This window comes from Haliotis cracherodii, unplaced genomic scaffold, assembly GCF_022045235.1.
Source record: "Haliotis cracherodii isolate W230 unplaced genomic scaffold, xgHalCrac1.p SCAF_13, whole genome shotgun sequence".
Lineage (NCBI taxonomy): Eukaryota > Metazoa > Mollusca > Gastropoda > Lepetellida > Haliotidae > Haliotis > Haliotis cracherodii.
The window spans coordinates 29,289,195-29,361,283 of NW_027266268.1; the positions used below are offsets into that span (position 1 = coordinate 29,289,195).

The window sequence follows — 72,089 nt, forward strand, 5'->3', positions numbered from 1 at the left end:
ATGCGTCATCTGTGATATTTCATTCCTCTGTGTATATGGAGTCACAGTGACACTAGCATACCCTGATTCATCTGTGATAAATTTTCGTGGCAATCCACTGTGATGTAGTTCATTGTGTCGTGTGATGTGCAACAACGCCCTATGGTTTTAACTTTAAACCCGCCTTTGCCAGTCCCAAGCCCGGATGTGAAAGGGTGAGGGTTGGACAAAAAATCCTAAGTCTTGTTCATTGGTTGGTTGGTTTGATGTTTAACGCCGCACTCAGCAATATTCCAGCTATATGACGGCGGTCTGTAAATAATCAACCAAGTCAGCCTGACCACCAGAACCCGTTAGTCGCCTATTACAACCAGCATAGTCGCCTTTAGAGGCGACTAACGGGATCGGGTGGTCAGGCTCGCTGACTTTGTTGATGCATGTCATCATATCCCAATTGCGAGGAACGATGCTCATGATATCAATCACTGGATTGTCTGGTCCAGACTCGATTATTAACAGACTGCCGTCATATAGCTGTACTATTGCTGAGTGCGGCGTTAAACAACAATCCAACCAACCTTCCGTGTATCCACAGATGAACAGGGGATCGAGTTCATTGAAATGAGACACTCCGAAGTCACTAAAAATCACGGGGGCGGGGGGGGGCAAAGACTCAAATGGGCCCAGCAAACGCATTTATGCAACATCGGACTAATTCTGTCCTGTAGTAGGCTGTACTTCATTAAACAAATACATGTCTCTCCTTAATCCCAATAATGGTGCTTTGTACCAGGCAACCAAGAAACGAGTCTACGTTGACGACACCGAGTGCTACACCGCGAGGCCAGTTGGTGTAAATGTCATTGGCAAAGTGATGAAAGAAATTTCTACCAACGCTGGTCTCAAAGTGTACACAAACCTTTGTCTTCGGAAAACTGCCGTCACTTTGCTGTCAAACGCAGGTATTGAAAATCGCGCGATTTGCAAAATTACCGGCCACAAAACCGCTAAATTGTTGAAGTCGCATTCCATGGACTCGAGCTCGGCTCAGAAACGACATTATTCGAACATTCTTCAGGGACAGCAGGAGCTCGCTAACAAACGAACCTGTCCAAGATAGAAATATCCTGCCACTGTCCACTGCTCCCGTGAATAACTTCCAGGTTAATTCTTCGGCTAACTCCCATGGTCTCTTTCACATATATGCAATCCCACTGTAACAGTAAACAACTTTTTCTATCCCAGCTAAGCTGCATGTCTAAAATCTCGCACATGTTTGACGTCTCTTGTCACCATCCCATGCAGTTTCAAGCGGATTGACACAATTTTGGATAGGGGTCAAACAGTGTGTATGTCTATTCCAATTTTGTTTATTTGTATCTTACAGATACGCATAACTACAAATTACAAGTGAGATGAGGAACTGTGATAAAGAATTGAATTTGTGATGTTTCCTGTTGTTTGTGTATTTTTTTAGAAATGGTCTTGAACATGTGACCACCCCCTTTCGCAAAATGAACCCTCATTATTGGAGTACCTCGAAACCAGTGATCGGTTTCGCGGCACCCCATGTCATGCATCTTGTCGAAGGAAAGCACGAAGAGACGTATTGCTGACGACAGTTGTCTTGCGTCATGCGCTCAAAAATTAGTTCCTCCTAAATATCGATTTTAATTAACGTTCATGTCACAATGTCGATTAATATTTCCTTTAGTAAGATTTGCGTTATGTTATGCTGAATGGATGTACGTACGTTTTTCATTTGGATGCCTAACAACGTCGTTTATTTGAAATTTTCGGACATCCATTCAGCATAACATCACGCAATCTTACAAAACGACATATTTATCCCCTGATTAAAGATCTTGATTATCGATCATATCGTCTTGATTTTGCGCCGCCATTTTGTTTGCAACAAATGCAAGTGATAAGAGAGGTGGAATATGATTGCTCCATGGGAGGGACATAACTCGTAAAGCCACTGGTGGTGCTACGATCGAGCCTGGACATTCCTGCCTAGTTCGGCAAGGGTGGAAACTGGACATTTACTGGTAGAAGTCAGCAACCCATACTTGCCGTAACAGGCGACTATGCTCGTCGTTAAAGGCGAGTAACCGGATCGGGTGGTCAGGCTCGCTGACTTAGTTTATACATGTAATCGATCCCAATTGCTTAGATCGATGCTCATGATGTCAATCACTGGATTGTCTGGTCCAGACTGGATTATTTACAGACCGCCGTCATATAGCTGGAATATTGCTGAGTGCGGCGTAAAACAACAAACAAACAAAACAGGGTTGCTGACTTCCGGTCCCCCTCATTTCAACGTTAAGTGAGTGAGTGAGTTAAACTTTACAGTCACATCGGCAATATTTCAGACATATAGTGACTATCAAGGGTTACACATAATAAATATATTTAGACTATAAAAACCTGGCATTTCAACGTTAAGGATAATCAAGATACAAGAATGCAATGAACAACAAAGAAACTAAATGAAGAATACTTGTCAAAAATGTAATTTGACTGTGATATTATGGAAACAACAGCATTGTTGAATTTATCGCATTAAACAACAATGTGAATTATTGGTATCACCAGTCGCGTGTATATATTTTTGGTGTGATTGAACATTACGCATCTTGTGTGTGCATTGTAGTTGGTATTATCTGCCATTTTTACTAAATTTATGAAATTTTCTCGTACGTGCTTGTTGTTGATTCTGGTGTAATTCGTTCACAATGGAGGATGTAATTCAGATCTGCCGTTCGATGATTCCAAACCATGAGTATGTTGTATGTGTCTTCACAGCAGGACGTAATAGAAATACGATATTTCACCTTTGGTTGGTTGTTTTGTTGTTTAACGCCGCACTCAGCAATATTCCAGCTATATGACGGCGGTCTGTAAATAATACAGTCTGGACCAGACAATCCAGTGATTAATATCATGAGCATCGATCCACGCAATTGGGATCAATGACATGCATCACATACGTCAGCGAGCCTGACCACCCGATCCCGTTAGTCGCCTTTTACGACAAGCATAGTCACCTTTTACGTCAAGCATGGGTTGCTGAAGACCAATTCTACCCGGAATCTTTAAATGGAGGATGTAATTCAGATCTGCCGTTCGATGATTCCATACCGTGATTATGTTGTATGTGTTTACACACCAGGACGTAAAAGAAATATAAATACGATATTTTACCTTTGGTGTATGACGGATATATTGTCGTATTCACATACATTCTCACATAATTATATTTGTGATATGAAAATCTCTTGTGTAACTGTACATGGCGTTTTTGTCCTATTTACGAGCCATTTTAGTCCATTTTATTTTAGTCGTGTAGGTAAATGATGTCGTACTCAAAAATATTTCAGGCAGTGTGCAATATTCGGTATATTTCAGTGTGGCAAGCAATTGAGTTGAGATGAAGCTGACTTGTGGTTGAGAGTATGACGACAATTCTGACACGAATTATCCAGACCATACAGTGTTAGTACTGTACCTATTCAGTATTTCAATCGGTGAGGTGAAATGGGGTTTAACGTCGCGTCCAAGATTATTGCACCTATATAGCGACGTGCATGTACAATGTACGTGTGTGTGTTTGTGTGGCTGCTTGTACTAGCCCGGACTGATGCCGATTTATAGTGCTAGCCCACTGAGATACCATGCCGCAGTTTAACCTGAATTGGGATCGATGACATACATCAACCAAGGCAGCGAGCCTGACCAACCGATACTCTTAGTCGCCTCTTACGGCAAGCATGAGTTGCTGAAGACCCATTCTATCCCGGATCTTCAGGGGATATCTACAAAATGGGAACCGTGAAAATCCGGGACAGAACAGGTCTTCAGCAACCCATGCTTGTCGTAAGAGGCGACTAACGGGATCGGGTGGTCAGCAGGCTCGTTGACATGGTTGATGCATATCATCGGTCCCAATTGCGTGGATCGATGCACATGATGTCAATCACTGGGTTTTCTGGTCAAGACGCGATTATTTACAGACCGCCATCATATAGCTGGATTATTGTTGAGTGCGCCGTTAAACAACAAATCATTCAAAATGGAGATAATGTAGTACCTCCATCATGACATTTCTCACAGGTCACAATGATGACGTTGATGTGAAAAGGATATATGATATGGTGCAAATGATGCCGATGCGACGTTAAATTTTAACTCCCTCAGTCACTGATGTAAAAATTATGCCGACATTTTTAGTCGAAAAGCATATCAACATTTGCTCATTGCAATGATATCCAACTGAACTGGTGATTTGAAATGAAAGTAAATTATTTGGACATACAAATCTCAAGTGAGGACAATACCAAATGCAATCCTGCAAACATTTTCAAATTTTCTAGTTAGACAATGCAAAGGAACTTTAAATTTTAAATATAAGACGTAAACGCCAAAGAAGGCTGGATTCCGATCGGGCAAATAGAGGTCTACTTATCCATCCGTCGCTATATGGCTGAAAATAATGCCGATGCGACGTTAAATTTTAGCTCACTCACTTAATACTTATCGATCAATAAAAAATGGCTGCCGATCACTCACCATTCGATGTCGGAACGCTTACCGATTTTTTTGACGACGACGATGATCCAAGAGCTTATTACCCCTGACTAGTTTGGTGATCAAATGACAACGGATGAGATTTGGTTTTGGTTTTTTGTTTAACGCCGCACTCGGCAATATTCCAGCTATATGACGGCGGTCTGTAAATAATCGAGCCTGGACCAGACAATCCAGTGATTAATATCATAAGCATCGATCCATGCACCTTGGATCGATGACATGCATCAACCAAGTCAACGAGCCTGATCACCCGATTCCGTTAGTCGCCTTTTATGGCAAGCATGGGTTGCTGAAGACCTATTCTACCCTGGAATTTTCACGGGTAATTATTTACAAACCGCCGTCATATAGCTGGAATATTGCTGAGTGCGGCGTTAAACACCAAACAAACTGCATAAAAAAGTATGTTTGTTACCTAACACCGTACATTAAACTTCCTGCCATGCGACGGCCTGTATGTAAACAAACCAGACAATGAAGCAAAGTTTTCACTAGGTTAACAAAGCCTTCTGCGGAATCTTACAAATTTTAAAGTAATTATTTAATAATGATCTGGATTAGCTTAAGGTCCCAACAACCTAAATGCTGTCTTTAAGGGGCGACTTATTGCTCGGATGGTCGGTGACTTGGTTTGACATACAAGTCTGACGTACATATTCTATATAAAGACAAACACAAGACCGACAGTGCCGCTCCATATTGGTTGTCGAATGTGCAGAAGCGGCCGTAAAATCTTTCAACATCATGGAAGACTGGTGTCGAATCACCGTCAGTCTGTCTTCGTATTAATTGCGCTGTTGCATTTGTACATTCATGTGAATATCTTGTTTGTTTATCACCGCACTCAGCAATTTTCCAGCGGTATGACTGCGGTTTGTAACCTATCCAGTAAATTAACTGACGTGTGTTGGTTAACGCCGCACTCAGCAATATTCGAGCTATATATATATGACGTCGGTCTGTAAATAGTCTGGACCAGACGATCCAGTGATTGACATCATCATCAACCCACGCAATTGTGATCGATGATATGCATCAACCAAGTCAGCCAGCCTGACCACCCGATCCCGTTAGTCGCCTCTTGCGACTAGACGACGGCGTCGGCGGCGTCGGCGGTCTATAAATAACTGAATTTGGACCAGACAAACCACGTGATTTACAAAAATATATTCTCAGCTATATATGACGGCTGTCTGTTAATAATTGAATGTGGAACAGACAGTCCACGTGATTGACAACATTGGAACTGAGACCCGTGAGTATCAGGGTAGAGAATAGGTCTTCAGAAAGTGAGTTTAAATTTAACGTCGCATCGACATTATTTCAGCCATATAGCCATTATTCAGCAACCCATGCTTGCCGTAAAAGGCGACTATGGCGGGATAGGGTGGCCAGGCTCGCTGACTTGGATGCTGTATGACATCGTAAACCCATGAGACCGCCTCCGTGGTCTAGTGGTAAAGCGCCGGCCCAGAGAGCGGAAGGTCCGGGGTTTGATCCCCGACCGCGTCATACCAAAAGACGTTTAAAGATGGTACTTGTTGTTACCCTGTCTGGCGCTCGGCATTAAGGGGCTAAAACAAGGACTGGTCGGCTCGGAGTCAGTATACTGTGTCTGAGTGGGGTATTCATGTTAAACTGCGGCATGGTATCTCAGTGAACTAGCACTATAAATCGGCATCAGTCCGGACTAGTACAAGCAGCTACACACACACATAAACACAAGTGCATTAATCTTGGACACGACGTTAAACCCAATTTCACCTCACCGTAAACCTATGAATGGATCGATGCTAATGATGTAAATCACTCTCCCTGACTGATTATTATTGTTAACCGCCGTCGGACAAAAACCATTATGAGTGAATGAATGAGTGAGTGAGTATAGTTTTACGCCGCTTTTAGCAATATTCCAGCAATATCACGGTAGGGGACACCAGAAATGGGCTTCACACATTGTACCCATGTCGGGAATCGAACCCGGGTCTTCGGCGTGACGAGCGAACGCTGTAACCACTAGGCTACCCAAAATGCTGGGAAAAAATAATTATGTTTCAGACTGTTAAAGAGAAAAGAAATTATCCGCCACCAAAGTAATATTGTAGCAAGGTGTGTTTCTGTAAAAAATATACAGGCTGTTAGTTGTAAGTAAAAAAAACCCCGATATATTTGCAGATGTAAGAAAAAAAAATAATGTTTTTTTGCAGATGTAACTGAAAAAAGAATGGTTTCCATCAGAGACCATATACCGATATGGTTTGTTTCCAAACAAAATCCTTGAGGCTGACTTCCCCTCTTGAACTCAAATGCCCACCTCTTTACTGTGGATCGATGCTCATGATGTCAATCACTGGCTTGTCTCGTCCAGCCTTAATTATTTACAGACCGCCGTCATATTGCTGAAATGTTGCTGAGTGCGGCAAAAAACAAACAAACAAACAACGAACAAACAAAACTGTGACAGAGGCTTGTCGTCAGAGGCGACTAACGGGATCGGGTGGTCAGGCAGGCTCGTTGACTTGGTTGATGCATGTCATCGTTTCTCAATTGCGTGTATCGTCTGGTCCAGACTCGATTATTTACAGACTGCCGTCATACAGCTGGAATACTGCTGAGTACGGCGTTAAACCACAACAAACAAATCTGTGGCAGTGGAGGTAGGATAAAACCATTACGCTTACAGATGTAAGATGTCCGCGCGGCGATGGTTGTTGGAGTTTGCGCTTTCAGTTCGAGATACTCAATGACATTATCATCAACAGGAGAGTACCCGTGGTCATTAGGATGTATTTTTCGTATTGGGAAATAATGCCAATCCCCAAAAGATCACATCTTTTACTCATATCGATACCTCTGTCGTTTAAAAACTTATAATCGTGGGATCGAATCCCGGTTCGGCACGGGTGGCCCAGTCGTCTAAGGCGCCACGATTCGGTGTGCAGAGTTGCGTCCCTTGGGCACGCCAGAAACCTATGATTGTGGGTTCGAATCCCGGTGCGCCCCGTTTATGTTTCTAGGTTTGTCAGCACAATCGTGGGTTTCACCGAAGTGGTACGTCAGACACCTGCCTCATTTCGGGCTTTCCTCCCACATTAAGCTGACACGCCGTGATATAACTGGAATACTGTTAAAACGGGGTTAAACCCAACTCACTCACTCACTTAATCATGTGTGAGAGAAACCTGTGATCGTTTCGACCTGATAAGTTCCTAGGTTTGCCCAACACCCATGTACCATGGCTTCACCTGCATTACTTCGGGTTTTCTTCCCACATAAAGCTAACATCCCGTGAAGATTCCGGGGTAGAATAGATCTTCGGCAGCCCATGCTTGCCGTAAAAGGTGACTATGCTTGTCGTAAAAGGCGACTAACGGGATCGGGTGGTCAGGCTCGCTGACTTGGTTGATACATGTCATCGATCCCAATTGCGTGGATCGATGCTCATGATATCAATCACTGGAGTGTCTGGTCCAGACTCGATTATTTACAGACCGCCGTCATATAGCTGGAATATTGCTGAGTGCGGCGTCAAACAACAAACCAAACAACCAACATAAAGCTAACACGCCGTGATATAACTGGCTAGTTCCTAGGTTTGCCCAACACCCGTGTACCATGGCTTCACCTGCATTACTTCGGGTTTTCTTCCCACATAAAGCTAACATCCCGTGAAGATTCCGGGGTAGAATAGATCTTCAGCAGCCCATGCTTGCCGTAAAAGGTGACTATGCTTGTCGTAAAAGGCGACTAACGGGATCGGGTGGTCAGGCTCGCTGACTTGGTTGATACATGTCATCGATCCCAATTGCGTGGATCGATGCTCATGATATCAATCACTGGAGTGTCTGGTCCAGACTCGATTATTTACAGACCGCCGTCATATAGCTGGAATATTGCTAAGTGCGGCGTCAAACAACAAACCAACCAACCAACATAAAGCTAACACGCCGTGATATAACTGGAATACCGTTTAAGGCGGCGTTAAAGCCAAGACACTCACTCGTTACACGTAACAGTAGCATGGTGTACTTGATTCCACGAAAGGAAAGATCGTGCACTTTCCTCGATCTTCGATCTAGTGGTGTACAAGACAATTAATACTCCAGACTTGATCATTTCCTGACCGTCGTCTTCAGTGTTAAAACAATTAAGGACCTGTTTAATATTATGTTTTTTTAAAAGAAATCGAACTTCTTCATAAATTTTGATGTGTTAAATGTATTATTTTACATATTGGTATTGCTTATTTATAACTGAGATTGTTGGTGGCTGTACCCTCGAGGGGGGCTAAAGTAGTGTAAAATTATCATCCCCCTAAGAGGGTATGTAAGTCCCACATCATTCAAAGTATTGTTATGCATGCCAGAATTTTAAAACGTAGGATTTTTGTCATTTTATTATAAGGCTTAACTGGTATGCTATCGCCAGTGACTGAAGGGTTGATATAAATCCTGCTGGGGTCCATGCAGGAAGTAAAGGTACTGTAAGTCCCCATGGTCCCTGGTGTGGTGATCTCCCTTTAGTTACTGACGATCTCTAGCCCATTTTTATATTGTGTTGTTCCTTAATACTTAATGCTTTTAAATGTTCCGCAACTAGTTCTCTGCAACTAGTTCAGCAACCCATACTTGCCGTCAAAGGCGACTATGCTTGTCGTAAAAGGCAACTAACGGGATCGGGTGGTCAGGCTTGCTGACTTGGTTGATACATGTCATTGATCCCAATTGCGTGGATCGATGCTCATGATATCAATCACTGGATTGTCTGGTCCAGACTCGATTATTTTACAGACCGCCGTCATATAGCTGGAATATTGCTGAGTGCGGCGTTAAACAACAAACAAACAAACACTGGTGTTAGCGGACACTCCGTTTTACAATACCTTAAAGAAACCTGTCTATTCTAAATTGTGAATATGAGTATTTATACCCTGCATATATTGTAATTGATATATTTGTCCGATAATGTATCGGTTAGTGGTCGTGCTATTACATTATTTTAATGGAAACATATTATAAAATACGTTTACTTTCAACCAAAGCACTTAATTATACAATATTACAAATGTATATGTATGTTTAGTATACCTCAAAATTACGAGGGGGCACGGGTGGCCAAGTCGTCTAAGGCGCCGCGATTCGCTGTGCAGAGTTGCGTCCCTTTGGCACGCCAGAAACCTATGATTGTGGGTTCGAATCCTGTTTCGCCCCCATTATGTTTCTAGGTTTGTCAGCACCATACCCGTGCTCGTGGGTTTCACCGAAGTGGTAAACGTCTAAAACCTGCATCACTTCGGGCTTTCCTCCCACATTAAGCTGACACGCCGCGATATGACTGGAATACTGTTAAAAGCGGCGTTAAACCGAACTCACTCACTCAAAATTACGAATTATTTCGCTGTGAACGGTATATCGATCGGATTAACAGGATTAACAGGATTCGCTTTTCATGTAGCTCTTTCTCTACAAAAGTGACAGGAATGTGTTTTGCTTCTGTTGCTTTGGAAACCTAATGTAACAATATATTTCATTTATTGTTCAACGCTGCACTCGGTAATATTCCAGCTATATGACGGCGATCTATAAAAAGTTGAATCTGGACCAGAAAATCCAGTGATTGACATCACGAGCTTCGATCTACTTGGGGATACGATGACACGCATCAACCGAGTCAGCGAGCCTGACCACCCGATCCCGTTAGTCGCCTCTTACGACAAGCATAGTCACCTTTTACAGCAAGCATGGGTTGCTGAAGACCTATTCTACCGCAGGGGGCACGGGTGGCTCAGTCGTCTAAGGCGCCGCAATTCGCTGTGCAGAGTTGCGTCCCTTGGGCACGCCAGAAACCTATGATTGTGGGTTCGAATTCCTGTTCGCCCCGATTATGTTTCTCGGTTTGTCAGCACCATACCCGTGATCGTGGGTTTCACCGAAGTGGTAAACGTCAGACCTTTCCTCCCGCATTAAGCTGACACGCCGTGATATGACTGGAATACTGTTAATAGCGGCGTTAAACACAACTCACTCACTCACTATTGTACCTCACGTGATGTACGTGGGAAACGATGGCATGTGCAATCAGCCAAGTCAGTGAGTCTAACCACCAGATCCGTCTCTTACCACAAGCATAGAGGTTGTTGGGAAGCCATTCTAACGGGTTTAGTTAAAAATAGAGAAGATTCTTTTCTTAGGCTGCCAATCTAATGAGCTAGTAGCAGCAGCTTTAACGGTTTGTTAGTATTGAGATTAGATCCGTGAAGATCCGGGATAGAATAGGTCTTCAGCAACCCCATCTTCCCGAGAACAAGAGAGTTAACTGACTAAAGTCCAGTTTCCGCACTTGCCGAACCTGGCTGGAATTCCTGGGCTCGATCGCAGCGCCACCAGTGCATGTTATTACCAGTTATGTCCCTTCTTAGCCTCTCCTATGGACCAATCATATTCCGCCTCTCGTATGACTTGCATTTGTTTAAATCAAAACGACGGCGCCCAGTCCTATCTCATTAAAATCAGATCTTAGTTCTCGCTACCGCTAAACAAAGATCTGAGAACATCCCATTACGGGTCACGGTAGCGAGAACTAAGATCTGATTTTAATGAAATTGGCGCCCAGTCAAGACGATCTGGTCGATAACCAAGATTTATATTGTGACACATCGGGTCTTAAATCGTGAAGTGCATCAAATCACGTGAGCGCCTTGATTTAAAACATGAAAAGATTGGGAAAATATCTGTTGACAACGAGTTGGCGGTGCAATCGACCGAAATGTGCACGATTTCGTTGCGCGATTTTGATTGGACTGTGCAAGAAAATAAAAAAAATAAAAATAGACTCGTTAATCTAGCCAAAATTTGACTCCATAATACCAGCCTAGTTCGGCAAGGGTTGACTTTTATAGTCACTTAACTCTCTTGCTTTGGGGACTGCCTCCGTGGCCTAGTGGTAGAGCGTCCGCCCGGAGAGCCCCGACCGCGTCATACCAAAAGACGTTGAAATATGGTACTTGTTACCCTGTCTGGCGCTCGGCATTAAGGGGCTTAAAACAAGGACTGGTCGGCTCGGAGTCAGTATACTGTGTCTGAGTGGGGTATTCATGTTAAACTGCGGCATGGTATCTCAGTGTGCTAGCACTATAAATCGGCATCAGTCCGGACTTGTACAAGCAGCCACACAAACACACACACGTACATGGACGTCGCTATATAAGTGTAATAATCTTGGACGCGACGTTAAACCTCTTCTCACCTCACCTCACCTTGCTTTGGGAAGATGCAGCAACCCATGTTTGATGTAAAAGGCGACTATGCTTGTCGTTAGAGGCGGGATCGGCTGGTCAGGCTCGCTGACTTGGTTTGATGCATGTCATCGATCCCAATTGCGTGGATCGATGCTCATGATATCAATCTCTGGATTGTCTGGTCCAGACTCGATTATTGAACAGACATCCGGTTGACTGTTCTTGATTGTGAGCAGGCGTGGATCGTTGCTCATAATATCAATCACTGGATCCACAGGTTCTGATTTAATTATTTACAGAATACCGTCATACAGCTGATTTATTGCAGGGTGCAGCGTTAAAACATTAACATTGTGTTATAAATAGTAATGTCGGAAATGCTAGAAAAATGCTTTACTGGCCTCATTTATTAAATACTAATCATAGGACTAAATAGCATATTTGAAAATAACGCAAATCAGCCTAATATTGCCTATCCTAACTGACACTGTGTTTAGCCTTAACCGGTACTGTAATAGGTAAAGTGGCGATAAACGTTTACAATATTCGTGTACTGTCATGCATGTATGAAACGGCCTATAACCTGGGGTTATTATCTAACCCCTGCCCAGAGGTGATGTCCTCACGGGGTGTTCCCACTTTGCCGGCAATTAAGGTTATCTCCAGGGATAATCCACAAACAATGGAGGGACTAAACACAGATTAATTGACTGACTGCCGGCAAGGTGAGGTAACTCTTATTCCAAATAATTACCATATGAACCAGAAAACACATTTCTTTCACATAATTCTTCAAACACAATTCTTTCACATAATTCTTTATTTTCATATACAATTTTATATACATTTACATTTGCACATCATACATTATACCACAACAATAAAATATTACAATCCATCCAGATGGGAGACGGCATCTCCATATTCCATCATTGCTGTTATTCTAAAGACAGACTTTCAGGCGGTCTAGTTCATGATATGGTTCCCCATATTTCTGTCTTCTCCCTCAACCCACTGCTCAGTTACGTAATCAGCAAACTTCGAAATTGAAGGGTCTTCAATGTTAGCAGCTTCAAGGGCATTGAACCAGAAATGCGTATTTCGCACACGGGCCCGCCAGGCCATTTCGTGTTTGGTCGAAAAGGGTATGTCCGAAAAGGTGAGGCAAACTAGGTGGGGCTCTTTAGGGTTGATGGAATAATACGTCCGTCGTTATATACATGCTTCACTAATAGTGTTCACTCACTTTATTGTCCCCCGCCGCGCGAAAGCGCGGAGCGGGGGATATAGTATTCACGACCGTCCGTCCGTACGTCCGTCCGTACGTCCGTCCGTTTGTTGCCGCGATATCTCAAGAACTAAACGCTGGATTGTCTTCATATTTGATACTATGGTGTATATACAGACTCCGCAGACATCAGTCGGTTTTGGTGACCTTGACCCCATTTTCAAGGTCACAGCAGGCAAATCTGCTTTTGGAGTTGGAAAACGGTGTTGCCGCAATATCTCAAGAACTAATCGCTGGATTGTCTTCATATTTGGAACTATGGTGTATATACAGACACCGCAAACACCGGTCGGTTTTGGTGACCTTGACCCCACTTTCAAGGTCACAGCAGGCAAATCTGCTTTTGGAGTTGGAAAACGGTGTTGCCGCAATATCTCAAGAACTAATCGCTGGATTGTCTTCATATTTGGTACTATGGTAAATATACAGGCGGGGGACATTTCGTCACTTTGTGACAAATACTTGTTCTAATTAACTTACTTACTTACTTTGGAGATTTAACGTGCGCTTTCCGACTGATGCGTATTTCGCACACGGGCCCGGCCAGGCCATTTAATGCGAAAGTGGTCTGTGCAACCCAAGAGGGGGGTTTAGGGGTTGCTTATATAGAATTTGGGAATTTTGAGATTTGGAATAGATGCCGATGGGGTTGGGGAGGAAAACTAAGGGAGCTGGGTATTGTGGATGTTTGTTTGTTTATGTGATTTTGATTTGGTAGGTTATTGTGTTTTTAGATACGTTTTATTAGTTCCGTTTTTATTAAGAATACGCCTAAGGCCTTGAAGTTTTCTAGTTTATTTTGTGGGTTTAGTATTGCTTCTAGAGTGAGAGCCTTGTTTAGATTGAGGGTGGTTTGTAATTTGGTTCGATGTGTTAGGTAGTGTGTGCAGTGGATGAGTGCGTGTTTTGGGTTTCTGGTTGTTTCCAGTGTGGGCAGTTACCTGTAGTGTGTTCTTGTTGTAGTTGTTTATTTAGGTTGGTGTGTCCTGTTTGGAGTTTAGTGATTACTCTGTCGATTTTTTTTGATGGATGGAGAATTTTTGGTTTGGTTAGTGGTTTGCTGAGCACTTTTTTGATTTGGCTATTTGAATTTAGATATAGGTTATGCCATTTTTTGTGATTTTTTATGCTTGTTTACACTTTTAATTTCCGATTTTGAGATGGGTAAGTGTATGCTTATTTCTGGGATTTTGAGGGATAGTTTAGCTGCTTTATCGGCGTTTTCATTACCGTATATTCCTACGTAGGCGGGTATCAACAAGAAGGTTATTTGTTTGCCTGCCTTAGTTAGGTCGTTGGAGCTTTTAAGTATTTGATTTATTAATTTAGGTCGGTTTTTGGTATTTTTGTTTTGGAGGGCTGGCAGTCCACTTAGGGAGTCGGTAAGTATTAGGATTTTTTTGTGGTTTTTGGATTCTTGATTATGGAGGGCTGAGGCCATGCCCATTAGTTCTGCCGTGAATATTGATTGGTTGTTTGGGAGTCGGAAGGATTGTGTGGTTTTAGTTGGTTGTGTGGTATGGACTCCGAAACCTGTGTGTTTGGAGGTCGGATCTGAAGATCCGTCCGTGGAAATGTGACACCAATTTGGCCAATTTTCGTGTATGTATGCTAGTGTGGTAGTTTTAGCTATGTTTGGGTCGGTTTGTTTATTTATTTGGTTTGCTAGTGTTGTGTCTGTTTTGGGTATTTTAAGTTTAGGGGTGAAGATTGTTTGCAGTTTTGTTTAAGATTTTTAATTTGGTGTTCATTTAGGTAGTTTGTTATTCTTTGGGATATTGGGGTAAGTAAGGGGTGTTTACGAGCTAGAGCTTGGTTTTTGGGGCTGATGTTTTGGTTTATTAAGTTTTGGATGAGAGGGTTTGATTGGGACGCGGCCCAGAAATTTAAGCTTAGCTGTTCCCTGCGTAGACTTAGTGGCATTTCTCCTGTTAAGGCCTGAAGTGAGGTGTAGGAGGTGCCATGTTGGGTGCCTGTAATTAGTTTGAGAGCCTGATATTGTATTGAGTCAAGTTTTTTAGATAGAGAGTTGTTTAGGGTGTTGTATATGGCGCAGCCGTAGTCTAGTTTTGATCTAATTAGTGATATGTAGAGAGAGAGGAGCTAGGGTATCTTTGGAGGCTCCCCAGTTAGAGCCAGTTAGGCATCTTAGGGTGTTTAGGTCTTTACTGCATTTAGTTGTTAGGTTTTCGATGTGAGCATCCCAGGTGAGATGTTCATCGAAAAAAAGTCCTAAGAATTTGGTTTGTTTTTTAAATTTGATTGTTTGATTGTTTAGCTGGAGGATTGGGGAGGCGGGTTTCATGTTTTTATGTTTGAATACTATTCCTGTTGTTTTTTCTGAGTTAAGGGAGAAGCCCCATTTGTCAGCCCATTGTTGTATTTTATTAAGAGATTTTTGGAGTAAATTTTGGACCATTTTCATGCTTTTAGTGCGGATCCAGATGGCTCCATCATCCGCGAATTTTGATGTGTTTACTTTAGGGGATAGGCCCTCGATTAGATCGTTTATCATTATATTGAAGAGGGTGGGGCTGAGGATACTGCCCTGTTGAGTGCCATTTTCTAGGGGACATTGGTCCGATAGAGTTTGGTCTATACCCACGGTTATTTTACGATTGTTTAGGAAGTCCTGGATGAAGTTTATTATCTGACCTTTGAGTCCTAATTTTTTAAGTTTTTGTATTAGCTCATCGTGCCATACCATGTCGAAAGCTTTAGAGAAGTCTAAGAAGATGCCTGTGGTATATTGTTTATTTAGTTGTCCTGTCTTAATATCTTGTTCTAGTCGGGCGGGGTTATCTAGGGTTGAGCGGCCAGGAGTGAAACCGCTTTGATCTGGGTTTATGATGTTATTTTGAGTTAAGTAATGTTGTGATCTATTTTTAGCCATTGATTCCATTACTTTACATAAGTTTGAAGTTAGAGATATTGGTCTATATGAGTTAGCTTGATTAGCTGGTTTATTAGGTTTAGGGATTGGTATGACTAGGGCCTGTTTCCAGGGAGTAGGAACCTGTCCGTTTAGGCAGATGAGATTGTATAGTTTGAGTAGTGCCTGGAGTAGTTTTAGGGGGAGTTTTTTAATTATTTGGTAAGAAGTTAGGTCTAATCCTGGGGCTGTGCCCTTTTTCCTGTTTTGGATTACGTAGAGGAGCTCCTCCATTGTGTAAGGTTGATTTATTTCTAGATTGTTATTGTTTGGTTCTTTTGTTCTAATTAATTTTGATTTAACACTATATATTAAATATTTTGACACGTGAACTCATATCACTAACATTCACCTTAAGTTACGTGAACATGAGTCATATCAGCTAATTAGTAAACGCCTGTCTCTAGCAATGCGTGACTTGCTTATCTTCCGTAATCCGACTAATGCGGATTAGATTTAATTAGACTTAATTAATCCATATAATCTGCCGGCAAAGTGAGAACAAACCGACCTCACATCAGCCTGTGCATTCGCACAAACTATCATAATTGTCGTAAAGGATTATAGTCCGTTTCAAACTTCCCTCACTGGACATCTGAACTTGCTGTTTTCGTTCGTTTTTCGTTCTGTAAAGTTGTCCATAGGACTCCTTATAACTGCAATACCTCAAACCACAGGTAGGTAGATTGGTGGTTACTCGATATTTCAATAGCAACAGTCTGTGAAACATTCTGTCTTGTTTTAACAGGCAAACAACATTTTTCTAGCATTTCCGACAGTACTTCAGCAACCTAAAACTTTCAACATTAAGTATTATAACATCACCTGATTTCTTCCGGTGCTCTCCATAAGCAGAATCAGTAGTACACCAGAATCACGAAAGACTGTTAAACACGTTGAATTTAATCAGAAAATCCGTTTTCAAGACTTGCAGTGGTTAAACTAACTGATAGACTAATATGTTTTCAATGCCAGTCCCGTATAATCTACTTGCAATGATACATTCAGCACATACAGTGCTTCTTTAGCTGAGATGGACGGGTCGCTTTCATCCTACAAGTTTCGGAGTCTCCGGGATGATGGTAAGGTTGATAAAAACATTGCAAAAGACACAATCCATTACTTACTTACTTACTTACTTTGGAGATTTAACGTGCGCTTTCCGACTGATGCGTATTTCGCACACGGGCCCGGCCAGGCCATTTAATGTGTTTCCGAAAGGGGCGAGGGTGGTCTGTGCAACCCAAGAGGGGGCTTTAGGGGTTGCTTATATAGAATTTGGGAATTTTGAGATTGGAATAGATGCTGATGGGGTTGGGGAGGAGAACTAAGGGAGCTGGGTATGGTGGATGATTGTTTGTTTATGTGATTTTGATTTGGTAGGTTATTATGGTTTTAGATGCGTTTTATTAGTTCCGTTTTTATTAAGAATACGCCTAAGGCCTTGAAGTTTTCTAGTTTATTTTGTGGGTTTAGTATTGCTTCTAGAGTGAGAGCCTTGTTTAGATTGAGGGTGGTTTGTAATGCGGTTCGATGTGTTAGGTAGTGTGTGCAGTGGATGAGTGCGTGTTCTGGGGTTTCTGGTTGTTTGCAGTGTGGGCAGTTACCTGTAGTGTGTTTTTTAAATTTTTTTAGCTGGTTATTTAGGTTGGTGTGTCCTGTTTGGAGTTTAGTGATTACTCTGTCGATTTTTTTTGATGGATGGAGAATTTTTGGTTTGGTTAGTGGTTTGCTGAGCACTCTTTTGATTTTGCTATTTGAGTTTAGATATAGGTTATGCCATTTTTTTGTGATTTTTTGTTTGTTTACACTTTTAATTTCTGATTTTGAGATGGGTAAGTTTAAGCTTATTTCTGGGATTTTAAGGGATAGTTTAGCTGCTTTATCGGCGTTTTCATTACCGTATATTCCTACGTGGGCGGGTATCCACAAGAAGGTTATTTGTTTGCCTGCTTTTGTTAGGTCGTTGGAGCTTTTAAGTATTTGATTTATTAATTTAGGTCGGTTTTTGGTATTTTTGTTTTGGAGGGCTTGTAGTCCACTTAGGGAGTCAGTAAGTATTAGGATTTTTTGGTTGTTTTTGGATTCTTGATTGTGGAGGGCTGAGGCCATGCCCATTAGTTCGGCCGTGAATATTGATTGGTTATTTGGGAGTCGGAAGGATTGTGTGGTTTTAGTTGGTTGTGTGGTATGGACTCCGAAACCCGTGTGTTTGGAGGTCGGATCTGAGGATCCGTCCGTGTAAATGTGACACCAATTTGGCCAATTTTTGTGTATGTATGCTAGTGTGGTAGTTTTAGCTATGTTTGGGTCGGTTTGTTTATTTATTTGGCTAGCTAGTGTTGTGTCTATTTTGGGTATTTTAAGTTTAGGGGTGAAGATATTTGACAATCCATTATCACGAAACAGCTTTAAATAGCATCCGTATTCCGGAAACGAATTTAATATTTACACTTTTTGTATAACCCGCCATTTCCGGTTCCAACATGGCAGACGACGTGAACAGAAGTTGCTAGCTGGCATTTCTTTGCATCGAGTTAGTGCTACGCCTGGCCACATGCTAGTTTCATTAGGTAATGTTTCACTATTATTTTTGTACTGCTTGTGTATATATTGTTTGTTTATCGGGTATATTCCCCGTGTGTTCGTCTGTAACAATGTGACAGAAGGCCGGTTTCCGAGAGGACTGAGGAGTTTAAATGATGGTGTCGTCGCTCGCAGCTCATTTACTGTAGCAATGGAAGGGGGTTGTTGCGGTCAGCTGGTATCATGTTACTATGCCTTTTACCGATAAGAACTTGGAGCAACTCTTTGTCAACAAGGCCCAACCATGACAATCCGAACACACATTTTATGACTTCTGTGGTGTGAAAATTTGCTCTCAATCACTTCGTTACTGTACAAAAATGTATCTTGTGATGGACTTTGTAAACATCTCACACCTTGTTCCCATCCTGTCATTCATATGTTTAAGAGACAATAAGTGGCACTGAAACGTCATTAAAGAAGTTATGTATAATATTGCTTGCCATAATTATGTGGAACCTCGAAATGCCTGTGTATGATGACGTTATGTGTATAGTCTATCCATTTTGTTGGTGAAATATCTTGTCAGCTTGGTAAAAATGTAAGCTAGGAAATTATTTATGCAATAATACAATAATATCGAAATTATGAGCCCAGCTGACAGACTTCATGCATGTGTATTGTGTACATTACAATTACAGCTGAAATATTGCCTATGTGACGTTAAATATTAACTCACTCCAACTCACTCTTTGTAAGTACACACCTTATTGCTGTACACCTGTGAAGATCCGCATTAGAATTCGCCTTCAGCAACCCATGCTTGTCATATGCATGATAAGAGGCAACTAATGGGATCTCATTACCAGATTTGCTATTTTAGTTGATGCATATTATCGTGTTCCAATCGGTTGATTTTTATGATATGATATCTATCAGACCTGTGGGTTCGGGGTGGAATAGGTCTTCAGCAACCCATGCTTGCTGTAAAAAACGACTATGTTTGTCGTGAGATGCGACTAACGGGATCGGGTGGTCAGGCTCGCTGACTTGGTTGATGCATGTCATCGATCCCAATTGTGTGGATCGATGCTGTCAATCACTGGATTGTCTGGTCCAGACTCGATTATTTGCAGACAGCTGTCATATAACTGGAATATTGCTGAGTGCGGCGTTAAACAACAAACAAAACAAATCTCAAATACTAGATCCTAGATCAAGTGTCAATTTCACCTTTTTGCAGTGCATTCGAATGTGAAAATTGAATACACTTGTCATTTCCTTACTGTGAAATAAGTGATCTATCGGGACACATAAAGCTCTGGGTTAGAATTGATCTTCATCAACCCATGCTTGTCGTAAGAGGCTACTATGCTTATCATAAGAGGCGACTAATGGGATTGGGTTGTCAGACCCGCCGACTTGGTTGATGCGTGTTATCGTATCCTGATTGCGTAGATCAATGTTCATGATGTCAGTCAATGTATTGTCTGGTCCAGACCTGAATATTTACAGACCGCTGTCACATAGCTGGAATATTGCTGAGTGCAGCGTTAAACAACAAACCAAACCAATTGCTGAGCATGCTGAGTGCAGCGTTAAACAACAAACTCCCTCAAACCCAAGCAAATAGCTGGAATACTGTTGAGTGAGGAGTTACCCAACAAATTTGTTTTGTATTGTATTGATATGACTTATGGCTTATTTCTTTTTGCAGGATAGAATCTTTGCAAGATATGCCTGCTACATCATGAAGTTGAAAGTGCGTTTAATCATCTTTGCCTGTGCTGCGTTCATGCTGTTTGTGTCCTTCAAGATTTTGGAACCAGAGATCAGGAGACGACAAGGGACAGGTGATAATTCTCAGATATATGAGGGTGGTGTGCCCCTTGGGGCAGTGATCAAAAACCAGGTGGAGGAGTTCAAAGTTGACTGGAAACACTCATTGGGGGGGCAGTCACCCTGGACAATTGCAGCCAAGTGGATAGAGAATAGGCACATACATCCAGAGAAGACACCAGAACTAGGTAAGTTCAACCACAAAATGACATACCTGATTTTCTGTGTGTACTTTGGAGCAAAATGTTCACATTGATGTCAAAACACCTGACATCTTCCATGTGCATGAGACTCGTGAAGATCCGCGGTAGAATAGGTCTTCAGCAACCCATGCTTGCCGTAAAAGGTGGCTATGCTTGTCGCAAGAGGTGACTAATGGGATCGAGTGGTCAGGCTCGCTGACTTGGTTGAAGCATGTCATCGATCCCAATTGCGTGGATCGGTGCTCGTGATATCAATCACTGGATTGTCTGGTCCAGACTCGACTATTTACAGACTGCTGTCATACAGCTGGAATATTGGTGAGTGCGGCGTAAAACAACAAACCAACCAACCATGTGCATGACAAATTTAAAAATAGTTGCTCGTTGCTGAACCACACAGTTCTTTATTGTAGACAGGACACTGCTGACATCATAGTCTGACTTGAAGACTATCTCACATAGGCAGTTCTCTACTAGGGCTTGGGCGATACACCAACTGTGTCATCCGATATGAATCACTATACCTTAGGCACAATCCTATACATATCACAATACTATTTTTTGCTCTTTTCTATGGTGCGTAAGCCATCTTCTTCATAGACAGGAATGCCAGGTACCTGGCACACTGATGATTTACGTTTGTCAGACTGTAAGTATGGCGCAATAGATTAAAATATTTACGTATTCACGACTAATTTTTAATATTAATTGGATTAGTGTAACAGTTATTAAAGAAAACATTGAAGGTAAGGATTGATACATTTTACTTTGTACGCGACTGTGATTGATACTTGGATCGATTCAAGCAGTAAGTAATCACGATCCACCGCTGCATCGGTGTACCTTCCCACTACTATTTCTTACCATCTGGACTTATATTTTACCCAAACCTGTTAAGGCAGATGCTGTTCAGGTTGTGATGGGGTTTTTTGCTGTTGGTGATGAACTGGATGTGGCCTTTCTTGGATATGATAGTTGCACATGGTCTACTGGATGAGGGAAAGTCACACATTGTCCCTTGGTATTGGTATCAAATACAGAGTTGTAATTCTGCTTTGGTAAACATAAAACAAGCTGGCTATGGCCGACCTGGATTTACCAATCTCCAAGCGATCGATGCTCATGATGTCAATCACTGGAATGTCTAGTCCATATTCTATTATTTACAGACCACTATCATATAGCTGGAGTGTTTTCTGGATATCTGGAAGGTTTTGGGACACACCTTCGCAATAGTTTCACGACGCAGTTAATTTTGCAGACCAACAACAAACAAAAGACATGAGGAAGCATATTCACTCCCACACGTCAAACCAGCCAGGACATGATGGAACAAATAATCCCTCACATCCTGTGTTCCCCTAATTACACAATGTCACTTAGTGTCAATAGTCTAGTTCTTCTAAAGTTCACTAACCTGCATCCTCCCAGGGCAAGGAAGTTAACTGACTGTAAAGTCCAGTTTCTACCCTTGTCGAACTAGGCTGGAATTTCTGGCTCAATAGTAGCGCCACCAATGGCTATTTGCCAGTTATGTCCCTTCTATGTCCCACCTATTCACCAAACAGATTCCACCTCTCATATCACTTGCATTTTCTTCAAATAAATAAGAGCCCCTTATTTCTGATTTTGAGAGTGCCCTGGGCGCTAATTACATCAAATATGGTATATATTATTTTGGCCTATTTTAAAAATTAGAAAATTATATTTTTTCGAACACAGAAGACCCTGTTTATTACATTAAATGCATATTCAAGGGTACTCATACCAACTACAAATTTTTTCATCTTATAAATTTAAAACAATATTGTCATACTGATTTTCAATCTCTGTAATCATGGTAATGATGATTGTATTAAAGTATCCAGTGTGCTTTGACAATCATCAGATGATTATAATTCAGACAAAGATTCTTAATTTCATTAGGTCTTGATTTTATATTTCCTTATTCTATACTGATGTTTCAAATCCCCACATCAACAAATTATTAATGTTATTCTTTTTACTCTTCACACCAACAGATATCTGCATTGCACAATGATTTACTATTTTATTTGATATCTTGGAATACTTGTGCATGTGTACTAGTATTAGATTACACATGCATGACTTTTTAGTAGTCATTATCTGCTACTGAACTGGACCAGAACTGATTATTTACAGACCGCCGTCATATAGCTGGAATATTGCTGAGTGCGGTGTTAAACAACAAAAAACCAAACCAGTATGATTTGTTGTTTGTTGGGATGAATCTCTGTAATTTACTACTATTTTAAGAGCCTGAGTGTCAGAATTCTGTTAGAAATGATGGATCAATGAATTAACAGCTGTGATCTTGGTGATGACTCAAAGCACGAAATGGTGGGACACATTCTATAAGGGACAGAATAATATAGGTTAATCTCTTATTTCAAAGTATGATTGCATGATATTTCAAAGTATGATTGCATGATAGATGCATGGTAGATTTTCATTTGGCATATTTCTAAGAAATCAGATGTAAGAAAAAATTTGATATAAAAGTAACATTTAAAATCAGTTGTTTTATTCTAAATGTTATTTCTTTGTCAATTATTTGTAAAGGTATGGGTGTATACTAATAATAGATCAGTGGTAAAGGCCTGTCAAATATGTTTGTGTGAAGCAAATGTAGGCGTATCTAAAATTTTATTACATTGAAGTCCATGGTAGATGAGAACTCGTTAAGATTTGAATGCTTGGAATTGTGAGAAATAACACGAAGGCTGATAAATAAAGAGTTTGCATTATTTCATCAATGCAGTATGTTAACCCAGACAGACAAAATGCCTCGCTGTTTTCTGACGTAGAAAATATCGTGGCAATATACTGTTTTTCATGGCATTTTTCCTGCTATCTTCCATCGTGACAATTCCTCTGTTAGTTGAAGACTCAACAAATGTTGAAATGCTAAACTAATAAGCACTACAAAATAAGCGTTAGTTAAAAGCATTCAGTAGTAAACGACCGTTTTTGAATGAAGGTGCAACAGGATAACGTTTTAGCTTGGCACCGTCTTGAGACTAGTTGTCGCAGTGCATATTCACCAGGGAACCAGACTGGAAGCGACAAGTTGGACCGTCTCTTATACCATTTCAAAAGGAGAGTTATTACCCTTGGGAATAAAAAGATCGCCCATTGTTGACATGACATCGAGGAATACCAAGACATACGCCAGCCAATCTATTCTGTTAGATAAACATGCTACTCCAACTGCAATGACACATGCATCTATAGTTTAAAAATCACTGGCTGACATGAGTTACCATTTCATCATGCCCTTTTCAACAAACATAAAACCTGCAAAACTTTGTTGTAAAGAGCATGATGAAATGTAACTCGTGTCAGTCATGCTCTTTTCAACAAACATAACACCTGCAAAAGTGACCCTCGAAGATTCCGGGTTAGAATAGGTTTTCAGCAACCCATGCTTGCCGTAAAAGGCGACTATGCTTATCGTAAAAGACAACTAACTGGATCAGATGGTCAGACTCGCTGACTTGGTTGATGCATATCATCGATCCCAATTGCGTGGATCGATGCTCATCATATTAATCACTGGATTGTCTGGTCCAGACTCGATTATTTAAAGACTGTAGTCATATAGCTGGAATATTGCTGAGTGCGGCATTAAACAACAAACCAACCAACCAACAAAAGTAGCTTTGATATTTGGCAATCTTAACAGGGTTTACGCAGTTCAGGTTATGTATATATATATGGTGTTAATGCTTTGGTGCTACGGTGCTATGGTGCACATAATCAGATAATACTGTGTGAACCTAAAGCCATGAATCTGAACATTTTAATGTCACATTAATGCTCATTTGTTTTCTCTACAGGAGCAATCTTGCGAGAACTTGCAACCAGACCAATTATTGCTGCTGATGTTGGATTCAAAGGGACTCAACTAAAGCTGTCTTTAACTCTAAAAGGGGGTCAGACTGTGGCCTTTAAACCAGAATGGTGTGTTACTTTTGATTGTTTTTTTATTCTCAGACTCTCATAACCAGCAAGTCAGGATGGTATGATCTCATCTAGTTAGTACATGCTGTGCCCTATGGGGTATCCATGTTAGAATTGGTCCCCAACAAGCTCTGATTGTCATAAGAGGCGAGTTAATAACCGATTGAGTAGTCAAGCTGTGTGATTGAGCACACACATGCTCGCACTCATGCACAAGCACAGCTCTGATAATGGTCATTACTGTACTCATATGATTGAAAAGATATCTGGAGCACTGTTTATCAGTGTATAATCATGATAATGCTTTCGATTTTTAGCTCTTTTGTCCTGAAGGGATATGTGAGCATAACATGTGATTGCAAGTTGTCAGTCGTCCATTAAGTGTTCTTTTCTTTTGTTTCTAATCTGCAAAATGGGTATAAAGATCGGGGGTAGAATAGATCTTCGGCAACCCATGCTTGCCTTACAAGGTGACTCTACTTGTCGTAAGAGGCAACTAACGGGATCGGGTGGTCAGGCTCGTGGACTTGGTGGATGTATGTCATCATATCCAAGTTGTGTGGATTGATGCTCATGATGTCAATCACTGGATTGTCTGGTTCAGACTCAATTATTTACGGACAGCCATCTTATAGCTGGAATATTGCTGAGTGCGGCGTTAAACCACAAACAAACAAACCAGACCAATGAAGATGAAACTTCATATACTTGTTCCCACCAATGATGTCACCTGAAATTGTTCAAAAGATTTAAATCAAATTGTTAAGATGTCCCTTTGTGACAGCTGTTTTGAGTACTTATTTATGGGCATTATCTTGATTATGCAGACATTTTTGGTTCAAAAATAAAAATGTAACAAAGTTTGGCATATATGTTGCTGAACTCACACTATATGTTTTTTGAAGTTTTACTGTTTTGACCATATGCTCTTAAATTCTCTCAGAATGCAATTCTGTCTCTGTAATTATATTCTCTGAAATTGCCATACCCGCAAATGTGAACATAAAACTATCAGTAGCCTCAATATATTTATTATATATATGCCCCAATATAGGTATGCAAGAAATGATATCATTAATGGGACACCCTATGCAGGAAGAGATCGACACAATGCAGAAATAGCAGCTTTCCACCTTGGAAGGTAAGACAAATATTTTAATAGATTTTAACTTTAATTACAAACTTTGTCTGTTGAAATCTTTAATTGGGTTTGACAGCAAGATTTTTTTGTATGTTTATTACAATTACATCTTTGAATCAAAGATATCTTAAGTATAATCTGTGCGCTATTCAAAGGCAATTGCGTAGATCGATGCTCATGATGCCAGTCACTGGATTGCCTGGTCCAGACTCGATTATTTACAGACCGCCATCATATAGTTGGAATATTGCTGAGTGTGGCATTAAACAACAAACAAACTAACAAAATATAAGGGAATTTATATGGGTATAGGTCCCAAGCAACCTTGGTCATAAGATGTGACGGGAGTGGTCAGGATCCGTGGCTTGGTTGATCAGGGATCATATCTTGTTTTCGGCGAAATTTTATTTCTTGGTTTACGGATGCGCCGCTCTTTCAAAGTCCAAATGTTAAAAAAAGATAAAAATGAAAATTACCCTTTTTTTATTACCGCAGATGTTTTCGTTAAAAAATTCAAACAAAAAATAGATTTCATTTCCTCGTCGAGCGTAAAGTGAAGGGAAGTCACTCTGATATTTCTCGCTGGGACCCTTCTCTAATACCATCAAAGCTTGTCAGCGCAAAGCGCAGTGGTAACCAGTTTAACTCTTTCAACACTGTTGGTCGGTACACCGGCCTAGAAGCCACGAGTCACCAGACACCGCAGGATAGACCGTCCAAGTCACGTCAAAATAGTTTATAATTTGATTAACCTACTTGTCATATCATTCATTAATTAAATCTATCACATTTCATGATGTCTGAAATATGTATTCCATTTGATTTTATCATTTTTTATCAATAGATTAAAAAATTATTCACTAGATTCTATCTCCTGCAATGTTATTGAAAATAAAATTCTCGGACAAACTTTGACAACGGGTCCTCATCGAACATGTCAAACAGCAAAATAGACATTTCAAGCAAATCTTGTAATAGTAATAAAATCAACAAAAAAAATTTTAAAAGTTGCCAAACCGACATCTATGTTACTATTTCCATCTTTTGTGCGATGACGTGTAATATAGTCAAATGACATCTTGGCTTTCTTAGCCTCGATTTCTCGGCTCTTTAATGGCAAAATATATGCATAAGAAATCTATGTCACAGCTCGTAACCTAGCACTATACATCCCTGAAGTTCCGTATTATTAATATAGATCGCGATTTCATGCTTAAAACGTTCAGAATAACATGGTTTAACCCAAACCTTTCGTCAAAGTCTGAAAAATATCATTTTTTAGGACAAAATTCAAGTAAAAGAATCCCTGAAGCTTTTTTTTTTTTAAATTGGCCTACCTCATTTTTTAAATGAGTTTGAAATCCGTAAACCAAAAAATAAAAAAAATGTCGCCTTTATATGTTCTTATTTTCCGAAATTCTGAGGTATTTTAACATTGCATTCAGTGCAATAATGTAAAACAAAGCATTAAAACATCTTCCTCTTTATTGGTGCTGTTGTCGGTGATGTACAAGTCACCTCTACAAAGCCATAACATTAGTTATACCTACATTAACATGACAAGGAAAATTTTATAGTTTAAAATATGGGGCATTTGCTGCAGACTGGGGCCATATATCGGCGTCCGAGCAGGTCTAGATAAACATCTGTTGATTGCATGTCATTGTATCCCAATTGTGTGGATTGATCCTCATGATGTCAGTTACTGGATTGTCTGGTCCAGACTCATGAAAAATTGCATTATGTGAAACCCCGAGAAAGGAAGTGAAATTGCCATACACGTCCCATGCCCATTTGATTGACTGTATTGCAGACTGCTACATTTCCGCCGCACTCCCCTGGCAGTGGGAAGAAGGGTGAACCTCCAGACTGAGATCATGCCTGTAGCCACACCAGAACTTCTCGCAACCTTCTTCACCAAAGGTATGAATGCTGGAACCTGGTACCATGATGTCATCATTGTTTTGTTACTTCATCTGCGGGTTAATCCTGGCAGATATCTTTACTCTCCAAATACAGTGTTTCTCAGATTTATTTCATGAAGTAAATTTAGAGCTTAATCCTATGAATGAAAGTAAAGGAGTTCTCTTCGTAACCCTTGATTATGTACAGGCCACCATCACATGGCTTGATTATTGATGGGGCGGTCGCGTAGCTTTGTGGTTAAAGCGTTCGCTCGTCACGCCGAAGACCCGGGTTCGATTCCCGTCATGGGTACAATGTTTGAAGCCCATTTCTGGTGTCCCCAGCTGCGATATTGCTGGATTATTGCTTAAAGCGGCGTAAAACCATTCTCACTCACTCACTCACTTGATTTTAGCTGAGTGCAACATGAACAAACATGCATGCATACATATATGCACACACAGGAAGTATCCCAGGATTCAATGTGTCACCCTATTGCTGGTTGTAAAAGATGACTAAATTGGGAATCCATGTGGATTCTGGGTTACAATTGGTCCTTATCAACCTATGCTTGTAATAAGAGGTGGCTCTATCATGTGTCTATAGATCTTGTTGACAGAGTGTATTACTTGCGTGGTGTCCATATACCCTGAGGACGTGGATGATTGCTCATAATATCAATCACTGGATTGTCTGGTCCAGATTATTTGTTTGTTTGTTGTTTAATGTCACATTCAGTAATATTCCAGATATATGATGGCGGTCTGTAAATAATTGAGTCTGGACCAGACAATTCAGTGATTGACATCATGAGCTTCGATCCACACAATTGGGATACGATGACATGCATCAACCAAGTCAGCGAGATTGACCACCCAATCTCGTAAGTCGCCTCTTACGACAAGAATAGTCACCTTTTACGGCAAGCATGGGCTGCTGAAGACCTATTCTACCCCGAATCTTCATGGGTACCAGATTATTAACAAGCTACAGTTATATTGCTGGGGTATTGCAGACAAACACATGTTAAATAAGACCTAAAATCACCCCTTTGTCCAATGCACATATAGTCAGTTGGATGAAATCAAGAAGGAAAGTAAATTTTTTCTTGTTTTTTTGTGGCCCTAATGTTATAAATAAAAGGGAATCTCTATGTACATGATGTAAAAATGACACCTGGATCCTCCTTAACTTTTAGCAGGGTATCAGTGTTGAGAATGTAGCATGAAATTCAAGGCAAAAGTTTAAGATTTAGGGAGTCCCTGCAGATACAAATAATATTGAGTCATTCTTTAAGGACCCCAGGATCCCCCTTAATTTCTAGAACTGATGTTTTGATAACTTCGTTATGAGATATCCCTGCAGTAGAAAATACAGATATGCAATACATGACAGAGTCAGGCAATCCCATAGCTTTTTCCAACTGCTTAAATACTAACAGGATCGGGTGCTCAGGCTTGCTGACTTGGTTAATGCATGTCATCATATGAAAATTGTGTAGATCAATGCTCATGATTCCAATTACTGGATTGTCTGGTCCAGACTTGATTATTTACAGACCACCGTCATATATTGTTTGTTGTGTTATTGTTTATACTGTACACAGCAAATCCGGGGTAGAATAGGTCTTCACCAATCCATAATTGCCGTATAAGGCGGCTATGCTTGTCGTAAGAGGCGATTAACGGGATCGGGTGGTCATGCTCACTGACTTGGTTGAAGCATGTCTTTGATCCCAATTGCGTTGATCGATGCTCATGATATCAATCACTGGATTGTCTGGTCTAGACTTGATTATCTACAGACCGCCGTCATATAGCTGGAATATTGCTGTGTGTGGCATAAAACAACAAAGCAATAAACAACCAACAACTGTGCTCACATGTTAGAAATGGTCTCAAGCACCCTATGCTAGTCTTAAGAGACAATTCAATGACTCGGATGGTCAGGCTGATGGGGTCTCAATGCTCATGATATCAAATAGCTGTAATGATGCTAAGTGTGTCTTAAGCAAATGCACCCACACCTAACTAACAAGACAATCCTCTTTTCTCCTAGGTGACAACAACTGTTTCTATGGCAAGTGCATGTTCTGCAAGGGTCCAGACGACGGAGTATGTGCAAAAGGTCAAATACTAGAGGGTACTATAATCTTGTGGCTGCCGAGCGAGTGGACCCTGAAAACAGTACGACATCCGTGGTCCCGTACTTATTCAACAAAACGTATAGCAAAGTAAGTTGTTCTTACATACAGTTTTCCTATGGGAATATGTCAAATATATTTTTGAATGTTTTACCTTTTGCCTTTGTACATCTTAAGCTGATTTTAACCTGCCCCCTCTAACCAGATTTTATACATGGTTGCCATGGCAACCATATTGAAAACATCATTTTCACCCATTGCTCGAAAATATTATTATGAAATATGTTGTGTGTGGTATTGTATTTGATGTAATAAGCGCCTCGCTCTAATAAGCGCAATGGCGATATTTGCTAATATATTAGCACATAAACAATTCTAAAAAGCACCCCTTCCAATTGATGAATGTACACAAAACTTGTTCATTTGTGTATTATACACACTTGTGTGTAATATGCACCCATAATTATGGGCACTTCAGTCCTGTGAAAAGTTATCTCTCGTGTATAATAGACACAGACTTTTCTTTAGTATCATTTCAGGCTGTCAGTATATATTGCTGTCAAGATCTGTCATCGGAAATAGAATATCAACAAATCCGTACTCAGTTACCAAAGTTAAACCTTTTGTTACACTATTTAAGTGTTCATTGTATATCTGGACTTATGTTTGTAATCTATTTTATTAATCTTATTAAAAACTTCATTCTATAATGTTTACTTTAATTTCGGTGGTGTCATGTATCCCTACAATGCTTACTACTTCTGTTTACCCCATTCCATAGGGCCTGCTTTACCACATACCGCGACAACGCCAACTTATAATATTCAATGCAATAATGATCATATTTTCTTCTGTTTCCTTGTTTACGAGTTCACACATCAAGATAAACATATGTCACTGTTAACTTTCAATGATAAAATCTGTCAAAACGTGTCCTGTCCAAACTTGATTGTTTACAGGCTGTCATTATATTGCTGAGTGCTGCATTAAACAACAACAAACAACAACAAACAAACAAACACACAAACAAACTACTAAGAAATTCTGCTGCAGAACCTTTGTAACATCACAGAACTTGGAAAATACAATTTGTTAAGCTGTATGAAACTGTGTTTTTCCAGATGGGAAACAGACTCGGACTACTGCAGCAAGGTCCTGATGGTGAAGACTTACAGTTCAGGCTCCTTGCTTCTTGATCTCATCGATACAGCAATATTTGACTACCTCATAGGCAATGCTGATCGCCATCATTATGAACACTTTAGCCACAGCAAAGAAAACATGGTGCTTATTCTCGACAACGCCAAAAGGTAACACTGAATCATTTGCGACCATCATGAAATCAGAATACACAGACAATTTCAAATTGAGACTTTTTTTGTATACTCCCCAGGGAGTTGATAATGATAACTGGATTGAAAATGGACCTGCTGGTTGAGAACAAATAAAACTGCATTTGAGCAGATACAGTACCGGGATACCTGCGATATATAAATGTATTATATACATTTTATATAATAATGATATAATGCAGAGACACAGTCATCATCTGGTCTGTCTGTCCATCCTTCCATCCATCCGTAATTTGTTGCTGGAGCTTAACTTGAAAACCATGAAAGTATTTTCATCCAAACTTGGTGCATGTATTAACCAGGGGCTGAAGTGGTGCTTTTGCTATTTAGAGAAATCCTCTCATCAAGTTAGACTAACTGTAACAGTCAGATGATTTCTTCTTTAAAAATTTTGGGGGCCAGGGGTATTTGTCCTCATCTGATGACTCTTGTTTTATTTAGTAATGATAATGTCAAATATGTTTGTTATGTTTTCAGCTTTGGTGATCCTGATATGGATGAAAGATCAATTTTGGCTCCACTTTATCAGTGCTGCAGGTAAGTGTTTTATGTGTATGTCACATTGTGTCTTTGTGTTCATTCTGGAGTGTGGCAATTCCGCGTCTATTTCAATTATTATTAAAAAATTCACATGTGTAGATAAAGGATGCATGAGTATTAGTGGCATTGGTGGGGCAGGATACACTCACTTTTCAGCAAACACCTGGTGTCATATCTATTTGATGTGATTCATATGATAATGGAAAAGGATTTGTCGTTTTAATTTCAATACTGTAGTTTACGTTATGTAAAGCATTATTTCTTCAAAGCGCTCTATATCATGCTGGTGCATGGGTGGCCAAGTTGTCTAAGGCACCGTGATTCGCTGTGCAGAGTTGTGTCCCTTGGACACGCCAGAAACCTATGATTGTGGGTTCGAATCCCGGTTCGCCCCGATTATGTTTCTAGATTTGTCAGCACCATACCTGTGCTTGTGGGATTCACCGAAGTTGTAAACGTCTGAGACCTGCATTACTTAGGGCTTTCCTCCCACATTAAGCTGACAAGCCATGATATAACTGGAATACTGTTAAAAGCGGCGTTAAACCCAACTCACTCACACACTCTCTATCATGCATATGGCAGTTTGTTTTCATGCGATGTGTTGGTACAATACAAAGAAAGCTCCTTTCCAATGTCTTTACATTTGTCTGTTAGTATTTTAAAGGGACAGTACACCTACTGTTCTGTGTGTTTTTAAATCATTTTCAAATAATTTCCGAGTGTGATGGCACATGCCTGATTCACTTCTGTATTGTTTTTTAATAGAGGCAAATTGAAGAGAAAGCTAACGTGTAGAATAGGTCCAGTCTTGATTCTTTACAGGCCACCATCTTTACCTGGATTATAGAACATAGATCTATGTGGATCTATGCTTCTTTGTTACAGGTTCCTTTTCAGCACATGGCAACATCTCCTGTCACCCTGCTGCAGGTATCAAGCTGATCTATGCTTCTTTGTTACAGGTTCCGTTTCAGCACATGGCAACGTCTCCTGTCACCCTGCTCCAGGTATCAAGCTGATCTATGCTTCTTTGTTACAGGTTCCGTTTCAGCACATGGCAACGTCTCCTGTCACCCTGCTCCAGGTATCAAGCTGATCTATGCTTCTTTGTTACAGGTTCCGTTTCAGCACATGGCAACGTCTCCTGTCACCCTGCTCCAGGTATCAAGCTGATCTATGCATCTTTGTTACAGGTTCCGTTTCAGCACATGGCAACGTCTCCTGTCACCCTGCTCCAGGTATCAAGCTGATCTATGCATCTTTGTTACAGGTTCCGTTTCAGCACATGGCAACGTCTCCTGTCACTCTGCTCCAGGTATCAAGCTGATCTATGCTTCTTTGTTACAGGTTCCGTTGCAGCACATGGCAACGTCTCCTGTCACCCTGCTCCAGGTATCAAGCTGATCTATGCCTCTTTGTTACAGGTTCCGATTCAGCACATGGCAACGTCTCCTGTCACTCTGCTCCAGGTATCAAGCTGATCTATGCTTCTTTGTTACAGGTTCCGATTCAGCACATGGCAACGTCTCCTGTCACTCTGCTCCAGGTATCAAGCTGATCTATGCTTCTTTGTTACACACACAGCACATGTCACCCTGTTCCATGTATCAAGCTGATCTATGCTTCTTTGTTACAGGTTCCGATTCAGCACATGGCAACGTCTCCTGTCACCCTGCTCCAGGTATCAAGCTGATCTATGCTTCTTTGTTACAGGTTCTGTTGCAGCACATGGCAACGTCTCCTGTCACCCTGCTCCAGGTATCAAGCTGATCTATGCTTCTTTGTTACAGGTTCCGATTCAGCACATGGCAACGTCTCCTTGCACTCCAAGATGGTGTACTCAGTGGGGTAATGAAGGAAATTCTGGCCCAGGACCCAATTGCTCCCATCTTGACAGAGGAGCATCTCAAGGCCATGGACAGACGACTTCTTAACATACTCTTGGAAATGGAAAAATGTGTAGCTGAAAATGGGATGACTGGGATTGTGATGGACCACTCCTATCATTGATAGGTTGTCTCCCTTGCTGTTACCAGGTGTAGCACATGAGCTGAATGAGATGTCTAATATTTCATGATGTGTCCTAGTCCACAGATTCAGCTGATTAGTGTGAACCATTTGATAGTTTGAATAGTTTAAAGCGGGTACTAAAAAATATTGTTTCAAACAAAAATCCATCCCCATGATATCTTCCCGAGGCAAGGGAGTTAACTGACTTAAATAGTCCAGATTCCACCCTTGCCGAACTAGGCTGGAATTCTGGAGTTGCGTTTCAGCTTGATTAACGAGTCTATGCACAGTCCAATCAAAATTGTGTAACGAACTAGACATCTGGTTAGTAAACAACATATATTTCAATGTGCAGATTTTGGTCGACTGCAGGATTTGCAAAGCATGTGTACCGTCAACTTTGCGGCAGACATATACTTTGCTAATCTTTCATGTTTTTTATCAAGGTACTTAAGTGATTTGATGCACTTTCCAGTGTAAGACCCGTTTTATAACAGTATAGATCTTTTTTATCAATCAGATCGTCTTGACTGGACGCTGCCATTTTGTGTCAGTTGATGCCCTTGCCACGGGAAGATGACCGCCTGAATATTCAATGGTCATTCTCTTATAACAAGGCTCAACTTTGAACTTTGTTTCAAAGTACATTCAAGCCTCATTAAGTGTACCATGCTAAAAACAAGAAATCCCACAATGGATAGTTTTGTTAAATTCTGTCTGAATTAGTATTTTTTGTATGTCTTATTTGATTCTTGATACTTACTTTATACTCTTTTAGGTACCACTGATTGAGTTTGGAGTGAGAATTTGATTGTATGACGTCAGAAGAAATATTTGTATAAACAATCAGGTGATGAGTTTAATTCAGGCTGCACACTTGACAATCTCTTGCTGACATTGAATGTTTACTGCTGTATAATTGTCAATCTTATATTAATCAGGTTTATTGTATTTATTTGCTGTGATATTATTCAGCATTAATACTTCCGGTTTATGACATCCAATGTCAGTGTATCTATGCGATCATATTACATGTTTGTGATGGAATCATACAATTTAGGTAAAGGGAATTCTTGATAAGTAGATTATTTGGCTTCATCTCTTGAATTTCAAGAGTTGAATCATGTCTCTCTATTCTGTCTTGATCTGTGTTGATATGCAATTTACCAATCATGCCAAAAAAGACAATCTGGTTTTGTTTGTGCATTATGCAGAGAAATGACAGTTGAACCTTTCACAGAGTACTTTTCAGAGATTTAACAGTCAGATGTACTGTTATTATATATATACCAAACACTTTTTTACACAGATGTGGGGGTACAGATGTGGTGATGTGGGGGTACACATGTGGTTATGTGGGGGTACACATGTGGTTATGTGGGGGTACACATGTGGTTATGTGGTGGTACAGATGTGGTGATGTGGGGGTACAGATGTGGTTATGTGGGGAACACATGTGGTTATATGGGGGTACACTTGTGGTTATGTGGGGGTACAGATGTGGTGATGTGGTACACGTGTGGTTATGTGGTTCACGTGTGGTTATGTGGGGGTACACATGTGGTTATGTGGGGGTACATGTGTGGTTATGTGGTACACATGTGGTTATGTGGGGAACACATGTGGTTATGTGGGGTACACATGTGGTTATGTGGTGGTACAGATGTGGTGATGTGGTACACGTGTGGTTATGTGGTTCACGTGTGGTTATGTGGGGGTACACATGTGGTTATGTGGGGGTACACATGTGGTTATGTGGTGGTACAGATGTGGTGATGTGGTACACGTGTGGTTATGTGGTTCTCGTGTGGTTATGTGGGGGTACACTTGTGGTTATGTGGGGGTACATGTGTGGTTATGTGGTACACATGTGGTTATGTAGGGGTACACATGTGGTTATGTGGGGGTACACATATGGATATGTGGGGGTACACATGTGGTTATGTGGGGGTACACATGTGGATATGTGGGGGTACACATGTGGATATGTGGGGGTACACATGTGGATATGTGGGGGTACACATGTTGATATGTGGGGGTACACATGTGGATATGTGGGGGTACACCTGGTTATTTAGGGGTACACATGTGGATATGTGGGGGTACACATGTGGATATGTGGGGGTACACCCGGTTATTTAGGGGTACACATGTGGTTATGTGGGGGTACACATGTGGATATGTGGGGGTACCCCTGGTTATTTAGGGGTACACATGTGGTTATGTGGGGGTACACATGTGGTTATGTGGGGGTACACATACCAGTATGTAGTAGTAATGTATTGTGATATTTGAAAGCCATGTGGTCAGATTGAGGGTGGACACAAACAGGTTTGTGGTGCACAAGTAACCCATTTGTAAATTGAACAAGGTGGACTTCTCTTTAATGGCTGCTTTTGAAATCTCATTTCATACAGATCTCACACAGGTATATACTACTGAAAAAAAGTTAAAGAACACTTGGCCATGACAGATGATGCTTCCCAGCAGACATTGGTAATATGCATAGGAAAGTTGTTAATCCAGACATAATTCAGACTTATGAATCTCAGCTTGTAGAAGAATAAGAGAAAGGGACAAAGAATGCATGCTTACATTTAGGTTTTGATAGTGTTAGTGCAAAAGGTGGAGTTGGATTTATGCATTTAGTAAGCTTGATGCTTGATGCAATGCAATCTTAAGCCAAAGGAACAACATCTCTGCTCAGCCACCCATACATCCAAGGGATCTGGTTACAAATGATTGCCTCTGTGATTACCAACTTGCCAAAATACATCCATTCAGATAGATAGTTGGGAGAACATTTGGTTTTCAGGTAAATATTTTAGTTTAGTTTTAGATCTTCCTACCATTAAAGCTTTTCATGAGTTTGTGCATGGAAGGATATTGAAAAGAGTTGATTATGACCCAGGTTGGGTCTTAATTTGTTAATGAGGGTCATAAATGAGGTAATGAGTTTTGTACAGTCTCTAAAACATGTATAATATGTAGCTCCTAATTCTATTAGCACAGGATCTTAATTGTTCAGTGCACCACCTGATGCCTTTTATGAACAAGATCTTTGTCATTAAGTACAGCACTTGATGCCTTTTATGAACAAGATCTTTGTCATGAAGTACAGCACTTGATGCCTTTTAAGAACATAATCTTTGTCATTAAGTACAGCACTTGATGCCTTTTAAGAACAAGATCTTTGTCATAAAGTACAGCACTTGATGCCTTTTAAGAACAAGATCTTTGTCATTAAGTACAGCACTTGATGCCTTTTATGAACAAGATCTTTGTCATTAAGTACAGCACTTGATGCCTTTTAAGAACATAATCTTTGTCATTAAGTACAGCACTTGATGCCTTTTAAGAACATAATCTTTGTCATTAAGTACAGCACTTGATGCCTTTTAAGAACAAGATCTTGTCATTAAGTACAGCACTTGATGCCTTTTAAGAACAAGATCTTTGTCATTAAGCACAGCACTTAATGCCTTTTATGAACAAGATCTTTGTCATTAAGTACAGCACTTGATGCCTTTTATGAACAAGATCTTTGTCATTAAGCACAGCACTTTATGTCTTTATGAACAAGATCTTTGTCATTAAGTACAGCACTTGATGCTTTTTAAGAACAGGCCCCCGTTCCACAAAGCGATCTTAGTGCTACGACTATCAGCAGCCAGTGTTAAAGTATGGGAGTTACGATAACCTTAGCGCTAAGATGGCTTTTTGGAACGGGGCCCAGGATCTTAGTTGTAATAAGTACACTGTCTGATGCCTATTAAGCACAGGACTAAGCCATACAAAGTGCACCACCTGATTCCTTTAACAGACAGGATATTGTCACATTTGGTGCCACGCTTGGTGACATTTGAGCACGGGACTTCTTAAATGAAGAAAATGAAGTGCAGCATCTGTAAGGCTTAGGATCTGAGGCATATCGACAGCAGTATTGACTCAGTATAATCAATATTACTTTTCATACAATTATTTGTCGGCAAGGGATGAAAATATATCACATTACACATCAGGGCCAACTTGCACAAAGAGATCTCAGCGCTAAGATGATCGTAACTCCCATACTTTAGTATAGTCTTACGATAGTCTTAGCGCTAAGGTTGCTTTGTGCAAGTGGACCCTGGTGATATAACAGTTATCAGCAAGTAATGCAGAATTGTTTGACAGGATTCAAAGGCTGAGATAGGAGTGATCCCAATAAGTATTTCAATCACAAAACAATAATTAGTGGTATATTGTACTGGTAATACTTTTAGTCCAGTAATATTTCAAGAAGATACCTTTTTACCCGCTGTTCTGTTTGATGTTTCACTGATTCACAAACCTTACCATGAAAGTTTGATGAAACATGTACTCCTTTTGTAAAGATATGTATATATTTATAGGTATATATTTCTTGACTATTTACAATAGTTTCAGTATATTTATGTCCATTGTTTCACTTTTGTATCATGTTTTTGTATCACTCTAGTCTTCCATCAGTTATTACTGTGACAAGGGGGGCATGTATATAGGCAGCAGCTCTCACTAACAGGTGAGGATACACATTCGTGATTGGATCTGTGTCCACGATGAACAGTGATAACACAGCGTGCCAGCTTGTTGTACGAGGAACCTTAGAGCACGGGTTTGATCCTGAGAACCTAGAAATGTAATCGGTGCAAACCGGTGTTTGAATCCACAGTCATAGTCTTCTAAGACATCTAAGATGCAATTCTGCATAGGAAATTGTGACACCTTAGACCACTGGGCCTATGTGGCACAAATGGTTAACTGTATGTACAATTAATGAACTTTGTTCTGCAGCATGTTTGATGTTTAATAATTAATAAAGTCAGGTCATTCTCTCAATTTGAATCAAACCCTAAAACATGGAAATAAGTATTTTTTGTGCATCACATGTATTAGTTATGGTATGTATATAAATGTATGTATTCTTAAATTGTTATGTGAACTAAAACTAGTCAAAGATTCCAATCTCATTAACATAAGATCTTTTCCCCCGATACTTCACGTCTCTTAGTGAAGATGTGACAACCCCACAGAAGGTCACATCACATGAATGAAATCCAACATCCGGACACAACACACACACAAAAAATATTCCGTTGCTGGTTCTCCCTTTAGTATGTAGATGCCATTCAGAAAGTTCAAAAATAACAATTTATAAAATATCAAGAATAATTTGATAGTGAGGCCCTTTCATTCAAAAGAGGACATTTAAGTTTTCAGAGGGCAGAAATCAGATATCCTGGCTGAATGCTTCACTCACTCTAACCTCGAATTTAGAAACCTCAACACAAAGTTGACCTGATCATGCGAGCTATGGGAAGGTTGGCAGATCTTCACACACAGAGATACGGTATTGGACGAAAGGATCTGATTCTAATCAGATTGTCAAAGAATTACTGCTTGTACATCATATGTTTATTTGTATGAATAATCTCATATATTGTTATAGTTATATATTATCCTGATGTTGTTTATGCAGGTTTAGAATTTTGTATTTGTTTTCTCCAGTCAACAAAGATTGGCTGGTTAAGAAATGCCATCTACCTAACAGTAGTCTTGCTGACTTTTACTAGTTTTGAACGGGCAGATTTGTGTTGATCCTGCTATGGATTGCTCTTGTACATCTGAAAGGGGGGGGTGCATGGTATACCTTATGTATTGGCCTGTCATGTGCTTTTGTTCCCTTCATGATTTGGGGCAGTCGGGTAGCCTAGTGGTTAAAGCGTTCACTTGTCATGTCGGTTTGATTCCCAACATGGGTACAATGTGTGAAGCCCATTTCTGTTCTGGTGATATTATATTTCTCTCCCCCCGTGATATTGCTGGAATTTTGCTAAAAGCGGCGTAAAACCATACTTACACTCTCCTTCCATGATTTGGGTACAGTGGTAAACCTCAAGTTTGGATCTGTGTCTGGGTTGGACTTTTACAGGTGGTTTCCTCAGGTCAGACTTCCTCATATGGGACCCATATTGAACATGAATATCCCGAGGATACTTTTGTCTTGTGGTGTTGGCTACTTCGTTTGATTGTATTGGCTAGTCTCTGTTTGCTACTTAATGAATGGTACACCAATAGAAGTGAGCTGTAGTTAGTGGTGAGGCTTTCCAAACTTGACTCTTCAGCCACAGTATTCCTGTCACATCATTGGGGTCAGTATTAAATGTTTAAGAAAATTCTAATATAAAGCAGGTCATTAAGGATTCCTCTATGGGAACCAAAGGGTTAGAATACATCTCCAGCACCCTATTCTTATCACAATCTGGGACTTAAGACACTAGTCTAAGCCAAGAGTCTTGTAAAAGTCTGTTCGGATAGTAGGTTCAACTGGTAACATTATCTATAGATAAAAACACTTTTAGGCAAGTTTGGGCCAGTAGACTCAAAAGTTTTTTGCACAGACTGTTATCATAAGAGGAGTTCATGGATTGTGTTGTCAGGCTTGGTTTGTTTGATTTGATGTCATCGTACCCGATGGCATGGTTATTTACTGATAATATACATAAATGGTCCATCACTGGAATATTGCTGAGTGTGGTGTTAAACAGCTAACTCCAGCAATTACTGATGACCTACTATTGTCCAACCGATTCTTATAAGGAGGAATCCCAGAGTTGGTAGATTATAGAAGGTAAGGTCTGTGAATAAAGCCATAAAATGACACCAAAGTCTGGTTCCGGTAAATTTAATTTTGGACATGAAAGCTAATAATGGTCCACATGTTAACACTAAAATCTACTAAAGATGATGTGAAGTGACATGTAAAGGCTAGTACTATTAGACTAGTATTCATTCAGAGCAGAATAAGATACGGGACATAACTCTTCATAACTCTCGAGTTAACCCAAAAGTTTTTTGTTTGTTTGATTGTTGTTTAACGCCACACTCGGCAATATTCCAGCTATATGATGGCGATGTGTGTCAATAATCGTGTCTGGACCAGACAATCCAGTGATTAATATCATGAGCATCGATCCAAACAATTGGATTCGATGACATGCATCAAACCAAGTCATCGGGCCTGACCACCCGATCCTGTTAGTCTCGTCTTACAACAAACATAGCCGCCTTTTACAGCAAGCATAGGTTGCTGAAGACCTATTCTACCCCGGATCTTCACAGGTCTAACCCTAAAGTAGTATACAACCATTATCTGGCTGCAAGTGATGTAAAATTCTGTTCACCCACATATTCCCTGAGGCTTTTCAGTAATGTAAGTAAATACAGATTGATGTAACAGTCTTACCCTGTTCTATACGTCACAACTGCAGTTTATGTTTGTTGGCTTGCATCAATAGTGTGTGCATTCATCTTTGTCTCCCTGGGGAGGTGTAGTCTTTGAAATGTGTCATTAATACTCTTGAACTGTTATTTATTATGCATTTATTATGGACTCGACAGATGAGAAATGATCAAACGATATCTCCTTAGAAATATCGCTATGATAAAATTGCATCATAATGGTGCTGCATCACAATGCTTTGCAGACCATTGTGATGTCATCGTTTACCATGACATCACTAATCTCTATGCCACTGAAGCTGGTTAGCTCTACTTTTTACACTCAAGACACTGGTTGTTACTGTTTACAAACTGAAAAAGTTGGAAGAATGATTTTGGATGATAAATAGAGTCTTCCCCTTGTGTCTATTGGTATGAAATTTATCAACACTCATCATGAAAGTTTGATACTCCTCAGCTCCTTGGCTTCATTTCTGTTCAACTTCGATTCAGGAACTTTCAGTTATACAGAAGAAAACCCAGGGAGCACACAAACATGCCTTGCTTGCCGTAAAAGGCGACTATGCTTGTCGTAAAAGGCGACTAACGGGATCGGGTGGTCAGGCTCGCTGACTTGGTTGATGCATGTCATCGGTCCCAATTGCGTGGATCGATGATCATGATGTCGATCACTGGATTGTCTGGTCCAGACTCGATTATTAACAGACCGCCATCATATAGCTGGAATATTGCTGAGTGCGGCGTTAAACACCAAACTCCTCAGCTAGCCGCGGAAGTGTAAGCTTTCATCTACTCGTGGTGATATATTCGATATCAAGAGACACAAGGGTCAGATTCTCTATGTATTGGTACATTCTTTCCATATTTTATCCTCAAAAGCAGTATTGTTTGGTTATTACAGAACAAAAGATCTCTTTTTGTAAGTTTTTCAAGGTTATATAGATATCTAGAAGAATTTCTTATTTTTCTCATTTTCATCATAGAAATGGCCTGATGCAAAGATTTGTTTTAATAACTTTTTTGCACTGAAACAGGCCCCAAAACTTCAAGATGCTTCAGAAATCAATTGGAGCATCAGAGTTACTTTTTGTGTGATCAGTACTTCACAATGATAGTGGATACCAAATGGATTCTAACTCTAGTGTCATTTGATATCAACTACATTGTATAACAAAACATTTCTCTTAATTCTTTTTTATTTTTTTAATAAAAATAGTCAATTCTTGAAAATTTATGAAAATCAATGTTAAAATTTCAATGATATTATAATTTGATTCACATATGGCTTGACTTGGAGAATTCTGTATTAGGATTGAGAAAATTACAAGAATCGAGTCTCACCTGCAAACTTATGCTGTCATATTTGTTATGTATGAGGTAAGTTTGTTTTATTTGTAGTGATTAGACACCCCTTGCAATGTCATGATTGAACTGTTCAAACAAGAGTATGTTTCTTGTACCCTTATTATCTTTGTTGTTTGTTTTTATGTTAGTTGCAGTTTTCATTTACAGATCTCTACAATATGTTCATCATCAGAAATAATATTTAGTTGCTTATATTTCCAAGAATAGAACCTCTCTTACTGTAAAACTGAATTAAGTTATGCTGAAAACCTGGGTTTGATACTCCACATCACTCATTAAATTTTGTTCATGTTATTTTCTGTGGCTGTTTTTTTATCTGTTTATATTTTGTGCCTATTTCTTAAGCTGTTCATATTCTGTGACCTGAGCTGTTTATTTTCTATGATTTTTTCTAAAGCTGTTTATGTTCTGTAACTCTACTTAAGCTGTTTACAATTTTGTTCACTATAAGCGAGACTACATTGTATTATATCCTCAATTTGAAACTATGTTTTCCACTGTTGCATGGTTTTGTTAGTACCTAGATATGACAAAGGACAACACTACTGCATATTGTCCCAATTATTTGATTTCCTGTGTAGAGTGAACATGCACATTCTTTCTGTTGGGTAGTCAAATGGTTAGCTCGCCACACAGGCGACCAGTGTTAAATTTCCCATGGGTGAAATATGAGAAGTGTCCCTCCACCATGATATGGCTGGACTATTGTTAACAGGAGCATATGGGGCCTATATATATTGATTAGTATAGTTTCATCCAGGATGTTTTTAAATGTGAGGTGGGAGGCATTTTGCTTCATATGATGCATTTTTTTATTGAACTTGTGAAGTCATCATTTTAAATTAATATAGATATTTGTGGATATTATTCACATGAACCATAAAGGTTTGTAACAAATGTTATATTTGGGATAATACTTTCTTATTTTGGTTGAACTACATATGTGGTGTAATTCATCATGCAGATTATATGTCCAATCTACATAAAGAATGTGTGGATTCTTGAGATTATCAGATGGCAGATTTCTGATCGGATTTGGCTTCATTTCTGTGCAACTTCGATTCAGGAACTTTCAGTTATACAGAAGAAAACCCAGGGAGCACACAAACATGCCTTGCTTGGCGTAAAAGGCGACTATGCTTGTCGTAAAAGGCGACTAACGGAATCGGGTGGTCAGGCTCGCTGACTTGGTTGATGCATGTCATTGGTCCCAATTGCGTGGATCGATGCTGATGATGTTGATCACTGGATTGTCTGGTCCAGACTCGATTATTTACAGACCGCCATCATATAGCTGGAATATTGCTGAGTGCGGCGTTAAACACCAAACCAACCAACCAACCAACCAACCAATCTGAAATGGCAGAATCATGCTGATGGGCTGATCAGAAAGTTCACCTGACTCAACCTCCCATGGAAGTGTCCTCACATCTTCTCATGCAGTTATATGGGGCACGGGTGGCCCAGTCGTCTAAGGTGCCGCGATTCCCTGTGCAGAGTTGCGTCCCTTGGGCATGCCAGAAACCTATGATTGTGGGTTCAAATCCCGGTTCGCCCCGATTATGTTTCTAGGTTTGTCAGCACCATACCCGTGCTCGTGGGTTTCACCGAAGTGGTAAACGTCTGAGACCTGCATCACTTCGGGCTTTCCTCCCACATTAAGCTGACACGCCGCGATATAACTGGAATACTGTTAAAAGCGGCGTTAAACCCAACTCACTCACTCACTCATGCAGTTATATGGTTTGGTGTCAGAGCAAAGATCTTATTTTGATCAGATTGTCTTTATCAATATGTACTTGGAAACAAACAAACAAACGATGTTGGGCACATTGTTTGGTAGTGAGGCATGAAGGGATGAAAATCTAATAATTTATTATGGCCTTAATCATGAGTTTGAAATCCATCTCATAGGTAGCACTGATGTAAATAGGCACTTTATATATGTATGTTTTGATTAAATTGTAGATGTGTGGGTGACCTGTGGGTGTTTAGCCCCAGGTTGTGTTAATTGGTCTGTTTCTATTTTTATTAAAGATGTGTATGAAGATTATTATGTGATTGTGTTTGTGATAATGATGTAATGAAAAGTCCAGTTTTGTATTTCTTTACTCATCTTCTTACACATTCAAATGCAATACTTTCTGTGTCATTCACATGCAGATGAAACTCATGTCCTGTAAAGAGAGAACTTTATTGATTTACTCTGATCCATCGTGCTCTAAAAGCGCTGATGCTGTTTCATTAATGCACTGATCAAGTCTTGATTTCTTGTTTAATGCCACACCCAGAAATATTCCATCTATATGAGAGTGGCCTGTAAATAATTGAGTATGGACCAGATAATCAAGTGGATGACATCATGTGATAACTGAAATGCGATGATACGCTATCAACCAAGTCACTGAACTTTACCACCAGGTCCATTTACAACAAGCATAGGTTTCACCACAGGATCCCCACGGGGCTATCAACTTGTATTTTTGGAACTTTAACACTTCTGAATATTCTAATCCTTGTAAAGGGTTCATAAAAGTTTCTGTTTTGCTTCTTGGCGTTCTTTGATTGTGTGACCCTATTCTGACCTCATGGGATGCTCCTTGCAATATGAATCACTGGTTTGTCTGGTCCAGACAATTATTTACAGGCCATTGTCATATAGCTGTGTGTATCTTTAAGCAAGTAAATAATTCGGGTAAATTGTGATTGTTTGATTGAAGAACAATCAAGTAAAAGGCGGAGTCAAACCAGTATACATCTGATACTCATGTTATGATATACATTAATGTTACATGAAATAAGGTAAAAGGATAGACATCTCAGTCTTTTTCCATGTATGCAACTGTTATTCGTTAAATCCAAGGCGGGATTGAATCAGAAGGCAACAGTCGATGGCCAGTATTTGAGACTAGTGCTTTGATTGCCTGATGTATAGATGATACTCACTGGCAGTTACATGTAAATGCACACTAGCATACATGATATTACTTCATGTGGTTTTTATATTTTGTATTTGTTGTGAATGTCTGTCTATGATATTTATCCCATATACCATTTTCTTTCAGTATATATTTAGCCTGCTTGCATATATTTATGTCTCAGATATTTTGATAAAGAGCTTCATCTAAACTTTTCGTCATCCTCGATTGTCCAGTGTATCACATCTCCATTCTGTTATGATATATACCTTGGACCCATCCACCCTCCAAGGTTTTGTTGTGACGCCATTTTGAATGACAATGCGAAAAATAGACGTCCAATCATTTTATGATTTAAACAAACAGTGATTTCACCGGTATTCGTTTTGACTTTCGCTTAATGTCGCAAATTGAACTGGAATGTCTTGTAGCATAACGACTTCCCTTTCCCCCTCAGTACTCAGCAAAAAGAATAATGTGTAAGATTCTTGTGATTTGTTTAAGTACATAGAGGCCTTGCTTGGATGAGGCCTTGTTGATTTCAAGTTCATGTGCGAAAGATATTATGTGCTACGTTAAGTGTGAAGGAGAAGAGCTTTTGACGTCACTTTGAAAACAAAGCCATGGTGGCATATGGATCCAGCTTATTGATCATAATAGATTGGTTGGTTTGTTGTTTAATGCTACACTCAGCAATATTCCAGCTATATGACGGAGGTCTGTAAATATTCGAGTCTGGACCAGACAATCCAGTGATTGACATCATGAGCATCAATCCACGCAATTGGGATCAATGACATGCATCATCCAAGTCAACGAGCCTGACTACCCGATCCCGTTAGTTGCCTCTTATGACAAGCAAAGTCGCCTTTTACGGCATGCATGGGTTGCTGAAGACGTATTCTACCCCGGATCTTCACGGGTCAATCATAATATAGTGAAGATGCAACACACTGGATAATTAAGGATTACTTTTCGTGGACCATGAGAGAAACTGCAGTACCACAGCATCTGCCATTTATCTGACCTCCTGATGGTTTCCCAATAACAATAATAACTAAGAATGAGGTATGTTTGTTGTTTAATGCGGCACTCACAAGTATTCCAACCGTATGACAGCAGTCTGTACATAACTGAGTCTTGACCAGACAGTCCAGTGATTGACTTCATGATTATCAATCTATTCAATTTGGATACGATGATGTGCATCAACCAAGTCAGCGAGCCTGACAAGCATGGGTTGCTGATGGCAAATTCTGACCCGGATCTTCAGTGGTCAAGCATAAGGCATGGGCCATTTGTGCCTCCTGGGTTAGGCTAAATCGCTAGCAACCTATGCTTGTAAGAGGCAACTCAATGGATCGGGTGGTTATGCTTGGTGTTGTAAACTCCCAAAGAATGGATCGTTCCTTTCACTTGCTATCATCTGGTTGGGACTTGATTGTTTACAGGCTGCCATCCCATAGCTGGAATATTGCACAGTGTGGCATTGAAAAACAAACAAGAAGGAAACCAAAAGTCACCTGACCAGTTTCCAGTATACATGTATAACCACATTTCAGATGGTATTCCTGATCATTTAAAGCCCTATTCAATACGGAAACCTATCATTTGTGAACTGTAAATAAGGAAGGATATGTCCAGTTGAGCTCAGATGTCTGCTTTTGGGATTGTTACTTTTTGCACTTTTAATTTACCTGCTTGTCAGTCATCTAAGGTTGGAGCAGAGTGCCATGACTTATTTCACAGCGATGTCAGATCTTCTTGAGTTTTTTGAAAATGGGAAATGTACTCTTATAGTGGATGAATAAAAGGGTTAAACTTTTTCAAATGATGTCGGTCTTTAATATTTTTGCATGAAGATTCTAACCCACTGACTTAGTCTGCCACTGATTGGTTCCGACTGTATCATGAGCATGTGTTTATGAATCACTATCAAATAGTGATGATACCAGGTGTTCATGAACAGCTGAGTGTATGATACACCTGCCACAAACACATGAAAAGGCAAGTCAATTATTCACATGAAAACAGCACAGAATCATATGGTTGAAGTCAGATAGGGAATTGCATTTGACATAATTTTTAAATATGTCATCCACATGTCCAAAATATACTTTTTGAAAGCTTTTCTGAGACCTTGAATGTTGTAACTCAAACAACTTTTGAGCAAGATTTGTATGACTCTCTTTGAAGTCTTTGTTAAAAGAGCATTCTCCAACAGTTTTGAAAAATAGACACCGTATGCTGGAGATGTTGGAATGTTCCTTGACAAAAGGGAAAGTTGAAGACTGGAAAGTTGAAGTCCCTCTTGTCATTCAGTTTTGTGGCTCTTTTGTAATTCTGTCTTTTTATGTATAGATCTCAACATGAAACCGACGAGGCAGTCTCTGGTCTCCTTTGTTATGAAATCTTATCTTTCATGGTTTGCATGAAAAGAGGGCTGAGGCATGTGTGGCATGTAACAAAGATTTTATGGACGTTACGCTTAATGTCGAAGTTGAATCACTGTAAGTAGAAAGCTCACATCGGCTGCACTCAAACTCTGGGAAAAAGAGCGATAATTGTGAAGTTCTCATTCTATAAAGACAAAACTGAAGTGACGGAAGCTACCATAAAGTTTCCGAATGGGAACCAAGGTCATAGGGTATCAGAAGACTACACTTAGAGTTTGGGGGCATCAAAGTTGTGACGATTCCCAAACAAGAGAACAAACGTTGCCTATCTGAAGTACGATGAATTGATATCAGACAAGCAGAGCTGCGTAGAACTGGAAACCAAGTACGAAAACGCAGACAAGACAATCACCAAAACCGAATTGGACATTATCAACATCTTGTTGACTGGATCTTTATTCAAGTGTATTGTAGGCCATAGGCCCATGATACAAACGGTAAGTGTACAGTGGAAGTTCGAGGATCACATTTATGTATTTAACAATGACAAAGATACATGGCTTTAACAATAAACAAAGAAAGACTTTGTACAGTTGCTCGATGGACAGATGACATCAGGATGTTGAACTTTTGCCTTGGTATAAATCTGCCCTCAGATTACACATTAGAATAAAATGGTACTCATCTTCAACATAATTGTTTTTAAATGCTTTGCAAACTCGTTCCAGTCTAGGTTCCATTTTGTGTCTACCAGATTCGATCCGAAGATGATGTGAACTACACCGTAATCTAGCCAGAGCATTATCGACATCTTCATCTGCTGCTAGGTCATCTAGGACAACGACATCTGCTGGTAGTAAAAGCAAATAGGATTGTGTTTGTGGCCTCACAAACCACCTGTTCAAGATTATTGCACTTATATAGCGATTGTTTGTCTTTCTGCTTGTACTAGTCCGGACTAATGTCAGTTTTATAGTGCTTGCACATTTAGATACCATGCCGCAGTTTGAGATGAATACCCCACTCAGACACAGTATACTGACTCCGAGCTGACCAGTCCTTGTTTTAGCCTCTTAATTCCGAACGCCAGGCAGCGTAACAACAAGTACCATCTTTTAATATCTTTTGGTATGAGGCGAACCCCGAGCCTTCCGCTCTCCGGGCGAACGCTCTACCACTAGACCACGGAGGCGGTCCACTCTAGTTGGATCATCTCCGGTGAGAAGTCAGATATATGCTTGGGAAGGACATCATCCAGCCAAATGACATTTAGTGCATCCTGGTACCCACACCTGACAACACCTACCGATGTTGTGCCGACCTGAAACGAGGAAGCTCGTCATCCAAAACTGACGCATACCACATACCAAAGGCTGATGACTGTGTTGACCGAAGTTGTCTAGCAATGATCGTTAGTTTGACCTTTAAAGGGGGTATTATCAGAATCCACTCTGTGAACGTGCAAACAGATTTCTGCTTTTGCTACACCAGATGGACTTTATCAGTTCCAAGTTAAGCCATTAGGGTTAACAAATGCACCAACTACGTTTCAACGCCTTACAAAGTACATAGACTTACAGCAGCGACATGACCCGCGACGATCCGGGGAAGAACAAGCATACTTGCCGATAAAGGTGACTATGCTTGTCGTAAGAGGTGACTAGCGGGATCGGGTGGTCAGCAGACTCGCTGACTTGGTTAATGTATGTCGTATCCCAATAGCGTGGATCGATGCTCATGATGTTAATCACTGGACTATCTGGTCCAGACACGATTATTTACAGACCGCCGTCAAAAGGCTGAGGGTATAAACAAAGGGAGACAACTATTGACACGTCATATGGCAGTGTCACAGATTTATGAATGAGAAATAAAAAAGTAACCGCTTTTACTTGTTTTGTAACTGATTGACCAACTGAGAGCTATACAATGAACCCCCTAAACGAGTCCTAAAAGTTGGCGTATATTTGTCGATATAACCATTAAATGTGAAGTGCCATAAAATCCAAGATTGCGGCCACTAACAGTGTTCTGTCTCATATTACATAGTAAGTGAGTGAGTGAATTTGATTTTATGCCGCAATATCCAGCAATATCACGGTGGGGGACACCAGAAATGGGCGTGAAGACGGCACATGAACCTGAAATCATTAGTATTCCAACACCGCCTTAAAACCGACGTGTTGCCTTTTTCTTCAATACACCTAAGTCAATGTCCGTCAAGACATCGGACGGTTTCTCTTTAAGAGAATGCGAGTTTTAAAAGTGAAGATGTAATTAAACCTTTGATTGGTTGTCTGCAATCTGTTATCCTCCCGCTGATCAGGTACCCGACAGGGACGAAGGACGCAGTCCGCTGACGCCCGGCCCGACTCAGTACTCTTGAGAGCCAAAACAACATCGTACAGGTGGTCAGGTAAAGGTCAGGTATTGCCATTCGCAGCTGCCCCATATGTTAATACAAATACCAAATACACAACAGTAAATCATCGACTCCCACGGAATCAAGATACTTGCTAAATATTAATCAATGAATATCACTGACGTGTCAACTTGATTGCTATTATCAGGTACATTTATGACGTTAGTGAAGGATCTATACTGAGTGGAAAGGAAATACTGGGGTTTTCTCTCATTGTTTTGCTTTATTGTTTCACGCCACAGTCAGAGTTTGTCAAGCTCGTACCAGCAAACCAGTGGTTAATATTATCATATATCTGAGATGTTAGTGAAGGCTTTCAGTCAATGTCGGGCTCACTTTAGGCCCAGTCGTCTAAGGCGCCGCAATTAGCTGTACAGAGTTGCGTCCCTTGGAGATGCCAGAAACCTAAGATTGTGTTCGAATCCCCGTTAGCCCCGATTATGTTTCAACGTTTGTCAGCACCATACCCGTGGTCGTAAGTGGAAAACGCCTGAGACCTGCATCACTTCGGACGTTCCTCCAATATTAAACTGACAGGCCGTGATGTAACTGGAATACTGTTTAAAGAGGCGTTAAACCAAACTCACTCATTCACTCAAAATAATTGCACACGTTATCAATCACTTACAAGGCCTCCAATAACACTATCTGTGAACAGAACTGGGTAAGAGTGACATATAAAATAATGCCACATACAAAGTCAGTATGTTGAGGTAACTGAGGAGGAAATGTGTCACACCCACGCAAAACATTTTGGCTTTCTCTAAAACCTGAAGACATACCCATAACTCCTTTGTTCTTGATTCCAAGACCCGTGAAGATCTGGGGTAGAATAGGTCTTCAGCAACCCATGCTTGCCGTAAAAGGCAATTATGCTTGTCTTAAGAGCCAACTAATGGGATCGGGTGGTCAGGCTCGCTGACTTGTTTGATGCATGTCATCGTATCCCAATTGCGTAGATCGATGCTCATGATGTCAGTCACTGGATTGCCTGGTCCAGACTCGATTGTTTACAGACCGCCGTCATATAGCTGGAATATTGCTGAGTGCGGCGTTAAACAAACAAACAAACATAACACCTTGTATCATCACTTATTGATAACGTTTCATAAAATAAAACATGTTTATGATATGGACGAAGCGTGCCACGGACTCTGTTTTTGAAAGAGATTACAGACAGACACACGGACAGATAACAGACAGAATCTATTCTGTACTTTAGGCCCTGGCACATAATACAAAAAAGATGGAAAAATAATTGAATGTTAATACTGAATAACCGGCGGGAGTACAATACACTTTGTGTTACAACGATAGATGTTTTGCTTCTAATCGTTAGAGCTTAACAAAGGAATTTAATCAAACATTAAATAGTATGGATATTGTCGGTTGACATCAGGCTTACAACGGTTTCAGTGACTGGTGGATTGATAGATGATTGGCGAAACATTCTCTTCTTGGTTGGAAATATCTGCCACATATCAATGATACATGTCGTTCATTTTCCACATAATTTGTCTTTGTATGATTCTGGTTTTTTCCAGCTATTTCTTACGACTAGGGAAATGGTTTTGTCGATTTTAGTTATGTAAAGAACAAGAAGACAAAGCTAGCTATCTTGTCCACACCGCCCTCTATGAATACAGATGATGCTACCACACATGTATTGTTGTAAGCATACATTTTTCATTCCATTCGAAGCGGATGTCAGGAAAGTTGTCCCGACCTGTGTTTTCTTCATAAATGTAGGAATAACATTTACTGAGAATCGACAACATTCATCCTTTTGACTGTAACAACAAAATTCTTGCAAAATGTGGCTGTGTAAGGGAACGACCATTTGATCAGGTGGTGGGTTGGCCTGGGGTTTTATCAAAATGCATAGACTGTCCCCTACCCGAGAATACAGAATATGAAATGGGCGTCCCCTAAGGATTAACAGTAATATTTGTATTACAAAAGGGGTCTTTGGGACTTGACCAGAGATGTATCGTATCTGAGTAAGATATATATCTGATTTTATGAGACCGAGTTGGAATTCATGTAGACAACTATCTCCGGTTCTCACCTTGCTTTTCGATCATGGAACAAAATGCTGGACATTTTGAACACTCATTGCTCAAATATATTAAACAAAGGTGCCAACAATTTGCATATGTACCAAAAAAAGATCCAATTTTAAACGTAGAATTTAAGTTCAATATTACAAATGAAGCACCAATAAGCATTGCGCTGATTGGTTTGTAGAAGTAATATGACGTCATTCTGCTGCATTATTGTTAATAGCATATGAGTGAGTGAGTATGGTTTTATGCCGCTTTTTGCAATATTCCAGCAATATCACGGGGGGGGGGGGGGGGGGGGTGGGGGGGCACCAGAAATGGGCTTCACACATTGTACCCATGTCGGGAATCGAACCCGGGTCTTCAGCCCGGGCGAACGCTTTACCACCTGGCTACCGGACCGCCCCCAATAGCATATGACGATGGACGTCATAGGTCATGAGGATAAATGTGTCACTCGTGTATACATCATCCACTCGAGGGGATAATTAAGGATTGACTGTGTGTTTGTTTTGGTTTATTGAGGTATGAATCGAAAAACCGATGTGCAAACTGTATGCTTCCGCGTAGCGGATTCTTACAAAAGTTTGCACATCTGTTTCATACCCAAATGAACCGAAAATACCAAACAGTCAATCCTAATTAAATTCAACAACGAAAACATGTGTTATCTGCAATAGTTTAATCAAAAACAGTTTTAGAAATCACAGTTGACACAAATGACAAGATTGATAAACATTCCGGGCGTAGGAATACATATTGTGGCGTGACATGAATCAGGAGATTGTTTAATTTATGCACATAACTTGACATGCTCACAAACAGCAGCCAAGCAAGTAGTAAGTTCTCACGACCAATCAATCAAGGCAAGAGTCGAGAAGAACTGCAACAGTGAGACTATAACAAACTCAACAAATATGTCCGGGGACGGCTGTTTCAAATGACAGTCACCGCAAGATTCAAACATTATTTAATTCCTAAGAACGGGAAGACACAGTTGGAAAAATGTTTTGTTTGTTTGTTTGTTTGTTTGTTGTTTAACGCCGCACTCAGCAATATATCAGCTATATGACGGCGGTCTGTAAATAATCGAGTCTGGACCAGACAATACAGTGATTAATATCATGAGCATCGATCTACGCCATTGGGATACGATGACATGCATCAACCAAGTCAGCAGCCTGACCACCCGATCCCGTAAGTCGCCTCTTACGACAAGCATAGTCGCCTTTTACGGCAATCATGGGTTGCTAAAGACCTATTCTTCCCCGGATTTTCACGGGTCGCGCGGTGATATATGACTGAAATGCTGTTCAGGGCGGCGTTAGACAAAACTCACACTCTCATCCACCACAAAAAGCAGGGTTCATATTCCACAACATAATTTCGTTCAATCGGTGCTGTTCTGAATGCGCCAAAATATACTGAACAAAAACCATTCAGCAAAACATAATTATTTGAGCATACACTGCTACATTATACAGTATATAGCACCGTGCAATATTGATTCTGTAAGTTTCCCAAAGCACATTGCAAAACCTGTCGCATAAAAACTCAGAACTCGAACCACCCTAGTCAATGGAACACGAAAGGAATTATTTCGTTGATCACGAACAATGTGTGTCCACTATTTAAGAACTTGGTCATCTCATGATACAACACAACACTAAAGTGAAAACCAATGCAAAATTGAACATTTGAACACGGGCCGAGACCGTGGAATGCCGGAAAGTCAGCGCCATGAAGCATATGGGTAGACTAGCGGCTGGACAAAATGTACGAGAGGTATCCCGCCATTTCAATGTGCATTAATGTACCATTTCACGTTTAAGACAAACAGGACAAGTTCGGGACCGACCACGTTCTGGTGGGCCGCTTGCTACTAGGGAAATGAAGGATCTTTACCCGGTGGCGTCATTGCGACGTCGTGGCCTTTCAAACGCAAGCACATTCTGCAGGAGACTTTAGCAAGCAACAGCCGCCACAGTTCACCCTCAATCTGTCCGTACTCGTCTTACGCAGCAGGATTACACGCCCGACATCAAGTGACTGCTGTGGCGTAAACTCAACGTCATGTGGCTGAACGACTCGCATGGGCGCGAATTCATCAGTGATGGAGTTTTGCACAATGGAACCAGACGTTAATTACATGTGAATCTCATTTTGTGTGAACTTTGTCAATGGAAGACACCTTGTGTGGCACGAGCGTTGTGAAATGTCTGACGCCGATGACGTCGTCCAGCGAGATCGATACGGCGGTGGAAGCGTTATGGTATGGACGGGTAACGGTTCGGTAATGGCAAAACTGAGCTTGTGATCGTTAATGACAGACAGACAATGGGAATCTCAGTGCCCAGTTATTGGGACAACATTGTCAGACCAGTGGCCATTCCATTCATTCAGCAACATCGTGTTTTTTTAGTTCCAACAACACAATACCCGAACCCATAAGCTCACTTAACCCGTGATCTACACAGAAACCAAGCTGGACCTTTCTCCGATAGAGCTTGTTTAGGACATCATGGGGAGAAGAGTAAGGGAACGTCGTATACTGACAATGTGGTGACCTTCAACGTGCCCTTATCCTAAATTGGACCAAACCTACCATTCCTTATAAACCTGCTACCACTAGACTAACATCTAGTCTCTGAAATGAACACATCTTACATAAAAAAACCGTTGTTCAGTTATCTTAATAAAAATATAATAAAAAGGAGCCCAGTAACTCTCTTCATTTTCAGATACTGCAGTGATCTAGACTTGCCAAACATTATAGACTTGCATGGGCTGTATTTGATATATATTTGTATCAGGGTCTGTAAGACAGACTATGCTACCACCTTTGCCCATCGTATTGTAGGTATCTTCCTATCTCATACAACGCTCTTGACAGACGCATGGAACGTCGCCGTACAGCTGCGATCCAGGCTAATGGTGCCTTCACACGTAACTGGCATTTTTATGTATCCACCCCTCTCATGCTAAATGCCTTCCCAATCCTTCCCAATCCTGTAGTGGGTGAATGAGTTGGGTTTAACCCCGTTTTAACAGTATTCCAGTTATATCACGGCGTGTCAGCTTAATGTGGGAGGAAACCCAAAGTGATGCAGGTCCCAGACGTTTACTACTTCAGTGAAACCCACGTTTGCTGACAAACCTAGAAACATAATCGGGGCGAACCGGGATTCGAACCCACAATCATAGGTTTCTGGCGTGCCCAAGGGACGCAACTCTGCACAGCGAATCGCGGGCGGCGCCTTAGACGACTGGGCCACCCTTCCCCCCCCCCACCCCCCCCACCCCCCCAATTCTGTAACAACGACGTGTAACCATAGCGGGGATGAGATGGCTGTTGTTGTTTCCATGCGATGCAATATATACGTAAATATTGTATATAAATTGTGCACCGATTTGTTACAATTTTCTGAACGGTTTTCGTTCAGTTTAAAATCGAAAACCTTTTGAGAGTTCATATTCTTGAGACGCTGGCACATCTACTCAATAACTTGTCTTCATTCACGCTGTACCACTGGACGAAATTAAAACACGTCTGTCCCGATCACGGAGACAGTTATATGGTCAATTTTGCACTAATAGTCGATTTATTGTCTGCATGATCGCGACCGTTGCGCGAAACTTCGATCGAGGGAACGTTTGTTTTGAACAGTGGCGATGAACACAATAACAGTCGACTGCTTCCTATCATCATTGTCACATTAGTATCAATTGGTTATTGATCGCTTAATCAGTAAATCGATCTGCTTATCACAATGCGGACCAACACAACGTATACATGGGCGGTCTCCTGAGACATGGTCACCATGCTGACACAACCCCCAGTTTTTATAACAGTTCGTAATGGAATGCGTTTATATATCAAATATATGAATGCTTTTCAATGAAGGATTTGTGGAACATATTTTAAGTACAACGCTAAAAATATATTTATCAGCTAGATTAGAGTTCCAATTTTACAATTCTACATATACCGTATTATTTGTGGTTTGTAAAACTACCTGTAATATACTGCCGACAGAAAATAAGGGAACTGATGAAATGGTAGACTGAGTGAGGCTGTAATGATGATAAGAGTCTGTAAAGTTAATAGTCAAATGTCCATTCACAATAACCAAATCAGTTTGCTTGTCATGTGTGATACCCCCACACACAGCATGACGCTACCTCCCTCATACTCATCATGGTCAAGAATTGTTGCCCTGGCATACCGCTCGCCGCTACGTCGCCAACAACGTGTTTCTGCTCTCGGAAGCAAAACCTTGATTCGTCTCTAAACATGGCGTAACTCCTTTGACGCACATCCCTTCCCGGTAAAGCCTTGCACTCCCAAATCGTTGCCGCCTATGAAAAGCTGTGAGGGCTAAACCCTCACAGGACGCCTCCCTTCCAGCGGGCTGCATAGACCTAGTTATAACGGTACATGTTGTAATTCGCCTCTCCTGTTATTCACTGGTAAGTACTACGCAATTCACTTTTAATAACAGAAGCAGTTTTGAATCTATTGCAGTGTTGCAATTAATGTGATTAGACGATCTTGTCTCGGTGTGAGTTTTTTTTGGCCTCTCACCCCCAGGGTGCCGTTGTACAAAACAACTTTAGTACTACGACTGTCGTAAATCCATGTTAAGGTTGTGAGTTGCGACCTGGTCTTATTGTAACCCCAACCGTTTGACAATACGTATCACACAGTCGAGTAATTCGGGCAGCTTTGGATATTGACGTTCACTGTGATAAGATGTCGCGTTCAAATGCATCGCAATGGTATTGTAAATGCACACATCAACGATAGCTACAGGGAACTGAGAATGAACATTGATCGCGAGTGCTCACTGATCCATCTACAATCTGGCTTATTAAATACTGACTTATTATTATTGTCTTATCTTGACGAATAATCACGAAGTACTTTTACACATAGCTGCCTTGTAATCTGCTCAGTTGTTAAGAAACAGGGCCTAGTGGTTAAAGCGTTCGACCCTTGTTCGATTTCCCAATGGGTACAATATGTGAAGCCCATTTCTGGTGTCTCCCGCCGTGATATTGCTGGAAAATTGCTAAAAACGGCGTAAAACCATAATCACTCACTCACTCACTGTTAAGAAACAACGCTCGATGAATGTCACCCTGCACTACTGAACTGAGGCGTTTATAATTGAATAGAAAGACGTGTCTTGTAACATTAGGTTGAGTGTCCTACAATTGACATCTGCACTATTTGAGCCGTACAGTGACTAGCACAAGTTAATGCAGTAATGGCTGGTTGGTTGGTTTGATGGTTAACGCTGCACTCAGCAATATTCCAGCTATATGACGGCGGTCTGTAAATAATCGAGTCTGGACCAGACAGTCCAGTGATTAATATCATGAGCATCGATCTACCTAATTGGGATCGATGACATGCATGAACCAAGTCAGCGAGCCTGACCACCCGATCCTGTTAGTCGCCTTTTACGACAAACATAGTCGCCTTTTACGGCAAGCATGGGTTGCTGAAGGCCTATTCTACCCTGGATCTCCACGGGTCTTCTCGCTCGTGGTAATGATTTGATTGGACGGCTACAATTAGCGTAGTGCCATGGTTGTCAGACTTTAAATGAAGTGAATAAGATTAAATAAGGTCAATATCTAATGTAAACGTTAACAAATACAACTTCAATCCTTATATTGACAGATACATAAATCATAACAAAACAACCCATTAAACATCAAACTATAACTATTTAAAGCGAACTATATCTCCACGGAGAGTCCAGACGTCGTGACGTCATCCGTCCCAAACATTCCATCTGGAGTGACATCCCTTGCTCTTACAAATGTCAGAAAATGGCGGCTACGGCATGTCATTCACTTGAAATAGAAGTTGCACCCAGTTAAGTTAGAGTTGGAAAGAAATCCAGACCCAGCTGATGCTGAAAAAGGATTGATATTAAAATTCTGTGAACTTTGGTGTGTGTTTGAATCATACGACGGCTGCTGATGACGGGGGTTACCGCTTGAGGCGGCGTGGTTCCATTTCCCGATAAATACACGACTGTGGAGCACAGTGATTTCTTTTGGAGTGTCGAGCATTCTCTGTTATAGCTTCGAATGGACGCTTCATTTCGATGACTCGACATATACATAATCTGTCTGGCCTCAAAGCCTGCATCATCCATAGCCTGATTCGATGTCGCTCTTAGACAGTGGGCTGTGTACCCTTTGAACACTTTGAATATTTGAAAACATCAGCCATGAAACCTTTGAAACCTTTTTCCCCTAATGATTTACAAGTAACTTCTTTGAGTGGCATTTAGAAGTTGGAATGGTAACTGAGACAAAATTGTTATGGATGAGCAACTTCTTTATTACAATTGGACGACGTTTCGATGCAGATTCTAACACCGTTATCAAGCAAAACATTTTGCTTCATTTTTTGCTTGATAACGGTGTTAGAATCTGCACCGAAACGTCGTCAAGTTGTAATAAAGAAGTTGCTCATCCATAACAATTTTGTCTCAGATTTACAAGTATACAATTTTTCGTGACTTAACGGTTGCGAAATGGCATTCTTTACACACTGACAGAGAGGAAGAGGAAGCTTGAGTGTCGGTTCTACTGATAAAGGTTTTCAGCATGTGAACTGGACAGTTTGGCTCACCAGTTGAGTACATACTTTTGTCAGCCATTACCTCTTCATTTTTTAGTTTCATTAAAAATGTTTGCAATAACATCAGGAACGCCAATATCAAAATCGCAAAAATACATCAATTCATCAAAATCCACTTCCTGACCAGCGGTTGCCATGGTTCTGGTATCGGTGATGTCATGGGCCATGCAGTGAGGTTCGCTCAACGCACGCGACGCGTTCGATACTAGCAAACAGATGTTTTGTGACATCAATTATATCATAGAAAGGTCAAAATTCATTCTTTATTTGAAGACGTAAATTGTGGCATTAGTTTTGGTGGAATGTACACAACCTAAAAGAAATTGTCATTTGATGACACCGTCCCTATTTGACGTTATTTTAAGACATTGAGGAACATTCTCCTACCCAGAGTTCCATGCGGCCGGCAGCCCGCCAGCATTGTACCCCTGCCACAGGCCAGCGCCATGTGACGATTCGTGACATCTTTCACAGTTCATTCAAGATATTGAAAATGCTTTTCATCCGTTTCATGTGTGACAAGTCTACACATTTTTATAAACAAATGTCAAAAATGGTTACGGTTCATAAAGAAAGTACCCTGATACGTGAAAATCTACAGTAACTTGTTTTTGCGTAGTTACCCTATGTTTACATTGGTTGTTATGCTGAGTCACCACTGCGCCGGAGTGTGATTGAGGAATTCCACTAAAGTTGTTCTGTATGTCTCCGCTAGATTTATAACGTAATCACGTGACATACTGACGTTCATCGGAAAATGAACGACAGTCAGCTTGGTAGTGTTCATCTTGGCGAGGTCACCCTCTACTGTTAATATTATTGTTTAACACCCTGGATGCCGATTTTTTTTCTGACGCACATTTTCCTGAGATCGGAAAAGTAAAGGTTGTGCGAGAATTGCGCCCACGCGGCACTGGATCTACCTCTGGCTATAAAATTACGCAGAGGTGGAGAATATTGAATTTCCTATTTGATGGTGTAATTTTAACTGCAAATATTAAACCGGTTTAAAAAAAAGACACTTCTAAGTGTTGTCCAAGAATTTATTCTCGGTTGAAAAACAGTAAATTTTAAACAATTATCCTGATAATTCTATACCAATAGAGCTTTCTTCGCATCTTTTATTGTGCAATTTTGAGACGAGATGAAGAGAAATAGTCACATGATAATGAACAAATATAAGTCAAATATTGAATATAATTTTGGTTGTTTTGAAATATTCTTTTGGGTATTTCATTTCGTAAATTGATGCCAAGCAGAGGCGTGTCTTGTCCTGTTAATATACACGATAGACAATCTAACTGTTTACTTAATCAAGACATTATTTACTTGGCGAAAGCGTCAAATTCCGTTTTACAAATGGAGATATTCCATACCATGAATGAAAATAAGGGGAGATATATATTAATCAAAATAAAAGTGTCGTCTTTCTCCGACGTTATCAAAGACATAAAACCAGCCATGACGTCAAAAGGAATAAGGCTAGCGCTCCATCAATAATGGTGCAACATTAGTCAAATTACACTAACACAATCAGGAGAATGTTGGAATCTAAGGACTAAGTTATAGGTTAGATAGAACCATCCATTTCTTTATTACCTTTTTTTATGAAGAACGATTTCATCCTTTCTTATTGGGTTTTTGAATAACTAAACGTATAGTTTCAATATCGATAGTTGTGTTGGAATAGTTTGGTTCCTTGTTAACAAAACACCACGAAAATATATTGTCCTTACCCACGGCTAATTCTCACCACGTGACCTGAGTTACAATAAACTTGTGCTAAGCATAGCGGAGTTATGCCCCCTTTTCTTTGAACGCGTGTTACGCAATATTCCAGCTATATGACGGCGGTCTGTAAATAATTGAGTCTGAAACAGACAATCCAGTGATTAACATCATGACACGACGATCGTGATCATATCATTTTTCTAAAGGGGAACTCAAAAGGCTTACGAAATAATGTGTAAAAAAGAAATTATTACACTCGCATGTGTGTCATACTGATTTTACTAAACTCGCTGTAAGACACTTGATTCGGATGACACAATGCTCGTATAAGATTCTCCTTTTATTAAATCCCTTTGAACACCGATAACGTGTGAGATTAACAATTCTTCACGTTATGGGAGCTTTTGTCCGTTTCTGGGATCCATTGCCCATGGTTTTCGTGACAAAAGAAAGCAAAACGCAAATGCTCAATCTATTCTGTCACCATTATTGTATTCATACAGCTCTCGCCCTTCTAAATATAGTTTACTGGCTCACTCAGTCCGGGACAGGGGTTATTGTTATTTTGGCTTCGGACAATAACAGATGGCAATAAATGGGGAATATTGAAATCAATCTGTTTGTGATGTGGTCAATATCAGTGACATTGATTAATGTTTACAATATGGATAGCCTTCTCTATGCCCTGTTTGAACCATGTGTAGAGTGGTTCTCGAACAATTGGTTGAGTGAAAATGTTCTTAATGTGGTAAGAGATGTACCATTATAGACAACGCAGTACAATGAAACTACTTTTCCTCGAACCCTCACTCCTTTAACTCGACGATAATATACTGTCTTTGTCGATACAGCGGGTTAATCTACTCCGCCTGTATCGAACTACAGGTAAAAGAAACGCACTGTTAGTATGTAGTTCACTGAACCTGACTACACAAAAAATCCGGTATATAAATTGGATATATGTTATTGGAAAATATTGGTGGCCTGATATGCGACAAACGGTGCGTCAAAACGCAGCCATTGTCGATTTGCAATGTCTTTAACGACATTGTTTTCACACTTGTTAAAACATGTCATGGATGAAAACAGTAAAGGAAAATGCACGTGCAAGTTATGGCATTCGTACTTGTGGTAGTGACTATAAAAAGGCAAGCATAAGCCAATAATTTGTCATTAAATTGTCAACATTTTTCAAGTTCGAAAATGCCGAGACTCAGCGCTGCCGATCGGAACATCGCCAAAGGACGTATCCACAGAGGGGAATCACAGTCTTCTGTTGCACGCCACTTCAACGTCCACCACAGCACCATTTGCCGCCTTTGTGACCGATACACATAGTTCAATTCCACTGCAGACCGTCCGAGAACCGACCGACCAAGAGTTACCACCCCTGCACAGGATCACTACATTCGACTGTTCCATCTACGTCATCGCAATGTCACAGCTACGGAGCCCTCAGGGCGCATCCCTGGTTTGAGGAGGATATCGGACCAGACTGTCAGGAACCATCTTCATGAGGCTGGAATCCGACCCAGAAGACCAGTTATCGTCCCTGTCGTCGAAATGAGTGTTTTGCCCCACATTGTGTACGTGAATTCGACAAATTCGGTGGCGGTAGTGTCATGGTGTGGGGGTCCATATCCTACACCAAGAGATCTGACTTGGTTATGGTTCAGGTACAATTAACAGCAAATCGCTTCATGATTGACCGCCAGAGGCAGCTGTTTTGACAGGATAACGCTCCACCGCCCACAGGTCGTGTCAAGGTAGACTACCTTCATAATGCCAACATCAACCTTATGCCCTGGCCGTGGAGATCTTCAGATCTCAACGCATTCGAACACCTCAAGGATGAGCACGATCTACGTGTACGTCAACCTCAGAACACGCCGCAGACAATCCCACAACTGGCCAACGTGTTACAAGCAGAATAGCGCAGAATTCCGCAGGACAGAATTCGTACACATACAGAACCGTGATTGCTGCTCGGGGCGGCCACACGAGATACATAGTTCAGCGCAACCCTGTCGCCCTATGTGATAAGACAATGAACTGTTTTCGATGCCTTTGTACAACGACAACATGTGACTATCGAGCTCCAAAATTTCATATTTGTATCTATGATATTAAATTAAAATATATCCACCTGTGCATTTTTATTTTAAGAGTGTATGTCCGATGGTCCTTATATGACATTTGTCTCGAACTAGCAATACCTCGACGTACGCCCGGTAGTGGTCCTTATATGGCATTTGTCTCGAACTAGCAATACCTCGACGTACGCCCGGTAGTGGTCCTTATATGACATTTGTCTCTAACTAGCAATACCTCGACGTACGCCCGGTGGTGGTCCTTATATGACATTTGTCTCGAACTAGCAATACCTCGACGTACGCCCGGTGGTGGTCCTTATATGACATTTGTTTCGAACTAAGCATACCTCGATATGTGCCCCATAATCCTTATTTGACATTTGTCTCGAACTAGGAATACCTCGCTACATATTTGATTTTCCTCGAGTTATCGAGATGGTTAACATTATTTTCAAAATAGCGTGCGCAGCTACACGAATTGTTAATGTCCATTGAACGTTGTCCGGGAAATAAATGTCGAATGATGTCTGAGATGTTTTACTGAGGCGCTGTTTTGCTATCTAATCCTTATAAGTAATTAAAACTAATTTCATCATGTCAATATATGAATTAGTGACATCACTAAATCGATTTAAGCTCACTTTGGCAGACAATTGAGCTCGTGTCATGTTGTACCTGTCTGTCGTCCGTCGTTTAACTGCTCAGGATCCAATGAACCAATGCAGTTGAAACTCCAGAAGCTTGGTGACACCTGCATTGGATCAAGCGGTTCGAATCCCATCTTAATATTGACGACAAGACCAAAGTGAACTTAAGACCTACACTTCACCCTTCTCACCAAATTACAAACGTTTCACCTGTACTAACACTTAGGGATAAGTTTAGTTTTACAATAGTCAACCATAACACGTAGTTACACAATGAGTGAGCTTTATCCATTGCACCGGACGTGACGTGACTACAAAATGAGACCAGATGCAAATGCAGTTCGAGTCCATGTTTGTTTGTTTGTTGTTTAACGCCGCACTCAGCAATAGTCCAGCTATATGACGGCGGTCTTTAAATAATCGAGTCTGGACCAGACAATCCAGTGATTGACATCATGAGCATCGATCCACGCAATTCTGATCGATGACATGCATCAACTAAGACAGCGAGCCTGACCACCCGATCCCGTTAGTCGCCTCTTACGACAAGCATCGTCGCCTTTTACGGCAAACTCGAGTTCCGGTAGACCTATTCTATTTTGGATTTAAGATTTATCCTACCCCGGATCTTCACGGGTTCCATGGGTGTAGAGGAATATGCATGTCATTCTGTGGCGTTGACGTTTTATACACTGTAAAAATACACAGGTGTGTAACATCATAGTCTTACTAAACCTTTTCAGAAATAACAACCATTTTTCTTCCATGACAAGTTCTTCGTAACGGAAATCAACACGTAAATAATTCTTCATGTCCCTGGCGTTTGCGACTTTATGGAATTGTGCTAGGCCACGTTATCGATCGCTTGGTCGTCGTAAACATCTCACATTCGCCCCCGGTGGGAGAAGACGACGACACGTTATATTTCTTTCATGGTTGGAATATGATGCTATACAATAGTGTACCAGTCACATTATTTACTGAAGACCGCCTCCGTGGTCTAGTGGTAGAGCGTCCGCCCGGAGAGCGGAAGATCCGGGGTTCGATCCCCGGCCGCGTCATACCAAAAGACGTTAAACGATGGTACTTGTTGTTACCCTGTATGGCGCTCGGCATTAAAGGGCTAAAACAAGGACTGGCTCGGAGTCGGTATACTGTGTCTGAGTGGTGTATTCATGTTAAACTGCGGCATGGTATCTCAGTGAGCTAGCACTATAAACCGGCATCAGTCCGGACTAGTACAAGCAGCCATACAAACACACACACGTACATGCACGTCGCTATATTATATTAACGCAAGTGTAATAATCTCGGACGCGACGTTAAGCCCCATTTCGCCTCACCTCTTTACTGTAAATCCTTTGTTTAAGTGGCAATGGTTTTGCCTACCCTGGCCCTGATTTCAATACCCAGGTGTTCTGTGCTCTTCTATCTGATACGTGACTGCCGGAATAAGTTATCGACAAATGTCCCGTTAACGATAACGTATTACTATCATGACAGGTGATAAATGGTACATTAAGTTAAATCGGTTAATCGAGACTGGTTATTCTCTGGCGTTTTATATTTGCTTATAGAGTTGGTGGAGCAGTTGCTGACACATTACATGTAGACATATTGTGTTGTATATAAGTGTTGACGTGTTACGTGTAGACACACGGTGCTGCATCTGGCGTCTTTTTAGTGATGTTATGGACCCGACGAACTGGGTTTTTATATATGGTCAAACTGTAAAACGAGTGTACGTTTTAGCCGCCATGGGTAATCCCATCGCGATGTAACTGTATATAAAGATTAAATTCTTCTCAGATAACCATTTGATTGTAGTTTGTTAACGATAAGCGAACAGGTGACCCAGCCCTCTAAGGCACCGGAATTGGCTGTGCAGAGTTGAGTCTCTTGCGCTTGCCAGGAACCTGTGATCGTTGGTACGAATACCAGCTTCTCCCTTATGCTACTAGACCCGTGAAGATTCCGGGGTAGAATAGGTCTTCAGCAACCCATGCTTGCCGTAAAAGGTGACTTTGCTTGTCGTAAGAGGCGACTAACGGGATCGGATGGTCAGGCTCGCTAACTAGGTTGATGCATGTCATCGATCCCATTTGTTTGGATCGATGCTCATGATATTGATCACTGGATTGTCTGGTCCAGACTGGATTATTTGCAGACCGCCGTCATATTGCTGGAATAGTGCAGCGTGCGGCGTTAAACAAACCAACCAACCAACCTTATGCTACTAGGTTTGTCAGCACCATATCATGAGGGTGGGTTTCACCAAAACGGTACACGTCTAAAACCTGCATCACTGGTGGTTTTCTTCCTTCATCAAACTTACACGCCGTGAAATAAATTTCCCCCGTGAGGATTCCGAATTAGAAGAAATTCCAAGCAGGAATGATATGCAGGTCAGAAGAGGCGACCAAATGCATCGGGTGATGAGGCTCGCTGACTTGGTTGATAACGTGTCTTCGTTTCCCAACGGCGTGGGGGTGGTCGGGTAGCCAAGTGATTAAAGCGTTCGCACGTCACGCCGACGACCCGGGTTCTATTCCCGACATGGGTACAATGTGTGAAGCCCATTTCCGGTGTCCATCGCCGTGATATTGCTGGAATATTGCTAAAAGCGGCGTAAAACTCCCAACGGCGTGGATCATTGCTCACACTATCAATCACTGGATTGTCTGTTCCAGATTTGATTATTTACCGGCAGTCGTCATTAAGCTGGAATATTGGTGTGTGCGATGTTAAACAACAAACAAACATGATATAACTAGCATTATGACCAAAGCGACGCTTAACAAACTTGCTCACTCACTCGCTGTTAACATATGTGGACTGATTTGCCCTCTGGGAGGAACCAACTCCGGAACGCTTCATGTTTCACTTTTTGTCAAGCTATTGTCTCGATGTTGCTGTTGCTTTTCCTTCGGGATAATGAGTCTGTTCGTATAATTTATTTAATTATGGCAATAAAAGGAAACCTTTCTCCCAGGACAATGAAGGCAGTCATCTAAAGAAGGTTCAATACGATATAATACTTTCTAGTTCAATGGTTAACAACTTTAAAAATATTGAACTTCGGATATGAACCATGTGTGAGTAGATTCGAACATCAGCATCTTGCATTATAGATGGGCTATGATTGACGGAAAGGCACCAATCTCCAATTGGACACATGGGGATTCTGAAAAAGGATTTCTTTCCTTCCTCAGCAACAGTTGACTGACTTAGAAGACAGTTTCGTTGATTGCTTATTCCCATCGCCGATCCCAATGTCGATCACAGGATTGTCTGGCCCGAAAATGGAATTTGGAAGCTGAAATATTACTGAATACGGTGTGGAAATAACATCCCCTCTACCCCACCCCGATCCGCAAAAAAAAAGGCAAGAAGGAAAAAGAAATAATAAAGATAGACAAAACACAGTATTAGTTTGCAGTCAACTAAATTGGATTTTGAATGATATTAATCACAAGAGTCAATTGCTTTGTCCAATGTTCGCAACCTAGTCCGCCTTTAACCTGATAATGCCTATGAAACCTATCGCCGGATCCCTCCCGACATTACCCCCATAGCGTGGTGGTAGGTGCACAAGATAGAGAAGCCGTATCGATCTTCTCCAGTCAGCTAATTAGGTGATCAGCTTCACCTGTCATAGCAGACGCTCAGGTGAGACCAGCCCCATACTGGTGGCAGTCGTCAGAACGGTGCCTGATGTTTGTGTTGGAACTGACTACCACACTGACTCTGTCTGCCTGACTGTCGGGGTTACTCACTGGACGTCAGCTGGACATCGGGCATTGGACTTCCACAGACTTAACAGAGTTAACACAAATTGAAGGTAGGTACGTGTTGGCTAATCTCCCGCAAACAATAGCTTGTGTAGGATGTATTTTTTTCCACAGAAAGATATAAGAGTGTTTATATCTAAGTGAGTGAGTGCAAACTTATCACAGCGGCAATATTTCAACCATATCGTAACTAGAAGAAGTTTAACATAAAATATATAAAACATCGATGATGGAGACTAAATTTGCAATTTGTTTTTTTTCTACTTCCTCGATGAAGCTGCCATTCCATCATTGTGTCATCGAGGATGTGATAATTCCAGAATAATCGAACATCCTTCAATTTGAAAATTGTAATTTTCTAAGTACATATATCAAGTCGACATTATTGATTTTTGCAGTTCAGCAGAGTTAGAACTAACGTCAGTGAACTTTTCGAGTTTGTATTAACAAAGCATCACTTGAAGTCAACCGTAGCAGCTTTGTCTTGCACCTGCCATGTGCGTCCCGTTCTCTTGGGAAAGCCAGATCTACTCCACTGAAGTAACACTCAAGCCGGAATACGATAGGTCGCCCGTTGCTTCACGCTGTTACTTTAAATGAATCGTGTGGCTTGATAGTACGTAAAATTTCAGCTATCAATATGAGTACGTTCACAACGTTAAGTACGTAATCATCTTTACATAAGTGATGGGTCTTTAACGCTACATCGCTTTTCAGGATACGTCTCGGTTCTTGGAGGACTATCATCTGATCCGGAAGTGAGTGAGTGACGTTTTACACCGCTGTAAACATTTTTAGTTCCTCAGAAAGTCAACATTTCTCAAGCTATATGTCATATTTCACGACAACTTAGTTGAGTTTAACGCCACTTTGAACAGTATTTCAGTGTTATCGATCACAGTGTGTCAGTATAATATAGGAGGGAAACCCGAAGTGATGCAGGTCTTCGACGTTTACCACTACGGTGAAACCCACGGGTTGGGTGCTGACAAAAACCTAGAAACGTAACAACAATTGAATGTCATTTAGGATTCATTAAATTAAAAAAATATACTGATGTTTTTCGAACGAACAATGACATCCTGTTCACTTTTTCAACATTGCTAGTCGCTGTAAAACATAACCTCTCGTAAAGGTTCTGCTGTGACATTAGCTGCAATGGTCATCCACATTTCTGCTCAACCACTCCTGCCTTACAGTAAACTACGGTTATAGTTCCTAATAACCGTAATTCGTTATGGTTTGTATGTTGTTTAACGCAGCACTCAGCAATATTCCAGCTACATACGACGGCGGTCTGTAAATAATCGAGTCTGGACAATACAGTGATTGACAACATGAGCATCGACCAACGCAATTGGGATACGATGACATCAATCAACCAAGTCAGCGAGCCTGACCACCCGATCCCGTTAGTCGCCTCTTACGACAAGCATATTCGCCTTTTACGGCAAGCATGGTTGTTGAAGACCTATTCTATTCTATCTTCACGGATAATTCGCTATATAAGCATATAAATAGCATATATACAACAAATGTCCGGGACTAAAAATTAAGTTCGTTATATCGGTCAGTGCGTTATAGGCGTGTTCGTTACAAACGTAGTTTACTGTATTAACTCCTGAAGGTACATAAACACGTGACGTTAACACGTCTTCATTATCTGCTGAAACAGATTCCGTTGAGTGTAAAAGATAACATAGCAATATGGACGAATCACTGCAAATCAGTGATGACACCAGGTGTTCTCGAAAAGGGAAAAGGGGGCACAGGTGGCCCAGTCGTCTAAGGCGCCGCGATTCGCTGAGCAGGGTTGCGTCCCTTTGGCGCGCCAGAAACCTATGATTGTGGGTTCGAATCCCGGTTCACCCCGATTTTGTTTCTAGGTTTGTCAGCACCATACCCGTGCTCGTGGGTTTCACCGAAGTGGTAAACGTCTGAGACCTGCATTACTTCGGGCTTTCCTCCCACATTAAGCTGACACGCTGGACAAGCTGACATAACTGGAATACTCACACACACGAAAAGGGAAAGCATGTACCGCCCTGCCGGTAGCTGCCACCAAGAGTGTGTTTTTTTAAGAAGAGTCAATTTACGATTTCGACTACATCATTAAGATGTGTTATTGTATATTTATGAAATAGTGTTGACACCGGGTGTTCGCGAAAAGATTATGTTATCCTGACATAAATATATACAGATGCACTGAAAAAAACTCTACTCGTTATTGTCAGTATTGTCTGTAAAAACCCAAAAGCTTTAAAGAATGCTTCATTGGTATATGAAATGAACACATTAAGGATTACGATCAAAAATATATCTCAATTTCAGAAGCAATAATTTGTATCAAAATGATGTCTCTTTCAAGGGTAGTGATACATGGTGAATGATTCCTTGACAAATATCGAACATGACGATGATACCATAGGGTTCATCATATGTGAGAAAATTGGGTTTAAGGACGCTTTGGTAATCGAACCATTGGATTCTGGCACAGCTAAGGGACATAACCCTTCACAGCGAATTGAAGCGATCTATACCACTCCAGTGTCTGTGAAACGAAACCTGTTTACACATTAATAGTACCACCGGGTCAATAATATCAATTAACTTGGTACATAGGATGTTGTTTGGAAATCTTCGCCAGTGCTAACGTTACTTGTCAGACATCCTCTTTCCTTGTCTCGTCATGGACGTTTGGTGTGTATGTAGCGTAAACTTTTTTCAGGATCGTCACAGGTTTGTTCTCGGGTCCGTCATGGTGTTGGTAATGTAGTATTATGCAAATGACCCTTGGAACCGACCCACTGCGTGATCTAACCGGACCACCTAGCGGTCTGGGTCCCGTTCCACAAAGCGATATTAGCGCTACGACTATCGTAAGCCAGTGTTAAAGTATGGGAGTTACGATCACCTTAGCGCTAAGATCGCTTTGTGGAACGGGGCCCAGGTCCTCGGGTTATTTATTTCATGATGTGTGAGTGAATGTTGATTAACACCGCAGTCAGCAAAATTGCAGCCATTTCACAGCGTCCTGTTAATATTCTACTCGTGGGCAGGTAAACCCTGTAAGCTCCGGAGTTCTATGTACGGGGGGCTTTCAATAAGTTGATTAGAACCCACGATCATAGGTTTTGAGCCTCCCTGATTATGTGTCATATACGTACAATTGAGTTCAACACAAAAACTGAATCAAAATCTTAAGGTGCTACAGTAGTAGTACTAGTAGTAGTAGTAGTAGTAGTAGTAGCAGAAGTAGTAGTAGCGGTAGCAGTCGCATAAAAAGTAACAGCAGTAGCAGTAGTATTAGCAGTAGCAGTAGTAGTAGCAGTGTTAGTAGTAGTAGCAGCAGTAGCAGTCGCATAAGCAGTAGCAGCGGTAGTAGTAGTAGTAGCAGTGTTAGTAGTAGCAGTAGTAGTAGTAGTAGTAGCAGCAGCAGTAGCAGTCGCATAAGCAGTAGCAGCAGTAGCAGTCAGTGTTAGTAGTTGTAGTAGTAGCAGTCGGATAAGCAGTAGCAGCAGTAGTAGCAGTTGTAGTAGCAGTGTTAGTAGTAGCAGTAGTCGTAGTAGTAGCAGTAGTAGTAGTAGTGGTAGCAGCGGTAGCAGTCGCATAAGCAGTAGCAGCAGTAGCAGTAGTATTAGCAGTAACAGTAGTAGTAGCAGTGTTAGTAGTAGTAGCAGCAGCAGTAGAAGTAGTAGTAGTAGTAGCAGCAGTAGCAGTCGCATAAGCAGTAGCAGTAGTAGTAGCAGTGTTAGCAGTAGTAGTAGCAGTTGCATAAGCAGTAGCAGCAGTAGTAGCAGTTGTAGTAGCAGTGTTAGTAGTAGCAGTAGTAGTGGTCGTAGTCGCAGCAGCAGTAGTAGTAGTCGTAGCAGCAGCAGCAGCAGCAGTGGTAGTAGTAGTAGGACATGGATTGAAGGCGGACTAGGGCCACATAGGGAACTATTTCTGGCCAAAAGGTGTCACACATCGGTGATCGAGGGTTGGAATCCATTCCTGAAAATCTGTTCAAAGGGGCTCACTATAACATATTTTGCCAGAAGCTATGGTTTATCTAACCTTCATAAATGTAGCGCCAGTCAATGTAGATCTCTACCTACGTGCAGCACTGACACTTCCGGGTAGAATATGTAATTCTAATATGTTCGATGGGGTAAAGCCAGCCCAAGAACGGAAGCGTTAGTTGGGACGTTTATTCATTCTGATCACGAGCTACTTAGGAAATCCATATCGCTGGTTTGACTACAAATTGCAGACATCAGCCTTTTTGCAACAGTCTGAGAAAATATCATTCAAATGCCAATGGCATACAAATTATACAGCAGCTCTCATGTTCACAAAGGCTCATTAGTCTGAGCGAAGAAAAATAATGGTTATATTCGATTATTGTTTTTCCCCAATAATCACTAGCATGGTTTCAGATGTCTACTCAATTCTCAGCTGGAGACCTAGCATTGGCAGGCTTTCAGCCCAGGGAGTGAAGAGGGATATTCTGACTTACATCTCAACTGTTTGTGTAGTGATGCTTAATCGGCCGGGGCGCAAGATGGAATTCAGATCCGGAATGCTTCGTACATACAATTTGGTTAGACTGCGTGGTTCTATAAGCCATTGTTCTCTGAAGTTAGATTTTCATGTACAAGATCAAAGGTCTCCTCGACGTGTTGCACAACGAGGTCAGCGCTGAACAGTGTTAATCAAAGAGGTCAGATCTAAAATAGGGCTTATAAAAAAATCTGAAAGGAAGACGTGTGATTGGGATCTGCTCTGTACATTGCTGTAGTTGATAACGTTGTGGTTATATGTGAGTGAGTGAGTGAGTGAGTGGGTGAGTAAGTTTTTACGCCGCTTTTAGCAATATTCAAGCAATATCATGGCGGGGGACACCAGAAATGGGCTTCACACAATGTACCCATGTCGGGAATCGAACCTGGGTCTTCGGCGTGACGAGCGAACGCTTTAACCACTAGGCTACCCGACCGCCCGTGGTTATATGTCTAACACGCAGCAGTACTCAGTGCAGAGTTTCATCCCTTAGTCCTTCCAGGATCTGATGATTTT

The 72,089-nt window shown here is 40.9% G+C and overlaps 1 protein-coding gene across 2 annotated transcripts; it reads left to right on the forward strand.

The window, feature by feature from the left end:
* The first annotated feature begins 18,519 nt into the window (after window positions 1–18,519).
* LOC139459153 (glycosaminoglycan xylosylkinase-like) lies at window positions 18,520–35,090 on the forward strand. Of its 2 annotated transcripts, none has more exons than XM_071240608.1 (9): window positions 18,520–18,605; window positions 20,276–20,585; window positions 24,461–24,584; window positions 25,639–25,725; window positions 27,539–27,648; window positions 29,689–29,863; window positions 30,895–31,083; window positions 31,603–31,662; window positions 33,459–35,090. In XM_071240608.1, exons 2-9 carry the CDS (start codon window positions 20,309–20,311, stop codon window positions 33,676–33,678), a joined length of 1,242 nt encoding a protein of 413 aa, XP_071096709.1. In that variant the 5' UTR covers window positions 18,520–18,605; window positions 20,276–20,308; the 3' UTR covers window positions 33,679–35,090. The 2 variants fall into 2 exon arrangements, with proteins under 2 accessions (XP_071096709.1, XP_071096710.1); XM_071240609.1 differs by lacking the exon at window positions 18,520–18,605 and adding an exon at window positions 18,785–18,796.
* Window positions 35,091–72,089: the final 36,999 nt, after the last annotated feature.

Coding starts and splice junctions, on each gene's coding strand:
- LOC139459153 (XM_071240608.1), top strand. CDS start 20,309: ATGAAGTTGAAAGTGCGTTTAATCATCTTTGCCTGTGCTGCGTTCATG. Junction 29,864..30,894: donor TCAACAAAACGTATAGCAAA/GTAAGTTGTTCT, acceptor GTGTTTTTCCAG/ATGGGAAACAGACTCGGACT. Junction 31,084..31,602: donor ATTCTCGACAACGCCAAAAG/GTAACACTGAAT, acceptor TTATGTTTTCAG/CTTTGGTGATCCTGATATGG.